Source organism: Vigna umbellata, chromosome 4 (assembly GCF_029865625.1).
Source record: "Vigna umbellata cultivar VRB3 chromosome 4, Vumbellata_1.0, whole genome shotgun sequence".
NCBI classification, from domain to species: domain Eukaryota; kingdom Viridiplantae; phylum Streptophyta; class Magnoliopsida; order Fabales; family Fabaceae; genus Vigna; species Vigna umbellata.
The window spans coordinates 25,279,667-25,331,139 of record NC_142168.1 but is presented as its reverse complement, the minus strand read 5'-3'; the positions used below and the strand labels follow the sequence as shown (position 1 = coordinate 25,331,139).

At 31.9% G+C, this 51,473-nt stretch overlaps 3 protein-coding genes and 1 pseudogene across 5 annotated transcripts; 1 reads left to right on the top strand and 3 right to left on the bottom strand.

The window, feature by feature from the left end:
• Positions 1–7,725: 7,725 nt before the first annotated feature.
• LOC124822138 (uncharacterized) lies at positions 7,726–12,600 on the bottom strand. The gene is made up of 5 exons (XM_088111521.1): positions 12,495–12,600; positions 12,173–12,388; positions 11,652–11,981; positions 8,184–11,537; positions 7,726–8,041 (listed from the first exon to the last, which is right to left on the bottom strand). Exons 1-5 carry the CDS (start codon positions 12,574–12,576, stop codon positions 7,956–7,958), a joined length of 4,068 nt encoding a protein of 1,355 aa, XP_087967647.1. The 5' UTR covers positions 12,577–12,600; the 3' UTR covers positions 7,726–7,955.
• Positions 12,601–15,495: 2,895 nt separating this feature from the next.
• On the top strand, positions 15,496–23,583 carry SHOC1 (shortage in chiasmata 1). The gene is made up of 6 exons (XM_088113666.1): positions 15,496–17,622; positions 17,952–18,159; positions 19,229–19,729; positions 20,247–21,866; positions 22,409–22,559; positions 22,679–23,583. Exons 1-5 carry the CDS (start codon positions 15,695–15,697, stop codon positions 22,493–22,495), a joined length of 4,344 nt encoding a protein of 1,447 aa, XP_087969792.1. The 5' UTR covers positions 15,496–15,694; the 3' UTR covers positions 22,496–22,559; positions 22,679–23,583.
• On the bottom strand, positions 23,564–28,518 carry LOC124822141 (uncharacterized). Of its 2 annotated transcripts, none has more exons than XM_088113668.1 (8): positions 28,173–28,518; positions 27,770–27,970; positions 27,564–27,686; positions 27,363–27,403; positions 27,176–27,269; positions 25,121–26,971; positions 23,987–24,084; positions 23,564–23,807 (listed from the first exon to the last, which is right to left on the bottom strand). In XM_088113668.1, the coding sequence occupies exons 1-8, from the start codon at positions 28,239–28,241 to the stop codon at positions 23,564–23,566; spliced, it is 2,721 nt and encodes a 906-aa protein (XP_087969794.1). In that variant the 5' UTR covers positions 28,242–28,518. The 2 variants fall into 2 exon arrangements, with proteins under 2 accessions (XP_087969794.1, XP_087969795.1); XM_088113669.1 differs by having other exon boundaries at positions 27,176–27,260.
• A 10,258-nt stretch (positions 28,519–38,776) lies between these two features.
• Positions 38,777–44,366, bottom strand: LOC148199682 (transmembrane ascorbate ferrireductase 1-like; annotated as a pseudogene). The gene is made up of 4 exons (XR_015785424.1): positions 44,051–44,366; positions 40,785–40,833; positions 40,397–40,596; positions 38,777–39,228 (listed from the first exon to the last, which is right to left on the bottom strand). The product of XR_015785424.1 is annotated as a transmembrane ascorbate ferrireductase 1-like (transcript).
• Positions 44,367–51,473: the final 7,107 nt, after the last annotated feature.

Genomic DNA, 51,473 nt, shown 5'->3' with positions numbered 1-51,473 from the left:
TCCGTTAAGTTTTCATTGACGCCGTCTACAGATGCTGAACTGTAATTTTTTTAGTTGACGTGGGAGTGTGTATTAAATTGAATGAGTGTTCTGTTGTATAATAAACCATTCCTTCTCCTTCTTCTCTTCACGCGTGAGAGAGGATCTCTCTCATTGCTCCATCAATCGCCTCTTGAGCAAGGCCGGCTGCCGTGAGCCACGAGCCAGGGCGCCACTGGTCGCCGCCAAGCTCACCGCCGGTGACAACAGTATCGTTTTGAAGCAGTGGGAGAAGAGGTTCGAAAGGAAAGACGGAGTGAGATTTTGGGGATTTTCCCTTTCCTTTTTTTGCTTGGTGTATTTGCTTAGTCTCCCAAAAAGGAATCAACACTTGAGAATCCTGAACTGACCCCATTTTTTCTTCTTCCTTGTTGATCAATTCAATCATACATTCTAATCAAAATTGAGCTGATGGGTACAACCAAACATTGATAGAAGCTGCAGAACAGAAATACTGCAAGTGCAAAAGCATATGTACATGGAGATTTCAGAAGCCAAAACTAGTCAAAATTCCTTGCCACTTTAAGGGATATACTGCAAGTTCAATTAATTTGAATTTATAGTTTGCTGTGTTAATTGCAATTATGTTGGGCATATACTGGTTTCTCTAAGTTGTAATTTAAAGAGTTCTGATCGTATATATTGTTCATAGAAAAAAATACTGATATACCAGTTACCACATTCATTTCATTTGGCATATATGCCTCATTTTTATTTGGCTTAAATTAATAAGCAGATCATGATTAAGCTAGCCATTCCTGTGGATAGATTTTTGTGAGTTGTGACATTATAGAAAGTGCTTTAGCTAGCCATTGCTCTTGCGCATGATATACAAGCTCGTATATAATTCTTTTGACTCGTTGGTAACTTTTCATATATTGATTGTTTGTAGGATAAAATAGGGAGCTTTCAAAAACTGATATTACAATTAAGTATTGACAGTAAGGTATGAACTGGGTTGATAAATTGATAATAAAAAATTACAATCATGGATTGACAAAAGTTTAACTGTCAAATTAAACTTGTGGTTTAGATACTGGACTTATGTTGTGTTTAACACTTGGAAAACTGTATCCAAGTTTTGTCCATACCAATTGTAGTTTGTTAGAGAACAAGGATTATAGATCTTCAACGCTTTTTTATTTTCTAATATTGGGTCATCTTCAATACTGTTTCTTCTATCGCTAGGTTGAGGCAAAGAAAGTTGTTCCTAGGGAGGAATTGCCACTTTTCTTGTACACCCAAAAGCCACATAGATAAGAATTTGAATATTAATGTTGAGTTATTGATATTAATGTTGAGTTATGGGAGCTTTTAATGTTGGAATTTTCATCCTCAGAGTTTGGGGAGGTCCTCCCAGATATTGGTAAAGAATTCACTGAAACCCTTCTGCTACTACAATGCTATCTTTCCTCCGCACACAAGCCTTTAACCTACAAGAGAAATACGGAGATCTAAAAACCCAATTGGAGTAGAAGTCATCGCTGTAGAGACCACCCTACTCGCGATCTCCACCATGTCTGAACACCATCTTTGCACATCACCGTAAACACGCATCTGCAGAGAGAACTAGATCGCGAACATCTTCTCAATCACGCCCTCCATCATTAATCTCACGCAACCATGACAACATGCACCTCCATTCAAAACTTGCACATAGATTCGAAACCCCAATTAAAAAGAGGAAACCCTATAATTTTAACATTAACCAATTAAATTTTCCCATTTCATAATCTTTTATTTTAAATAAAAATTCTATGTAATCAAACAGGACACATCAACATATTAAGTGGGCACCATGTCAACAACTGTAAACGGCGTCAGCGAAAACTTAACGGAGAGGGCTTAATTGGCTCATTTTTACAAGTTTATGGACTCGATTGAGACCGAAAAAAAAACGATGACCCACTTGAGATTGACACACAAATACGAGGGCCAAATGAGGGTTTAAACCTTCATATTTCTTCTATTATAAATAAAGGACTTAACACAAGGAGATTAATCTATACGTAGTTTTTCACTGTATTCAACATGGTATCAAAGCCAGGTTATTTTGAGGAAAAAAAACTTTTGTTGTCTCTACCACTACACTGGCGCCATCTATCTATCGCTGTGGGCAGCGTTATGCCTTCATCCAAGCTTTTACACGCTCTTAGTGCCTTTTATAGTTTTAGATATGCTCCTTTTCCGTTCTGCGTATGACACATCTTGTCTCCTCTTAGGCAGCGATTTAGAGGGTCGCTCTTTTTCCTCTTTCAAGTTTGATGTATGTGGTCGTACATCTCATCTTCTCTCAAGCCGCTATTCAGAGTATCAATGTTGCTCTTTTTCCTTTTCTAGGTGTCTTGATTGGAAAATCTTTCTTTCTGTTCATCTATGAATTCTTCCGATGTCTCTTTTGACCTCCATTTTGTTACCATTGCCTTTGAGTCGTCCATATATGTTTTTTGTCTTGTGACAAAAAGGATTTTTGTTAGTTTATTTATAGTTGTGGTGACTCTTCAACAATGACATCTTTATCCACTGGATGTCAACCATGCATTCCTCAACGATGATTTACAAGAAGAGATTTACATGGAATAACCTTCCAGATTTGTCTCTAAGTGAAAGTCTTCTGAGGTGGCATTTCGTCCTCCTAAATATTGTGTCACTTGAGGAGAATGTTAGATATATTAATATTCAACATAAGAAAGATTAATCTATACATAGTTTTTCACTGTATTCAACCATTAATTTAAATTAAAAATTAAAAATAAAAATATAGTACCTAATTAAAATAAAAAAAATCAAAATAATTAAAACTTAGTTTTTTTAAATCTTAAAATTCTACGTTTGGAAAACTAAATAATCATAAACATTTTGCATTCTATAAAATTACATAATAATTTAATACTCATTAATGAAAATACATAATGGTGATTTGAAAAAAAAAATTAGATAATATCATCTACAAACGGATGATTTTGGATAAAATATTTTCAAGAGAATGTTTACTTTGACCAACAATCTTACTTATAAGACATGTATTTAAAACAGGAATATGTTACTAATTGACTGATTAGATTTAGATAATATAAACTGGAGTAACTAAGTTCGTATTATAATCTAATTAGTTTACTTTGACCAACAATCTTACGTATAAGACATATATTAAAATAATTTATTTCAAATGCTTTTAGTGTATAAATATTTATTTTCATTATTCTTTATATTATAATGTATTTATTTATTATTTAATTTTTTTTGCCTATTTTTATGTAACTTTAATTTTATAAAGAAAAATAATTATTACTATTTAGTAAGTGAGGATTTAGTTTAATTATATATGTAAACAAAAATAAAAAAAAAAAACTAGCATGGCATACGTAAAAAACTATTTATAATTAGAAATCAACTAACCAAATCAGAAAATTTAAATCTAAAAATAAATGAAAATTGATTTAATTAATACTCATTAAATCAACTAATTTAAATAAAATCATTTATTCAAATAAAAAAGTACATAAATCTTTTAAAAAATAAAAAGAAAAATAGTTTTTTAAACACCAAATTAATTTTTGGGTTAAATATATTTTTTGTCCCTTAAGTATTACACAATTTTGGTTTTAGTCCCTACTTGAAACTTTTGATGGTTTTTAGTCCTCAGTTTTGAAACTCTTACTATTAGTCCTTAAAATTGGACGGTGTTAACTTTTAGTAGATGTGCCAAACGGCGATGCCACATTTTATGCTAGCTGCCCTCTTCACTCTCTGCTAGGTTGGTTTTCTTTTTATTCATGAGATTAAGTGATTGACACGTGTTGTTGATTGAAGTCAGATTAACAATTAGGATTTTTTAATGAGTAGTAAGTTCCATTTTACCTCCACTTCTAAAGTTAAAACTAAAATTTTCGTTTTCTTTGATTTTCGGTATTGCGCATGCTCCTTTTTCATCCAAAATTTGTCCTTACATGTTGTGAGTCTATCCCCATACTTAGATCATTGATCTGATATTTTTTGTATGTGTAAATAGGATTTCTTAGATGGAAGCTGTGAGAAAGCTTGGATGATCTTAAGAACATTCAATTTAGGCGAGGGAAACTAATGTCAATGTTTTTGCATATGGTTTTGTATTTAAATTGTTGGCTGTAATTTTAATGTGATAAAATTGGAGTTTGAATTATTGCTCGTTTTGGTCTGTGCTGTATAGAATTGCTAAATTGGTTATAAGCTAAATTAGTTATAAGATTCTCATAGTTTAAACTTACTTTGATATTTGTTTGTTGTTTGATGTGTAACTTTTTGCATATTTACCCAATTGAATTGATTACTTTTTCCACTATATATTTTTGATTCAATTATATTTAATTTATATGTAAGAAAATAATTTTCTAAATTTTGTGGAAGCTGAAATTTTATACTCTAGATTATTTATTTTGAATAGTATTATAAAATGTCTAATTTTATTAGTTTTATAATACTAAAATTAGATTTATATGTGATCATGTACTTTTATTGACACAAGAACATCTTTCTACATTAAAGTAGATTACATATCTTATTAATTACGTGCATAAATAATTTCAACTAATAATTAAAAATATAATTAGGAAATAAAATTAAAATTGAAAATATTGTATTTCCAACTAAAAAAATAATTAACTAATAAAATAATTGGTAATAATAGTTTTAATTTAATTTTAGAAATATATATAATAAAAATCGAATTAATATGTATTAATTATAATTTCATTAAAATAAAACTAGATTAAAAGATTAAAACTAACTTATATATTACCAAATATTAATTATGCTGACAATAATAATTTCAATTAATAATTAATTGTTTAATCATGAAATAAATAACAATAGTAATATACAGGTACAATTTCCAACCAAAAGAAAATAATTAAGTAATAAAATAAATTGTAATAATAATTTTAATTCAATTTTAGAAAATAAAATATAATAAAAATAGAATTAATAGGTACGCATTTAATAATAATTTCATTCAAATAAAACTAGATTAAAAATAATTTCCTGGATTAAATCTAATTTATATAGTACTAGGTATTAATTTTATTATTGATAATAAATCAATTAATAGTTAATAATATAAGCAGGAAGTAAAATAAAAATCGTAAACATAATTAATATTACCAAAATTAAATAATAAAACAAATTGTAATAATAATTTTAATTTATTTTTAGAAAAAATAATAAAATTGGAAATTATAGGTATTTATTTAATAATAATTTCATTCAAATAAAAATGAATTGAAACTAATTCGTTGTTATAGATTAAAACTAACTTATATATTACGAAATACAAATTATACTAATAATAAGAATTTCAATTAATAATTAATAGTTTAATCAGAAAATAAAATAAAAATAATATATATTATTTCTGTAGTATAGGAACCAGGATCAACTTCTTTAACTTCATTTGTGCTCCAAATCTCGATCGTCCGCTTTTTCTAACTATTTCTCTAAAACTAATAGGTGTATTGGTGGTTGACATACAAAAAACACTCAGGTTAAATATGTTTCTCAAAATGATTTAAAAGAATTAAGTTATAAAAAGTGTCTTTTCCCTCAACATAAACTTGTATTTATAAAGCTTATGGTAGCAATTAAAAAATCAGACCAATTAACTAACTATTAATTCTTGTTAATCATCCATTAATGACCGTTATTTTTCATTAACTAGCCTTTAATTATTTCAATGGTTGTCTATATTGATCACCTATAGTCAGCTATCTAGTATCTTGTTCGATTTTCTACCCGGACAAGATACCGTGTACTACAAATATAGTTAATGTTTCTAACCAAAATAAAATAAAAACCCCTTGACGATTTGGCTCAACATTATAATGATTGGACACTAGACCTTTGACCTATGTCGAGTCGTCTCGACCCTTTAACTTAAGTTGACTAGGGTCAAATATTTTACCCAAATCGACTAGACTCAACTCTTATGCTCAATTCAACCCTCTTACTTAGGTTGACTTGTCATGACTTTTGATCCAATCTTATTCTGTCTCAACATTTGGTGCAGGTGAGCTCGACTTAACCTTTACTTTGAATGAATCGATTTAATAATTACCAGTTCTCGTCGTAATGTGTGTTCATCGTAATGGTTCAAACTTTGAAGAATCGTGGTCAACAATTTTGGGGATACTCGAAGTATAAGGTATGATTTATTTCACGTTTGTATTATGTGGAAGTGTTTCTGAGAAGAGAATGTTGTTTATACAAAGTGGTGCTGAAGAGGGTGGTTACAACTACTTCAAATGGTGCAATGATGTTGCGGAAAAGGAAAGGGGCACATACTTGAAGTGTGAAGGAAACAGAAAGCTTGGTGCACAATAAGAATGCTCCTTCAATATCGTCTTCGAACAACTACGTTCACCACCCAACCTGCGACCAAAACACCCTTCAATAACAAGTTCAACAAACTCGAAGACGATCCTCACTCTCGTTAAGATTTCTTCAAATTTAGGAATTCTTTCAAATCCCAATTATTCTCCTAATTATCCCAAATTCCACACCCAGACAATAATGAAATTAAATAAAACTAACTACTAATATGTTATTCTAAAATAAAAACATTTTTAAATATATAAATAAAACAAAACCATTTTTTTAAGCACGAAAGGTCTTTAGAATACCAAAACCTTTCTGAGACGATATCCGATATCGGAAATAATTAAACCATTACAAGTTTATATAATATATCAAAATTTATGTATTTCAAAAATAAAAGATAAAAATAATATTTATTACTCATTTCGTTCCAATGAATAGTTTCAAATAATATCAATTAAGTCCTTTATTGATATTCATATCAAAATTCACTTTTTATCTCATTAAATATTTATGAAATTGTTATTAAATATTATTATACTTTTAATCTTATAAATATATGAATTAATAATATAATAGTTCTAAATATTTATTCCTTTTCTAAATGAAACTTAAATTTAGTTAATAAATATAATAATATTTATATCATACATAAAAAAATATTGTCTGATTTAAAATAAAATAAAGCATAAAATATAAATATTTATTTGACTTAAAAGTAATAAAATTTAAAATGAAAATAAATTTTATTATGTAATTAAAAAAGTAAAAATATATAATTTAAATAATTAATACGTGCAAATTAAATTTTATTATTTTATTATTATTATTATTAATATTAATATAATAAAGTAATTTAATATATTATTTAGTTTAATATGTTAAAGTAAAATACAAATAATAAATTTGATTAAAAAATTAATTTTAATCTGATTTAAACAATAAATTGAGAATGAATTAAATAATAAAACATATATAAAAATTAAATTAAATATAAATAGCACTTAACACTAACAATTACATGTAAAAATAAAAGATGAAACCTACATAAACTAACTAAAATACAAAAAGAAATATAATGTAAAAATAAAAACTATGAAAGATTTGATTTGATTAATAAAAACAAACGTACAAAATAGATAAATATTATCATTCATATACTGTTTATTCCATATTCCATGGATAAAACACATATTTCACAATTTATGTATTAGCCACATTTATCAAAACCTCAGTTTGAAATCTTATTATTAAAAGATATAAAAAAGAAGTCAAATTCTTTTAGCATTAGCCTGGTACTTGGAATGAGTAAATAAATTTGAAAACAAATTTTGAATATTTAAAGAACGCAATTTATTACAAAATATTTTTATTAACACAGTAACACACTAGCAGTGACATATAACATTACCGACTCAAAAGCATCATATACATAATAAAGAAACATGAAAATAAATTATCAGTGACTCACGTCAGACTTTCTTGAAAGAAAGAACCAGACACATTACACAGGTAGCAGACAAACAACAATAACATAAATCTAGACAAATTCACAATCAGAAGATTCTTCAATTAGATGACTCCTGTAGTCTTCTTTCAGTTCCACCTTGGTGAAGATGTTCCACTTTTGTCTCATAATTCGTAGTATAGGAATCTTTGTCCACATGCAACCACAGCAAAACGGAATATTTAACATAATACAGTAATGAGAAAGTAAAATCAGCAAAAATATCATCATAATATAGAAAACCATGTTGGAGAGATTCATCATGAAAACAAACACTAATGATCATTACCTTGTAAGGATTGGTTCTCCACTGGATTGGTAATCAATGACCCAACCATTCCCTTAAGCTTATCAACCACACCTGTCCCTGGACTCTTCAGATACAGCTCTTGGTACCTTCTCTCAGTTTCTTCATCTTCACTTCCTAACCTTCTTTTCACTTCCTCTGATTCTGTTACCTTCCATACTGGTATCTGTTGGTCTACTCTTCTCTTAGGGTCATCCTCTCTCTTATGCACTGCATCAGAAATCACTTTTTTCACACCCTCCTCAGTGACCTCCACTGGCTCCTTCTTATGTAAAGTCTCTGATATCACTTCAGAGAGAGCCCTGTCTTCAGGTGTAGGCCTCAGCTTGTCCGCCAAATAGTCCCTCATAGAAACACCCTTGTCTTGTTCTACAACTACACTAGCATTTTCACCTGAAACATTGGATTTCACACCACTCTTTCCATAAACTGGACCTAGGTTCTCTGTCAGAGACTGAGCAACACTCTTTCCATATTCAGTTGGTGCAGCAGCATGCTCTCTTCTCTTCTCTTCATGTGCTGTTGTGGTGTCACCGAAACCGAGCTTGGAAGCTACGGTGTTTTTGGCTGATATAGCTTTATCAGCTACTGCAGAGGTTGCTAAAGAAATTGTTGATGGCTGCTCATTGCTTGTATTTTCTTGGTAGTTCTTTGTTTGTGTTGTTTCTGAGTTGGCACCGTATCCAAGCTTTGAAGCTACTGTGTTCTTGGCTGAGGCAGCTTTATCAGCTATCGCAGAGGTGGCTGCAGAGACTGTTGATGGTTTTTCTTCTTGATGCTTACCATACCCGAGCTTGGAGGCAACGGTGTTTTTGGCTGAGACAGCTGTGTCAGCTATAGCCGAGGTTGCTGAAGAGATTGCGGATGGTTTTTGTTCTTCACGTTGAGTCGTTTCAGGACCATATCCGAGCTTTGAAGCTACGGTGTTTTTGGCAGTGACAGCTTTATCAGCTATTGCAGAGGTTGCCGCAGATATTGTCGACTGTTTTTCTTCTTCCCGATGAGTTGTTTCAGGACCATATCCAAGCTTTGAAGCAACGGCATTCTTGGCAGTGACAGCTTTATCAGCTATTGCAGTGGTTGCTGAAGAGATTGTTGATGGTCTTTCACTGCTTGTGTTTGTTTGAGTTGTTTCGGTGTCGGCACCATATCCAAGCTTGGAAGTTACTGTGTTTTTGGCAGCGACGGCTTTATCAGCTATTGCGGCTGTAGCTAATGAGACTGTTGATGGTTCTTCGTTGCTTATGTTCTCTTGCATCTGTGCTCGAGTTGCTTCGGTCTCATTTCGGTGGCCATATCCGAGCTTGGAAGCTACTGTGTTTTTGGCAGCGACGGCTTTATCAGCTATTGCGGCTGTAGCTAATGAGACTGTTGATGGTTCTTCGTTGCTTATGTTCTCTTGCATCTGTGCTCGAGTTGCTTCGGTCTCATTTCGGTGGCCATATCCAAGTTTTGAAGCTACAGCATTTTTAGCAGTGACGGCTGTATCAGCTATTGAAGCTGTTGCTGATGAGATTTTATCTGTGTAACTGCTCTCATTTGATGGTTTCTCCATTGATCCGTATTGGGATTCCTCCATATGTGTGGTGTTGTAGGCTTGTGGGGTTCTGGTTTGAGTTGAAAATTCTGGTAGAAATTGATCGTGGCTTCCAGATGAAGGATACTGGGTATTTTTCGTACCTGGACTAGATTCCTGTGGCAAGTGTCGGTCATGGATCGCAGTAGAAGGGTACTGGTCATGGTGTACAGATGAAGGGTATTGATCATGGGTTTTGGGGTAATGGGACTGAACATTAGGTTCGGTAGAGAATTCTGGTGTGAACTGAACATGTCTTCCCGTTGAAGGGTACTGATGTTTTGTTTCATCAAATTGCTGTGACAAGTGCTGGTCATGAGTTCTGGTAGAAGAGTGTTGCATATTAGGTTCAGTAGATGCCACTGGTGTAAACTGATCATGGCTTCTAGATGAAGGGTACGGGGTTTTTGTAGCATTGAGTTGTTGAGGCAAGTGTTGGTCATGAATTTTGGTCGAAGGGGGTTGAATATTAGGTCCGGTAGAAGACACTGGTGTAAACTGATCATGGCTTCCAGATGAAGGGGAATGAGTTTTTGTAGTACTGAATTGTTGAGGCAAGTGTTGGTCATGGATTTTGGTCGAAGGGTGCTGAATATTAGGTCCGGTAGAAGACACTGGTATGAACTGATCATGGCTTCCAGATGAAGGGTATTGAGTCTTTGTAGCACTGGATAGTTGTGGCAAGTGTTGGTCATGGAAATTGGTAGAAGGGTGCTGAATATTAGGTCCGGTAGAAGACACTGGGGTAAACTGATCATGGCTTTCAGATGAAGGGGAATGAGTTTTTGTAGCACCGAATTGTTGAGGCAAGTGTTGGTCATGGAAATTGGTCGAAGGATGCTGAATATTAGGTCCGGTAGTAGACACTGGAGTGAACTGATCATGGCTTCCAGATGAATGGTATTGAGTCTTTGTAGCACTGGATTGTTGTGGCAAATGTTGGTCATGGAAATTGGTCGAAGGGTGCTGAGTATTAGGTCCGGTAGTAGACACTGGTGTGAACTGATGATGTCTTCCAGATGAATGGTATTGAGTCTTTGTAGCACTGGATTGTTGTGGCAAGTGTTGGTCATGGAAATTGGTAGAAGGGTGCTGAATATTAGGTTCAGTAGATGACACTGGTGTAAACTGATCATGGCTTCCAGATGAAGGGTAGTGAGATTTTGTAGCACTGAATTGTTGAGGCAAGTGTTGATCATGGATTTTGGTCGAAGGGTGTTGAATGTTAGGTCCGGTAGAAGACACTGGTGTAAACTGATCATGGCTTCCAGATGAAGGGTGTTGAGTTTTTGTAGTACTGGATTGTTGTGGCAAGTGTTGTCCATGGAATTTGGTAGACGGGTGCTGAATATTATGTCCAGTAGATGACACCGGTGTAAACTGATCATGTCTTCCAGAAGAAGGGTATTGAGTTTTTGTAGCACTGGATTGTTGTGACAAGTATTGTTCATGGCTTTGGGCTTCAGGGTAGTGAGTTTTGGTTGGTTTGGACAACACTGGTGTAAACTGGCCATGACTATGGGGGTATTTGGTTTTAACTTCACCAGAAAGTTCTGGCAAGTGTTGGCCATGGCTCTGAATAGATGGGTAATTAGTTGCACTAGACAGCTCTGGTGCAATTTGGGAGTGGCTTCCAGCAGAAGGGTGGTGAGTTTCAGTAACAGTTGGAAAGAGGTTTGGTTGGTCTTGGTTTGGCTCATAAAGAATAGTCATCCTGGAGAAAGATTTCTCAACTGGGGTAATGTCAATTTTTGCTCCACCTTGACATTAAAAAAAATGGCATGACAATAGATTAGAATCAAATCAAGGCATGTGAAGATGCCTAATCTCATGGCACACAAATAAAGTTCATGTTAAATCTTGGTCCAACTTACCTGCCCCAGTTGGATCTTTGACTTTGGTTTGATGATTTGGTGGAGCATATGCTTGAGGTGCCCTTCGTGGAGCATGAGGATCTTCCTCCAAGTGAATTTGTTCCTCCAGATTGACCTTAGTATGCACTACTTTCTCTACCTCAACAAATGTCATAGTTGGCTCAGTGGCTCCGCTTTGATTAACTCCAGTAGTTGGAGAAACAACCACTACTCTTGGTTCCTGATGAGGTTCTCCTCCCATAACTGCTATACCTCCTAAATTAACTCCACTTCTCCCAATAGCATCGACTTTCCCTCGTGCTGCACCTCTACCAGGTGCACTGTCGTAAACTGCAGAACAATCATGTAAATCATTATCTAACCCAATAAATCATTTTCTTCTTCATTGTTCTCATTATAAGGCTTCAATCTTCTTCAAAAATACTAAATTGTCAGATCTTATCTTAAAACTTGTTGTTACTAAATAAAATTGTTCAAAAGGTATATAATGATTAATTCAAATGTGCTACAAAAGAGCTTACTCGGTGCTCTGTGGACTACATCGTCGTCATCTTCTTCATCCAAGTCATGATCATCAGGGATATGCTGATCTTCATAGTGATATTCGTGGCCACGTTCATGGTCATTATGACCATGCTTTGTGATGGAGTCCTTAATTTTCTTGGCCTTTTGTTTTACTTTCTTCATAACCGTCTTCTTCTCATGGTCATGCTGGTTGTGTTCATCCCCATGTGCCACTACATCCAAAATTTCAAGCATAAACCAAAGAAACTTCAATACGGAAAGTAATATCGCAGGTTAATCAAATCAAACTTTCAAATTCCAAATAAATGACGTTTGTACCTCCTTGCGGCCCAACGTTGTGAGGATTGCGGTGATGTTGATCGTTCTTGTGCCCCTGAGTTTGAACTGCTCTTGAATCCATGACTGAATATAACTTTTTCTGGTGTACTCGGTGAGGAATGTTTCATGACAAAGGTTTATAATAACAAAGCTTTTATAAAGAAGAACATGAAACTGTGTTTTGCCACCTTTGCATGGCTGTGTCGTCTCCAAACTGGAGACACGTGTGACATAACCGACACCCCTTTGTCACTTGACATGTGTAGACCAACTTTGACACGTGGCTCGTTCTCATACACCGCGAGAGGTTTTGAAGTAAGAACAAACCGTTTTTAGATAGTAGATAGATGTTACTACAAGTTGTGTCAATAGAATGATGTATTTTACATAGAACACATGACAGTAGAGGAAAGTTCAAGTAGTTTCATTTCTCTTTTCGTTAATTCACTGAGGTGACACGAATGGTATTCGCCTATACCTTGGACATGAAGCATCCGAAAGAGTGAATACAAAACTGAAAAATCCATAAATATTAAACTTGTGGTTATCGTTTTAATATAATTTTTATGGACTGTGAGAACCATTTTTATTTAAATATTCAACTCTGTAAATTTAACTTACATAATCAATATATAGAATTTAAAGTATTATGAAAATAAATTTATATCGATATACACGCCGATAAAAGCAAAATAGTTTTTAAAACAATAAATTACCCCTGTGTATATCAAGTGTGATAATTAATTGTTACACGATAAATCTAGATATAACAGAGGAGATAGAAGAAAAATATATATTTATATTTTGATTTAAAGTTTTATTTTAAGTGATATAAATTATCTATGAAGAAGAGACAAGTTTATTTTGAACTTTTTTAATGTAAATATTAGTAGTAATATATGTTGCATTAATAAATAAAAAATATTTTTTATTTAATACAATAGTAATTAAGCAACTTTCTTCTTTTTTAAAATAATTAATTCTCTTACTTTAAAAATTTAATATTTGAAAAAGTATTTTTAAATTTTAATTGAGATTAGTTTTATTGAAAAAAAAAAAGTTAATAAAATCCAAGTCGGTCCAACGATTTCATCTCTTAAATATAGTGAAGGCCCACGCAGTTAGGAAGGCGCGCCAAAAATTAAAATATCCATATATCTTAGTACACTTGTCACCTACATGTTCAGATATATTGATTATTAATATCTTTAAATTTCTGTAATAAATTACTTAATTTCTTTTCCATTAACAATTACATTAGTCTCATAGAAAATAATAATTAATCTATAAATAAACTGTTATTTCGAAGAAGAAATGTATACATGATTTAAAATAATCCTTTATCATTGTTATAGATTAGAAATAATAAAAAGCAAATAAAATAACAAAAAATATATATTTTATATTATTTATTTTCCATTTTCTTTTTAAGTTAAACAAAGTTACCTTCGGCTAATTGTTTTTCCTTTTTTCTTTCTTTATTTTGTTCTACTTTCTCTGTTTATTTTTTCTTCCCTACCCAACATACCATGAAGCTTAGTTAGTCACTTTTTGTTCTATTAATATATTTAGAAAAAAATTAAACAAAAGGTATTGAAAATTAAATTTTACATTTAATATAGTTAAAAGAAACCCTCCCTAGCTTACAAAAAACTATATCAACAAGAGAAATCGAGAAATAAACACAAAAATGTCTAGGCTTATCTCAACAGCATCGGATCCAGAATTCGGGTCATCGGAGGCAATCTATCATGATTCGGTTCTTGTACCGCTCCGAAGTCCAAATATCACGTGCTATAAATAACAAACTTGGCGCCAAAGTTCAATTCAATTTCCCAGTCCGTTAGCACCTGTTTCAGAAGATGCGAACTCGCTTTCTCAACAACGACTACTTCGCTCTTCCTCCATCACAAACCATTCCTTTCCTCTACCTTCCTGTCCCTCGTCTCCCTCCGACAGCGCCCTCCTCCGTCCATCACCACCTCCGCTTTGATCCTCCCCTCAATCTCTCCCTCCACCTTGAACCCTTCCCCGTACAAGCTGCGCTAACTGCCTTCCTCGCTGCTGTCCTCCCACACCGAATCCGCATCCACTCTCGAGATCTCACTGCTTTTGATCCCGCGGTAAGCTTCTAGAATCGAAATTGCTTTGTGAATTTTGATCTTGCGTTTGTTTCTGCTCGGAAAATTGTGATTCCATGTGCATTACTTACTTACATATGCATCTTACCATTTCTGAGCGTGCTCGTGCTTTTTTTTAATGTTTTGATTGCGTTGCAGCAAGAGGCGGAGGTTATCTTCGAAGATCGTGGCTCCGCAACTGAAACTAAATCTTCGAATGTATATTTAATTAATTAATAAGCCTTGTTTGCGGCAATTTTTGTTTATTTAGTTATATTTAGCAATATTATTGGCAGGAGAGTAAAACTATTGTGCTCGGTGATAAGAACGATGTTGTTTATGAGACGATCCAATTTGAGACACCTGAGCTTGACGTGTTCCTGGTGAGGTGTTTCTTTCTAATTTTATGGTTATATGTGTATTATAAGATAAATTTTTCTGTTTTGAGCAATTTAACTCAACTTTTACTTTCGCTTCTCTATTTCACATTCGTCTCTTCGTATTTTAAAGGAAACTATATGTGTCACTGAGTCGGAGAGGATGCAAATGCTGTCTCAAACTCCAGAAGTTGAAAATTGCCCGGTAAAATGGTGTAATTTGTCAACAATCATGTAATCATTTGGTTTTTATTGTACATTGCGTTGTTGCTATTGGTTTGTGTATGAATATGAACTACTTAGAGTTATGGCAATTGAGTCTGTCAGTTATATTGGAATTATAACATTACTCCCTTGTTGTAAGCTTTGATCATGTGATTTCAAAGTATAAGATATTTTAATGCTTGTTACTATGTATAGTTTATACACGCAGGTTTCATACTTATTTATTTAATTGTTGTAGCTAATTCATTCGATTAGTGGACGAGCTAAATAGATTCTGTTTCAATTTTATCCTTGGTATGTTGATAACTTTTTGTATCATTCGGCATGGAATGTTCAAGCATAAGAATGGATTTGATCTTACCTAGGTTTTACAGTAATAGGATTACAAGGAAATATTTCATGTCTTTTTTAAAATTCCACTGATGTATTTGTCTCCAAGCGTCATGTAAAACAAGTTCTTCTGTTTTCCTTGAAGGAAATGCTCAAGAAGCCTGAACCATCAAAGCAGTACCCTTACGAGGCTCTGGAATCAGTATCTTTTGTTGAAGATGTGATTTCGGAGTACCTGATGGGGGAAAAGGCATATTCTCTAGAAGATCATATTTCTGTTCAGCAACTGCCTCGCTCTGACCAAAACATATTTCTTATTTTGGAAGTGGACGAGGGAGGTTTGGTAATTCCCACTGGCATATCTTTGGTAGGAGTAGTTGACTCATATTTTGAAAATATCAGATCTCAACATTTTGATGAGCAATGTCAATCCATAGCAGAGGGCAAGGAACTTCTGGGTTCTATAAAGCATAGCATGATGGAATTTTTCTCAGATGAATGTGAATCAAGGAAGAGCCTTGAGTTATCAGATATGTTTCCCGAAAGCGATTTTATGAATATACTGGAAACTGAACATGTTAATGGGAGTACTGGCCTGCAGAGGACATCACATACTAATAGTGACTTGTTAGATAATCTTGTTACCTTCCAGGAGTTTGAGTTCCTTGATGAAGACCTAATGCAAGCCTTTGAAGCTTTCTACAAAACAAAAACTCCGGATGATCTAATAACAAAGGACTGTATGTTTAAGAAAGAGTTTAATTTCAAGAGTTTTGATGAATTGATTGTTAGCAATGAGATAGCGCTAACAGATAACACATTTAAATCACTGCCTGTACCTGTTATCTCTGATCAACAAAGGATGATAAATCTACATGACATTATTGGAGAACAAATTTCCAGCTTGAAGACCCGACCCCTCTCTGCATCTGATGGAATTTACCTAAACTGGGATCTACTTGAAGAAGATAGGTGCAATCGCAAGATTTCAAACTGGTATCAGGACATATTGGCCAAGATTGATCTGAACTACGAAGATTTTGTAGGTAAACCTTTTGATTATGGAAAATTGGTATTCGGTCTAGTTTTCTGTGATGATACCGTAAGTGAATGTGAAACTAAACAAGATGAAGAGTTGCAGAAGATGCTTTCTGAGTGCATGCCTCTCATTGACAATCCTCCTGTAGAATTTGCTTCGGGAAAAATATTAGAACATGTATCTTTTAAACAAGGAAGTGGAGAACAATTACCTGAAAAAACGGCTGAGAGGGCTTCACTTTTATTTAAATCTATGTCAGAAATCAGCAATCTTGATTATTTCTTGAACCCTCAGAAAATGACTGGTGAGGGGAATTATAATTATGCAGTAGAGTCCAATAATACTAATGTTAGTATTCCAAAAGTTTCATCCACTGAATTGAAGGTCGATACACAGACACTGGGGTCCCATACTGTTCTGCATAGAGTTAAGTTGTCCGATAATATTGTGGCTCTGGCTGGATATTTTAAAGAAAGCTATCTAGCCATTTTGCACAGAGATACAGAAATGACAAAAACACATAAATCAAATGTAGATTATTTTAAATTGCTCAGTCTTCAAAGGCAGAAGCTGTTTGAATACCATGCAAATGGAAACAATATGGCCTTTATTGTATTATGTGCTATCAAACAGGCTGCTTGGTACTTGTGCTTCTATGGTCTCCATCCAGCATTCTTGTATTTAGACAAGTTATGTCAAAACTTAGGCTATTTGAAATCAAGGTTAGGCATCCACAAATCTTTGATCGAAGATGAAAAGAGGAAGGTGGACAACAATGTTACTTTGGCACACCCATCATTAACAATTGTGAAGGAAATTTTCCAGTCATACATCAAACGGGATAGTTTGAAAACTTTGATTGTGGCTGAAGAAGTATTCTGGTCCTCATTGAAAACTCTTCTCATTTCCCTGGGGTTATCATTCAGTGAACAAAATGGTCCTACAAGAAATCATCCATACGCCAATACTGGGCCTGAGGGCACAGATACTAAAATGAAAGAACTCATGATTTCTGACTGCTTGTTGGTTTCACACAGGTAAGCTTATTGTTTCAGGCTATTTTATTTATGTTTCATGCATAGAATTATTCTTTATTTTTCTTATACGTTTACCATGTTTTCAAATTTCCTATTCTAAACGTATTATTTTCTTTTGGTATATGGATATGGAGCAGCAAAAATCCAAAATGGTGAGCAAACAAGGGGGCACTGCTTACATTTTTTGAAGGAAACTGCTTTCCTTTCAATTTCCCCAGTTTTGTTTATCAAATAGTATATCTGATCATCTCTGCAGACTATTTGCTGACATTTTCTTGGTCATACTTTTTCTGCTATGATTCTGAGTTAACTTTTTTATTTGATTGAAGGCATGTTTCTACGTTGTTTCTACTCAACAAATTTGACATTATCTTGGAATATGGAGGTTCATACGCATCATCTAGGATATCTGACATTTCCAAAAACTTGGTTGGATTGCCTCATCTTCACTTTTTGACGGTTGAATTTGATGGTCATGCCGCTCTCAAAGCACTCTGCGAAGGTGTTGAATTGCACCCAAACACTGAAATGTTATTGGTAAGCCTGATTATGATAATGTGCATATAATCTATATTGTAGATACTGTACATCGTTGCAAATAAATTCAGAAATTATTTCTCTAAGTTCCTGATTCCATATAATTTTGTTTGCACATGTTCTGTACCGTTACAGTGTAATGTAAAGTATCTCATGTATTGTGATGTAAATAAGTACAAGCATAAATGAGTAGGGTTATATGTTAATTATGTAAATTAAGGATAAAGTTTCCGAAATTATATTTTAAATCTTACGTGCCAATCAAAACTAGATAGGGAAGTGTTTTCTCTCTAAAAGAGCTATTTCATTTATGAGGAAAAAATGTCTGGTGGTGTTACAGAAAAGCAAGAACCAACATTCTCACTCAATAAGAATCACACAACATATTAATATGTTTTGATATTTTGATTTCTTTATTACTACATTAAGAAAATGCTCAAACGCAACTACATGTGTTTTCAGAATGTAGCTCTTTCATTGGCCTCACATAGACCAGGATTCTCCACAAAGTAGGGTTTGCAGTTCCTAACAAGATATCAGAGTAGCATGCTTCTGTGTTTATCCAACATACTTTAGAATACACTAAGAGCAAAGGGATAAAAAAGCAAAAGAAATGATCAACCTCAAATTCTAAGATTAGTAGTATTATCTAATTTAATCTTTAAATTACAAACATTTTAGTTCCTGAAATTACTAACCGTCAGCTATGTTGGTGCTTATTTCTGAAATGAGCATTGTTTAGGTCACATCAGAGACTAGATTCTCAAATGATTGTTGTCGGTAGTTTAGGTCACAATTTTTGTTTTAATGACAGATGACTGTAACTTCATATTTCTGATTATAGTGATCGAAGTTGTGACAACTGATGTTGAAATGCCCTGATATTTTAATTTGTTTCACGTATCCATATTTAGTACCCGACACCAATATTCTTTGGCTTACTTCACCAATATATACTGAATTACCTGAATCAATTATTGTTACTCTTAGTTGTTCTTATATCGTATACCAGTTATCACGTAATCATATAAAGAACTCGTTCATGCAACTCGCAACTATTGTCTGCTAGGAAAGTGAGACTCGTCCTATTTTCAATCATAAGGAAAGTATGATGAATCAGAACGTGGAAAGACTACTGAATTTTTGTCCTGTGGAGCAAAGCTATGACAAAATATCTTCAAATGTTGCACCTGAAGTAGATCATATTGTGCCACTAATTCCTGCTTTGAAAACCGAACAAGGTCTTAAGAACATGGAGGCTCTCCCTGGAACAGTTATCATTGTAAATACTCAAAATGTAGATAAGGAAATGATAATGTCTAGAAGAAGCTCTTACCAAGTGATTCTGGCAATGGAGAAAGAAGGAATTCAAGTCGTTGAACGTGATTTAAATTTGCCCGCTGATATAATATTAAGTTCTGCTGTTTGCTTGGCATGGTATGATAGTGAAAACCTTGGGAAGAAAGCAACTCCAACAACTGAAGCATCCTCAAGCTTGCCTTTATGTGTTGAGAATATTGCCACAGATGTCCTAACCTTGCTTAGTTTTTACTTCCATGGCTGCTTTCTGGTAATTTCAAATTTTTATATTGATTACACTTGATACTTATTTATTTATTTCAACTGCCACTGTAAAATATTGCAATGTCAAGTAGTGCTCTAGAAGTTTTGTTAGGAGTTATTTGAACAGCCTTTTGAGGGAAAGTATGTCAATCTCGGAACTCGGAACTGGCTTTGGCTTTTCCATTTTTGAAATTTCTGGGCCCTTCGGAAGATTGATGTCTCTAGGTGTAAAAACATTCTCAAATAAACCCCTGCGGGGCGGAAAGAGGAATTAAGGAATTTAATCATAGTCATCGTTATTTTGTTTTACATGCTTGTAAGATATAAGCTCTTGTACAAGGTAGCAGATAAAATTAGTTTTCAGAATATGATTACATTGAGATATGAAGCACTACTAGTAAAAGCGTCATCATGAACGTAAATACGATTAATTAAGATATGAGAGTTGTTGTGATGGTGAGTGTTAGTTGAGCTTGATCACTTATGCATTGAGCTTGTTTGAATATAGTATATTCTCTTTCCAGGTCTTTGAAGGAGAATTTAACTTCCTTTCAACTGTAATGGAATCCTCTGATGGACTTTATGCTGCAGCAACAAGCCTGGGAATTGATTTGCAGATATTCTTCTCTTACTCGCCTGAATTGACAAATGAAGTTATTGTAAGCTGCATTAAGACTGCTACGAATACGACAAGGGGTCTGTATCCTAAAATGCCTGACTCGGTAACTCTTGCCGAGTCTTTTCTTACGGAATTTCCTGGAATAAATCCTTTAACGGCACACTCTATACTATCTTCAGGGGTCATGCTTAATGAGTTTCTTGCGTGGTCACATGAGCAAAGGATGCATGTTTTAGAAAAGTATCACGTTCCAGAAGAAAGTATCTCTCTTTTCAGTGTTTTCTGCAGATATGGGGAACGGGAGGATTCAAAATCCATAATGACAGATTGCTCCTCTTCGGTATCTTCTGGTCTGGACTCAGATAGGTGTTGTTTATATCAAGTTCAAAATGAAAGAAAAAGAAAACATTCTATAAGTAGTCATCATATGGATGAACTGCGTTGTGATGAGTTGACGCAATTCGAGACACTAAATCCAGCAGTTGAGGCTGCCCCTGATTCCTCTACCTTGCCAAAACTTTTCAATTTTGTTATTCCAAAAAATGATGAGAGATCCAGTGAGTTTGCAAAGACAAGTTTATCCATGAGTGAGTTTTTTGATCAAAAGCAGAGCATCAACGCGGCTACGATGCGAATCCGTTCTGGAGTCTCCTATTCACCAGGGAACTGCAAAGCTCCCCCAAAATTAGAGCAACTGAGACAACCCGGTTTATCTTTGAAAAATAAAGACTTGCCTCAAAATGAAATACTGGATATTGATTTGATGGGAAAAAGTGTGAATTGGAATAGCCTTAGTAATTCTCAGAAGCTGCATGAAGATGTTAGAGGCGAGGTGGTCGACTTGACAGACAGCCCCTTATTTGATAAAAGCTTTGACATTCCTGATTCCGTGTACTTCACAAATTTGATAACAGAAACAGAGAAAGATCCTATGAGAAAGAATAAAATTGCAAGGACATTGTCATTTAATAATTGTAGTCACCCAGAAACCAACTCATCCAAAATATGGAGATCTTTAAAAGATACACAAGGAGATGTAGACGAATTCCACGAACCAGATTTTGGAGAAAATGTTTTTCCTCTTGATTTGAAGTCTCATGGAAATATCGGTTTAACTCAGGCATCAGTGAGAAATTTGGAAGAATCACCATTCAAGGAAGAACTGTCGCATTTGAGTGAAACTCCACTCTCATTTGCACGCCGATCCGCTAGTCTATTAAAGAATTCACCCTGGACAACTGAATTTATCAATAAAGTAAAGGAAAAGAGCAAATTGCGTCAAAAATCATTATCATCTGAGAGTTCTGGCCCTTATTTTGGGTATCCTGGGAACATGTCCAAAGCTTTTAAGAGAAGAAGTCCTTCTACAATTGATTTTTTTAAGTACCAACCTGGCAGAATATCTGGAAATGTTCCGGAACAGAAAAGACAGAAACAATCAGGACTTTCTTCAAACTCAACCAAGAAAGGAAGATATTCTACTTCCTCATCCTCATGGACTCCAAAAGATAAGCGATCAACAAAGGTACGCTTATATTCTACGTTCATGTTCATTAAAGTGAAAATACGGCAAAAAGAAGAGGGATAGAAATGGGATATAATTTATCATTCATTCTTGTTCATCTTATCTTGTTTTCAATGTGCCATTGATTGCATAAAATGCGTAAATTTATATTGGTGGGTAGTTCTGAGAAGAGATAGTCTCCGTTCATTTTTAGTTATTCACTGTAGGTGGATTTATACTTATTTTCTCTTCACTCTTAGTGTTACACATCAATATCTTAGGTCAAGGATTATATGTCACTGAACATACTACTACTTGATGTGTCTTTTTCTGAAGTAGAGAATCCGAGTCTGCGATAAAAGTGAGATTTTTACTCATGAAAAAATTGCATCAGAGTTACGTCTCATCCTGTTTTAAGAATAAGAAATTATTTTTTTTATAATAATTAATTGATACTTGGAATGGTAAACCCATTCCGCTTCGTGTGTCCCTCCTATATTTGATTCAATGGTATAACTTTGCTTCTACCCTATTATTATTCACGGACCTTCGGTCGTTGGCAGACACTGACTTTTGGGAGGAACGGAAGTGGAGGTCAAACAAGGCTGGTCTGGAGTGATAAAAAGATAAACTCATTCCAGACACAATAATCATCATCGGTGAAAAGAGTGAGGATTTAGATTATATATGACGGTGGCCTTAACCATATGAAAGGTATTTTACTTTAAACCATGATTGCGAAGTAATTCTCAAACAACATAGGTCTCAGTACTCAGGTTAATCTCCTCATACTGACAAACATCTGATTCTGATCCTTTCTTGATATGGCATAGGTCATCTATTCTATACTATTCTACAATGACTCAATGGACTATGGTAATGACTGACTTCTAATATCGATGAAAGTTGAAGCCAATGGTTTCCCGTGATGAAAATGGAGTTCGGGATAAGAATAGGGAGTTAGATACCGTACTGGATAATCTATGTTTGGAGCGAATGGAGATATCATATGATGATCGATGTACGATCTAAGAACCGGATTAGGGAATTTTAATTCTAACATTATGGTTTCATTTAGTTTCATATTGTCTTACTTCTATCTAAAAAAATAAAAATTGCATTTCATATTGTTAGTGCTTCCTTTTGTATTTTTGCCAGAATTAAAAAAAAAAAAGGAAAAAAAAACTCTGTAGTGTTTTTGTATGAACAAAACAACCCACTTGCCTTTTTAATCATTGAAAAAATATTAAAATCGGAGCTCCAGAAAATAGCGAACAACTTTTGAAAAGCACAAGTAGCTCATCTAGATAATAGGTATTCCAAGATTCAGTAGCGGTTTTGCTCTTGATCTTTAACATTTTCAATAAAATGTTTCATCTGAGAATCATAGCCTTGTTTATCGGCTATAATGTTTGCAATACATGTAACCCAAAATTGTTCAAATAAATGATGACACGATGATAATCCATTTTCTAGATAGCCTATCTGATGCCCCAACGCATAGCCACCTTTGTCAATTCAATGAATCAATCAACCAGAAATATCGAACTAAGCTGACAGGCCAGCAAATTTAAATTGGAGGAGGTTTAAATGGTGATTATACTGAAGTGAAACACACGGGTTAAGCTCGATTTGAATTTGACCAATACGACCGTGATGACCTGTCTATTTCATAACTCGTGTAATTCATGAATGAGTAATAACGCATGTAAAGAATTCTAGTTCTTACCATTCCTCATATTCCGTAGGGCCATAACAAGCTGTTGTCTTTCTCCCTCCACCTCTGCGAACTTAAGACTAATATCAGAATATCTTTCTTCCATTTCTTTCAGCTGAGTTTCCATATATTTGTTCCTTTCCTTTAGTACTGTCACTTCATCCAACAACTCATTTGTAGGACAATCACCAGCATCATCATAATTGAAGACAATAGCCTTATTTTCCAAGAAAGTTTTCACTTCGCTGTCAGTGTAAAAGAGGAATAGAAATAAATCCAGGGTTAGATGACTGTACTATAAATTTGATATCTGAGCCTGAAGCACCACTTTTCTGTTACATTGTTAATAAATGATAAGAAGGTTAGTGGGTGTAACTCAAGGGGACTACGGACTCATATGGCAGAACAAGCATTTGTCTTTTACCTTCCGTGTGAAGCTAGATGAACTTCGTTCTCGGCTGAATTGCATATGGTTCTTCCTTTTTCACACTTTCGAACAGGGGTCTTTGCATCATCCATTCCCTTTTTGTTACATATATAACAATATCCCAAGTTAATGTAGATCATCAAGTCATTAACTGCTAATATGCGCAAATCAAAACCAAAGTAAACTCTAATTACATGTTCTCTTTCTTTCCTCTTCTTTTTTGTCACATTAGATGAAACCACATGGATAGGAAAAGGGAAAGATGACTTAGTTTAGGACCAAAAGTCTGGCTAATTGGACATTTCTTTTAGCAGAGTTTTACGTTTTAAGATTTGTTTTTTGCTAAAATTTAAGGGATGGGATCGCAGCATAAAGATTGTAATTTGTTGTTCTTCAAAATAGTTCAAGTCTTATACAGAAAAAAAGATCGAGGAACAACACAACTCAATTTTTATTACCTACTTAACCAGGGGAAAAAATTGTCTTCACAATACAAAAAAGAGAAAAAGACTGTTAATGATCCCTACTCCTTCATTTCGCCAACGCCATTCCTTGCAAAATGTACCAGACAAATTGTATTGCAGTAAAATTTTCCAATTATCAATTGGCAGATAGCACATAATTTTTAGCCTGGTGTACTGGGCATCAAACAGCTAAAGTATTGCCCTATGACTTAACTACTTGTGTGGTGGTGTCCCATAATATGAGTCCATCACCCATATCTTCAACTTGTTGATCATGCTTTCTAATAATATTATCAAGAACTGAAAAATGTCATTATCATTCCCAAAGCATTAAGTATGACAAAACTGACTAATGTGTTTCTCGTACGATTTTTTTCAGCATCTGTCGTGTTCGGGTCAAATGTTTGCTGTGGTGTATTAAAACTTTATAACATGCCCTGAAAAAGATAATTCATTGGTTTGTTGCAAATTATAAATAGTGCATAATTTCAGATAATATTGCCAATCAATCTGCTTGGTCCAATGTCCTAACTAGATTACTCAATATTCTCTACTGTATAGAGTACTCGTAAGGGGGTGTTTGTGATAACTTGTAACGTGTCCTAATATGTGATAGTGGCACTAACTTTCTTAATTATAAATTTTAGCAAAGGAGCTGGAAAATTACCATCTGCATTTCCGATCTTGACTTGTTATCGTGTTCCTTAGTGGATGAACAAGACGCAGCACTCTCGTAGTTCCATGAAGCCAAATTCATACTTTTGGCCGTTGCTCCTTTGCTATTTTTGAGCCTCTTTTCTACAGCACTTAGTTCTTCTACCTTCTTCTTCAGCTCTCCTTCTAATTGAGATATTTTTTCCTTCATATTTTCTTTCTCTGTTTGTTCCACGTGCAAGTTATGTTTCAATTCATTGTGCTGGGTCTTAAAGATTTCTAATGCTGCCGTTAGGTTGTCAAACCTTATCTCCTCATCATTGTTCTCTTGCATTAACATCCTAGTCATGAGCTCTGTTGGATCAGCTTTAGATAATGCATGCTCTTCTAGCATCAGCTTTCTAATTTCAATTCTGAGCAATTGAATTTGCTTTGTTAATGCCTTATCCTTTTCATCCCTTTTCCTTTGTACATCTTCCAGTTGCTTGGACTTAATCTCTAGTTCTTGAGACATCATTTCCACTTTCTTTTCTTTTGAATCTATTTGGTTCAAGAGCTGTTGAAGTTTCAATTCATTCTGGTTTGTAACAAGCCTGAGCTCTTCATTGCATTTCTGGAGAATTTCTTCCATGAGTTTTTTCTGCTTCTGCAATTCATCAGCTTCAGCATAAGCTTCCAGTACCTTCTTTTCGTTTTCTTCTACTTTCAATGTCATTTCAGCTGAAAGACTTCGATATTCATCCTGAAAACGCTGACATTCGAGATCATTGTTGTGTCTAGTCCTTATCAATGTCTCCTCTGCTTGGATGGCCCGTTCTTCCTGTTCAAGTTTTGCACATTTCATGGCTTGGAAATCTTTTTGATAATCCTCTTCTTGTATTTTCATTTCTCTCTTCAAATCACCGACTTGATTTTCAAGCTCATTGATGTAAATCAAAGACCCTGAAAAATCATCCACCTGCTTCCCTATCTTTTCTTCTAATCCCTGTACTTGAGATTCAAGTTGTTTTATAGTTGCCAAAGAAGCTGAATATTTATTTTGTAACGCAATTTGTTGTGCTTCTTTATGGTTTAATCTCAAAGAGATATCCAGGTTTTCTTTCTTCAGACGCTCACACTCAAAGTTGAGCTCTTTTATTTGCTCATTTAGCTCATCACGTTGCTTATAACAAATGTCTATTTCACCATTCAGTTCTGCAATTTTCTGCTTCAAGTGACCTAATTCTGTGGCATCATCATGCTCTTTAGTATTGTCCAACAATTCCTTATTCTTACGTTCCAGCATTGCTTCAAGTTCCCTAACTGCTAAAAGTAGTTCGGAGTTTGAGTTTTGTGTCTTCTGGAGTTGCAATTTAAGATTAGAACTAAACTCTTTTTCATAAGAAAGCTCTTCTTTTATTGCTTCTAACTGCTGCCTCTCTTGTTCAATCTCAGTCTGTAAGGCTTTTGAATTTTTGGTCTCGTTAATGAGATTTTGCTGCGACATTAGTTGCTCATATTTAGTTTTGATCATATTTCTCTCGTCTCTGAGGCTGATTATTTGCCTTGACATGCTTTGTCCTCGGCTACATTCCTTCTCCATCAGCTTCTGAAGCGATTGTAACTCTAGTTCTGATTCTTCGGCTTTCCTCTTCAGAGAAGCAATTTCACTTCTGAGGTGTTCAATGACATTATCTGAAGGCTCTTGTAATCCTTCTTGAGGATGAGTTTCTTCCAGGCTGTTTCTCCAGGAGTCGCCTAAACTCCTATCTGATGCTGAACCCAGTGACCCCCTATGCATTTGAGCTCTTGTTGCAATGGCCTCAATAGTTCCTTTGCACGGCATTGAATTTTGCCTCAAGGGTGGTAATAGCTTGGGGAAATCCTGCCAGAGTTACCACAGGAGTGACGCCATTAGATACGGTAAAAGTCAGGGTTCCATCCCTTAAAAATATTAATAATTTCAGAAATTTTATAATATAGATTATTTATTTTCTTAATTTATCCTCGTGATCTGTTTAGAAATTTCCAACTTTGTACAATAAAAATTTCTAGCTGTATAAAGTCACAGTATCATGTAGAACCTTACTTCATAAACATTACGAGAAATTTCATCTGCACTGCAAATGCTCAGTAGGTGTCTTGAGCTTCCATTTCCATAATCTTCCCCATTTCTGAAAGTACTGCAACAGGTAAATAACAAGGAGAGGAATGAAACCCTGCAACAAAAGGAAATTTATAGAGATAAATTAACTGGCTGCATGGTTCATCTTCACCTTTGATCTCTTTGTACTCCTTCCACGTTCTGAATTGTCACCTGTCTCAACATTTGTTATTTGAGGAATTTTAAATAATATGGAATAAGAATGAAAAAAAAAAAGGGTTTGATGAATATGAGATTTTGAAAGATGAGTAATCATGGGCATGATATGAGGGACATAAGAAACCAGGTGGAGAGGGGAATAGAAGGTACCAACATGTAGGATTGCGCCTGAATTGGCAAACTTCAGAGGTAGGGACACAGTCAGTGGCTCAGTTTCTGCAGCAAAATCAGCAAAGTCAATGGAGGATTCTCCAAGAAAGCCAGATTTTGAAGATCCCTGCAAGAACCTATTATGATTAGGCTTTCCAGCCAACATCTTAGCCAGGTAAAGGATAGTATGCAATTAAATCCACTGCTTACGGTTGAAACAACAAAATGGTAGATTTTCTCTTGAAGTTTTCCTGATTTTACGTCCCTAACAAATTTTACTGATTCAAAAATCGGATTCTCCCATGAACAGGTTCCATCCTGGACAACAACTTTCTCTAGTTTCACCGTAGGCTTCCCAGCATTATCTGGCACCAAAGCTACCTTCAGTGCAGGCTTTTTCATCTTTGGCACCTGATAAAATTATACATTGGCATGAAATTCCCAACAATATGTAAGTGTTATCAAACTTACTTACCTGAATCTACAATGTGATGTTGTACTAATTTCAAACTTTCTGGCAATATGTTTCAATTGTAACTCTGTAACTACCAGCACAAACCTCATTTTGTCATTTAGTGTTTAATGGAAAAATATTTATTTGTCTTCATGTTACCTGAGTTGCCTGAAATTGTAGTTTGAATACAGCTTTAGTCTTGTTTTTCTTGCTCCATGACTTAAACATGTTTTCTGGCTAAGAAAATATTGCTGCTCTTGTCTTGTGGATGCAAACCGGTGCTTTTATAAGAGGCACTTCATGGCTCACTCGGGGGATTCTGTGTAAACTTGAAATTTTGCTCTGTTTCGATATCTTTAGTTAAGAACTAGAGTGAAGTAGTGGGATACACTGAAAGCAACCAGATGCTAGATGCTGTACTGAACTTGCATGGTTAGCAAGCTAAAAAAACAAAACATGAATCTGACAACAAAAGCTTTTCCTTAAGAGACATTCTTAACCAAAGTTTAACAAAGTGCAAGAGCAAATAAATAAAGGAGCACAGATGAGACGTATGGTTTTCTTTTTGAGTTTTTACTTTGAGAATAAGTAAGGAGAAAATTTAAATGACAAATTTAACCCCGACACCTTTATTCTTTTCTTTTTTTAATTTTTGGTATGCACCCACAGCCGACAGGCAAATTTTATAAAGGAAAAGAATGAGTGTTCTAAATTTAAAATATACTCTACAATGATAAAATTGAAGAAATTAAAATTATGTACTTTGTTCTTGAAACTTAAATTTGTCTTCAATTATGTGAAACTTTTACGTGTATCACACCAAGACCAAAAGTTGCTCGAATGGTGTCAAGATTCTACGTTCATCAAACCCCGAGACCAACTTTCATCAGTAGAATCTGAAAAATAAAAGAGAGTTGCTCCCTCTATCACCACCAACCGCTCTCTGCACCATCTTATACCTAATTTGTCCTTCTATAAAACAGATGTCAACATCCGTCTCACCTTCAACGGATGTTGACATCCGTTTATATATTTTATATTTTAGTTTATTAATTTTATTTAAAAAAAAAACTTCAACAGATGTGGCCACATCCGTTTAAGTTTAATAGATTTATAACAAAAATTTTAGTTATTATTTAAATAATAATACATATATTAAAATTAATAATAATTATTTTATTAAATAAAATAAAATTAATTTATAAATAATTAAGTAATAATTTTAAAATAATTAAATAATATTTATATATTAATTTAAAATAAAAAAATAAAAAAACTAAAAACAAAAAAAAAATTAACACATGTCGCCACATCCATGTGGCACATCCGTTTTAATATATTTATAAAAAATATTTTAATTATTGTTTAAATAATAATACATAAATTAAATTAATAATAATTATTTTATTAAATAAAATAAAATAAATTTATAAATAATTAAGTAATAATTTTAAAAAATTAAATAATATTTATATATTAATTTAAAATACAATAAATTAAAAACTAAAAATTAAAAAAAAAAGAAACTAAACGGATGTGGCACATCGGTTGAAGAATTTTTTCTTGAACGGATGTTGACATCCGTTGAAGAAAAGAGGTGGGGGTGTAGGATATTTTAAAATATAAATGATAGTTTTGGAATTTAAAAAAAATGGTACAGCAGGGAGCAAAGTGAGGTGGTGTAGGAGTAACACTCAAAATAAAATCATTAAAACTAATTATGGGAAGTATTTAATTTGGTAATTTATTTTCAAAACTTTTTCCACATTACCTTATTTTTTTAAAAATAATTGCCATATTTTGTTTGCCTTGTCAACAACTATCTCTAAGGGCTTTTTGAAAGCATATTTAGCAGAAGTTCCCCTCATCACAAAAATTTAATAATTTTTTTATCTTATATTTGTATTACTTATATTTGTTGTGATAACATAAATTATAATACTATTTCATTAAAGTATTTATTTCAGTTAAATTAAAACCTCTAATTTAACCACCAAATAAAGTATTATCTTATACGAAAATTGAAACATGTGACCTAGTATGTTAAATACTAAATCAATGAAACATTAATCATAATTGTGTTCTCTTATTAACAAAAGTGTCCAGTGATTCTTGTTAACATTATGAAGTGATGAAATTTACATTAAAATTCTAATAAAGGAATAGTATAATAACTTTTGAAGAGAGGTAATTATAATTAATACTGAATTTCCTTTGCTTAATATGTAAATTAAGGTTTGACTAATCAGATTTGTTAATCTATGGGAATGTTAAATCCATATATTTATCAAGGAGAAAGAATTAGTTCTCACTCTTTCTCATTTGAGCATTCAAAGTGTTTGAGTGTCAATTTACAATGAAAAAAGAGTCAAACATTAACTTTCATAATAGCTTAAACGTCACAGTGGCGCTTGAACTATCACATTCTTTATTGTATCATGCTACAAATTTCCATAAACTATCACATATTTTCAAGTTTTTTATCATTTGAGTGGCCACTTGTTTGGACGATGAGAACTATAAAGAAGAGAAAAATGTTCACATCTCTCATTCAAATTTTAAGTCGTGGTTTGAGTGATGAGTATTATCAATTGAGCAACCAATGTGACACTTGAGAGATAATGTTGTATTTCTATAATAATTGTTATTGTTTAAACTTTGTTTCATTGATAAGTGTAATACTCAAGTGAAATATGTAAGTGTAATGTTCAAGTGAAATATGCAGAAACACAAAATGCAACAAATTCACAAGCAATGGACAACTTAGCATACATCTTTTATAACTTCTTAACATGTTTTAAATACCAATTGAAACTAATTTTGTTCTGAAATTAACTTATATACTAATTCAGATTAGTCACGGTCAATCAATACTTAAAATAAGCCAAAAGTAACATAGACAGAGTGTATTACTTCATCAACAAATCCACTATTTCAAATTCATAGAATACCCAATCAATTTTAAAATACTTAACATTTTCAACACATGATTTAAAACAATTCCATACATGTAAGTTATTAGTTTCCATTAACTAAAGTAGTTTTTTATACAAGAAAAAACAATTCCAATATCCAATTACTTGTAAAATAAATCAACGATAGTTAAAACAATTTTCCAACAATAGATTTTGAACCATCGAAGTTTGACAAAAACAACAACGTTTAAAATAATCATAGTTAAAAGTTTAAAATGACAACGATTATTCTAAAAATGTTGTTAAAAATCATCCAAACAAATTGAAAAGAAGATAATGTATTGCGTATCACAACAAGATTAAGAATGGCAAACCTACCACAATAGGGCAAGAAAACATCTCCATTGAGTGTTAACAAAGACACATAACTTTTCCATGACATTTACTTTCTTGTGAAGCTGTAGAAAAAAATTAGAAACAAGTAAACAAATCCTTGAATAAATGTGAAGTACCAACCATAGGTGAGAATGTGTCTTGTGGCAAGGATTTTGCGACGTGGTGTGAAAAGCTTCGTAGAGAAGCCTCGTGACACAATGTAGAAAGCTTCACGAAGAAGCCTCGCCACGATTAACTCTTTGGCAAGTGTACCAAGTTGAGCAAGTAGTAACCAGTAAGACCAGATATCATTTCCTAAGAAACTCGTGCAATACCAAATACTCACACAATTAATAAATAGTTTAGACTAAAGAATATTTTCACAATTTAAGATTGTGTGCAAGAAAGTAAATTTGAGCATAAACAGTAAAAGGTGAACTTTGATATTGAAAACGCTTCGACAGTGAAAAGGATAAGAAACGATATGAAATGATATTATTGGGTTAGATTTCACCAACACACATATAAACACAACTCCTTTCCATTAGTATACCAATGTCAACCCACAAATTCACTAAAACTCAATCCCTTGGTAGAAAGAACTTAGGTTTCCTTATTAGGAGTCAATCCCTTGAACCCATAATAAACAAACCCACTTTATGAACTAGGGTTTAAGACCACTAATGGGTCAAACTTCATTCCTAGACACAAGCTTCATCAGGCCTCTTAATTCAGTTATAGCTTACAAAACATATTTTCAACACCTAATGAACCAAGTACCAAACTATGGATGATCAAACCAAAGCAAGCATTAAGCAAGAAACAAGAAAACTAGTTATGTACATATATATATATATATATATATATATATATGTGTGTGTGTGTGTGTGTGTGTGTGGGGGGGGGGGAAGGGGGGTGGGTGGGTGTGTGTGTGTGTGTGTGTGTGTAAACATTTGAAATACAAGAGAGTTTAGTGGTTACGTTTACCTCCAACAAAGTGGGTTTAATTTTTCATTGCTATGGAGAGTCCAAGCTTACAAAATGAAAGATGGAAAAAGATGAAGATATAAGGAGGAAGAATAATTGTTCTCACAAGCCTTAGAAGACCTATAACTTCTCTAAAACCTGTTGTGCGCATTCTTTCTTCTTGATAATGTATTTTTTATCTCTTATTGTGTTAAGTTTTGTCAATAAAATCAACTTCTCCATAGATTTTATCTTGTTTTTGCATTATTTTTTAGTTTAGTTGTTTTATGATTGTTTACCTATAATCTCCATTTTGAGTGTGTGAAATAAGTCAATGGGAAGCAATTCTAGTGGTGGAAAACAAGCTAAAACTCATGGAAGCATGATTGGATAAGAAAGAATGAATTTTTGACAAATAGCCCATGTCGAGGCCACTAGATTCCTACCCAACGCTACAAACATAAGAAAAGACTCACCTCTAGGGTTATACCGCCATGGACTGCCCCTAGATGACCAAGAAATCACCATTGGGTGTCAGGCTGAGTCGTTGGGCGAGTTGGCTGCTCGTTGAGTGAAACTGATAAACCAAACCTGTAGTATTCAAGTCTCTAGACAAAAATATGGCTCACCCAACGAGTTACAAGTTATTTAGGCCTCGCTGGGCAAGAATGAAGCCATTAGGTGAGTTTTTCGACTCTAATATGTAAAAGTGGCTACAAAGAAGGGAAGGAAGAAGAGTAGAGGATTGACGATGAAAGTGATAACGTGATTTGCATTTGGTGACGAGGAAGGGAGCAAAGTGGCTCTTGAAGTGGAGAACTAATGTAATGACACAAATGAAAAACTTCGGTGGAAACCCTACCAAAATAATAAGCCTCAATCTTTAAAGAATCGAAACATATAAATGTGCAAATATTTTAAAAAATATCACTAGTGTAATTTTTGTAAATATTTACATAGATATAAGCCTCAATTATTTAAAGAATCGAAAATTTTAGGTGTACAAATATTTACAAAAATGTCACTAATGACATTTTTAAAATTATTTGGAAAACTATAGGCATCGATTCTTTAAGAATCGAAACATATATTAATATAGGCTTCAATTATTTTAGAACCAAAGCTTATTATTGTGAAAAAATTTTAAAAATGTTAACGCATTTTTAAAGATTTTGTTTTTCTTAACCGAGGCATATTAAGCGATTTCGAAAACTTTTTTTTTGCAACAGTGACTATGTATTTCATATATTGATCTTCGGGTGCATATTTGATTATGGTTGATAGTCACTTTCATTTCATGCAATCTGAAGACCAATGCGAATGTTAATAAAATTTTGTGAAATTTAAGAAACGTTGTTTAAAATTGATATGTACCAATGAACTACAAAAATAATCTTCTAGAATGAGATAAGATCACACATTAATACAAAAGTGAGGTGACCATTCATTTCGAGAATGTTGAATTGTTCATATAATTTCATAATATATACATATATGGATCAAAATTTGATTAGTTCATCATGTATCAATGTTGAGTATCAAATACAAGTAGAAAAATTTATACAATTTACATAACATAATGAGAGTAGTAGTAACAATGAAGTTAAGTTTATATGAAACAATTTATACTACGGATTCAATAAATTTAAATATGTCAACAAGCACATCTAAGCATATTCATATTATAAGAAATGCGGAAACATAAATACCAACCTCCAGCCATTGTTGTATGCTTACTTAGCTTCTAGTTTCTGAACCCTTACTCTCAAAACACGATGATGATGTATATGAAGTAAAGAGTAGGATTACTGAACAAATTATCCAAATTTATGTAAAACTTTAAAACCATCACAGAGTCTTTTAACGTTGGAAGAGTTTGTTGCAGCAATCACAACACATTCATGCATGTTTGAAAACAATTTTAAAAAATGGATCACTTCCAAAAGATCCTAACTTAAACTAAAGAGAAAATAGATGAGAAAGGATATAGCCATAAAAAATAAGACTCCATAAAGGCTAAAAGTGGTAATTCTTCAAAATTATATTTTGAAGGTGCCAAATTTTTTTTATAACTGTATATAAATTTGAGGAGGTGAAACATATAAAAATGTTATTAAGATTTTAAAAAAAACTTTTATTTATGATAACTTTTTTTTTTGTGTAAAAAAATTGGGGTCATGGTCCGAATGGGCAAAGAACCTTTATCCTGTTTGTGTTAACGGATTGAATGAGAGAAGATTTTTTGAATTAAAATTAGGGAACACTTTGCGATATTTAATAATTGTAATCTAATGTGTTATTTTTTAGTACATATACTACGGTTTTTGAACTGTAACCTAACGTTCAGAATAATCAGACCTTCAGTTGTAATAACGTACACTTCATTTTCAAAGTGAAAGGTGTTAGTTGCAATTATATCGAATACCAACAATCAAATTAATAAACCCTTATACTTCTACCTAACCATCATGCATCATGCAAAATCTTATCATTTCCTTCTTTCTCTAATTTAAAAGTGTAATTTACTCTTATGTATGCATTTTATTCTTATTATTTATTTATATATATATGCTATCAATAATATTTGTCTTCTCTGTTATGAACAACACGATTGATTTTTGGTTGCATGGCTCTTGGTATTAATGACTAGCCCAATTATTCATCAAAATGATGGAATGATAGGATTCAAAGGTTCCCATATTCAAAATTAGAAAATTAAACTTTCATCTAAGATTAACCAATATTACTTATTTAATTATAAATTATTAATCTTTTCAAAATTTCACATGCAAGGTATATTATTACGTTAGTATGTCTTATAATCTTTCTTCATTACAAATCCAAAATATAATTTATTAAAAATATTTTGATATGATATGTTTGTAAAATAAACATATGTAACCACTATTATAGACATTAAAATGGCCCTTAATTGTAACAGTATCCTACTACAGTTAGCATCACTGTCAAACTTTGATTTAATTGAATTTGGATCTTATCTTCATCATTTCACCAGAATCAACCACTCCCATTTTCTTTCCGTAAGAGTTTTATTTTCCTCTTTAAACCTCTATTTTTATTTTCTTACTTATCAAAACAGATTGTCTCACTTCTCCATATTCCAACCTCATTGAAAATCACATGTTCTCATTGCCCCACCCATGTAGTTTTGCATCATGAATAATCATCACAATTGCTAACAAATTAATTACAACTCAATTACCTTTTCAAAAAAGCAATCAAATATGAACATGGCCAACCTATTTTTTAACACTCGTTTTTTCAACATATATTATGAGTTTTGGACTAAAAATAAAATCAATTTAAAGTATATATCTGAACGTAAATTTTATCTTACGAACTAATTTTATGGACTTAAATTAAGATTAAAGTTCATTTCTTAACATGATATCATAATTGATTTTATGAGTTTGAATTAAATATAAAGTGTACGATATCATCTTTTATTCATTTAATTTTATTGAAAACTATATTTTCTTAAAAGAAAAGTTTTTTTTGGAAAAACATTCATAAAAAAAAAACAAATCTTTCTAATACATTTTATTTTTCTAGTTTTTTCTAATTTCTCAACCAATGTTCTTAGAACACTTGTTATGATTAGCCTAATTTAAAGAATGCAGATATGTTAAAGTTGTGGTGGTAGTTCTACAATGTTCTATTAAGATTGGTTGAAAGAGAGAGCTTTAAAATGTGTTATCTTCTCTTAGGTATTCAAATTTTTTTGAACAATGTTGATAAGGTGATTGAAGATGACATCTAACACACGTAAAGCTCATATGGACCAATCAATCTCGATCGTTATGAATAATGATATAAAAAACAAGGTTTATGAATAAATCTTTTTCACAATATTAATTAAAGTTCTTCCACATGGCATTTTCTCCAACCTTTCATTTTCCTTTTTTTAATATTTTAATTTATTACCTCATTTTTGTTTTTGACAAATTTTTACATGTTATTTTTTGGCCTTTTCTATCTTAATATATGAGTATATTAAAAATAAATTATTTTTAATGACTTATAAAAATAATATTATATAATAATGCCCACTAAATACTATTTCTACAGTTCCATGAATTTGATTATCTTTGAATCATATATTTTCAAGCTTTAATGAAAATGAATATAAAAGGTTAATGATAACGTGTATGAATGATATATTATTGACTTTTAATAGTATACTCTAAATGAGTATATTAATGATATTAATTGAACAATTAAGGAATAAGAAATTATTAAAAAATACAACAACAAAAAAGTAGAAACATATCCACAAAATCTCATTGCTACTGTCAAAATGGGTCACAATCCGCGAGTCAACTCGGCCCACCACGGGTTTGAGCTGGGTTGGGTTAGAAAAAATTGTATTTTATTTATGCGGGTCAGATTTCAACCCGGCTCGTTTAAACCCGACTCATGCGGGTTGAACTCGTGGTGGGCCGAGTTGGCCCACCAATCCACTTACATCATTTTATTTTATTAAAAATTTAATTTTAATTTTATAAAAAAATATTTATTATTTTGTTTTTGCTTGAAAAAGTTATTTAAGTTTCTTATTTTCAAAATTAATTAAACACTCATGTTGGAAGTGAAATTTGTTTAGATTTGTAGTATAGAAAGTTTGTAATTTTTTTTATTTAAAAAAATTGTAATTAAGTGACCCAATGAACCAACCCATTTACCTACCAATCTGTGGTGGGTCGAGCCGAGTTCGAATTTTTCTAGATCGCTAATAAATGAGTCAGATTGAGTTGGCTCACTAAATGATCAACACGTGATGAGCCGGGCCGAATCGGGTCTAATAACCCGTTTTGACAGCTCTAGTTTTCCGAAAGAAAAGAGTTTGTATTTAATTTCTTGATTAGTTAAAGAACTTGTTCTGTTAATTAGTTTTCTGCCCATCAATGAACTATCTTTATTCTTTCTCCTTTTCTTTTTAAAGTCAAGAAACTCCTTTTGTTGGTCTTTGTCTTTAATTATATATGAGACCAAACTTTTTCCCTTCAATCCTCTTAATACTTTGCATATAAATTAGGACATCTTAGATTTATTTATTTCTTTTACGTGATACCTAATTTAATATATTTTTTTCCGTAACAACTATTCTTGAAAAATATTATTTTTTTATATTATTTATGTTCACCAAAATGATAAAAAATAATATTCTTTTATTATTAAAATAACAGGTCAGTTTGTCTATACTTATTTTCAAACAAATATTTTTTAATAAAATAAATAGTTTTTTTTTGTTTTTTCTAATTTGTTTATTTTAAAAGTAAGTAATGTTTAACTTATTTTAATAAGTATTTTTTTTCTGCTTCTTGAACAGGTGACTTTTTTAAAAAATTACTTATTTTAAGCTTAACTGGAATATATTTAACTATACAATTTTTAAAACTGTTTCAAAGGTACAAAGGTCTGGTTTATTATATAGAAACCGAAGACAAAATTGATAAAAAAATAATAATAATAATAATAAGTATAGCCTATGTAAAATATTAATATATGTCTAAATGATAAAATATCAACCTTACAATTTGCTAACATTACAGGTTAACTAAAGAATAACGTCTATAATTTATTTGGCGTGTGTTTTAATGTTAATTGATCAATTTCAGCAATAAAAAAAATTATCATTATCAATGTTGAAGTTATTATATTACAAATAATCGACATTTTTAAAAAATCAAAGTTTTATATCATCAAATATAATATTATATTGCAAAAGATGCAGTTTTAATCCAATAATATATATATATATATATATATATATATATATATATATATATATATATATATATATATATATATATATATATATATATATATATATATATGTATATGTATGTGTGTCATTGTTGGGCCTGGGTCAACCCGCTTCGCGTATGTGCTGTTACTTTAACTATCTTTTCTGGCTACTAGTAGATGCACACTCATTTTTTTTTCTCTTTTTCTAGTGTTCCTCAATATTTCTTTATGACTTATACTAATCTAATGAAAATTCCTTATTTAATGTAGATAAATTATATTTTTATTTTATATTTAATTATAATTTTTTAGATTTTGCGTGTGGAATCTTTACAAAAATTTATAGAGTCGTATTCTTTCAACACGTATAAATTTGATTTTACAAAAGAGTACAACTATATCGTATGATGTAGGAAAATTAGGTTAAATTTGGTAAAGTGAGAGTATGATGTTACAAAGAATATTCACTGCCATCTTGAATATAATTGAATATACAGTGAAGCACAAATAATTTTTTTTGTTAGAGATCTTACAAATAGGAATAAAATTAATTTAAAATATACACAATTAATTTTTTATGAGATTGAATTAGACAAACTTTTACGTATTAAAGTTATTTAAAAATATATAAAATTAAAATTAATATAAATATTTAATTTAAAGTAATTAAACTAAAATAATGTCGTATAAACATGACAACACTTATTTTAGTTATTTGAATAAAAGGCAATTCCCAGGTAGCAAGGTACTACTGTAATTATTCCTAAGCATTATGAAAATAAGAAGATAACACTGGAAATATACATTATTCATGATAATCACGTTTTTTTTTTGTGTGCTTTCATAGTTATATATTTTCCAGTGGCAAGCATGAGAAAAAGTTATTAAAAAGGTGATGTTGCTTAGTGATGTGGTGTTGTTGAGGAGGGTGAGACAGCAGAAAAGACAACAGAGGCAGCATAGAAGATTGTGATAATGGCAGTGAAGTTGACTAGAATGGCCTCAGAACCATGTTTTGACAATCCAGAAGTCTGCATAAAAGTAAGCTTCTCCAGAAACCCTAGAGAAGCAGTTGCTACAGCCAACACATACACAAACACTCCCATTTTCACATGTAAATGAAGTGTGCCGCTTTTCAGGGATGAATTCACTCCGTGGTAGTAGATAAACATCACAAACCCAACTATCCACTGTTTTCAACATTATCAATAATGTTAGATTGCTTTCAAAATTAGACAATACATTCACAATAATTTTTTTAAAATATTTTAACATCATTTACGTGTCATTATGTAATTAATTGATTCAAAATTACTCCATAATCAATAATAATAATCATAAACACCAATATGAAACCAATCACACACGTAAACATGTTAAAATATTGTAAAAAAATTGTCAAAAATATTATTATTCTTTCAAATTATGTTCATCAACCATGTACATTTTCTGTAATAAAATTTATTCTGTTATAAGTATAAAACATTATTAGTATAACTGTTTCTCAGATTTAAACACTTGAAATAAAATTGAATTAAAAGTATACGTTTCATATTCTTTAATGGTTAATGCCGAATAAGGGTTTCATTTTTCTGCACTCCCATGATTAGTATCTGCACCCCATCCTAAAAGATTAATGGCTACAATTTCCTGGCTACCTCCTACTACACTTCCGTCCCCTTGTTTATTCTGAAAATTTATTTCTAAGATAAGTAATCTAGAAATCACCTAGACGTAGATAAAATAGTTATTTTAAAAAGGTTAAATGTATTTTTGATTTTTTAATTTTCAGTAAAAATTAGAATTATTTCTTTTCAAAATTTTGAATTAATTTAATCTTTTCGTTTTTTAAAATAACAGAAATTTAGTTTTTTTAACCAAATTTTTTTAATTTTATTTGAAATTTCAAACACATTTATTAATTAAAGAAAAAATAAGTGAAATAATATAAACAACTTAAATTATGAATTATGTTTTTAAAAATTTGATAAAAAAAATTAAATTCACACGTTTCTAAAAAGTTGAAAAACTAAATTAAATTAAAATTTTAAAGAATTACTAATTCTAATTTTTACAGAAAATTAAAAAACAAAAAAATATATTTTACCTTTTTAAAAAAAAATAAAATTTATGTAGGTATGATTCAAAATTATAGGAATGCAGAAAGAAAAAGATCCCTAATAAGCCACCCAGAGAGCTCAACAACAGAGCATGGACACAAAAAATCTCTTGACTTTATTGTAATGTCTATGTAAGAAATCATAATGATATTCTCAAAAGTAGAGTAGAAGATCATGGTAATGCAGTGTGATAATTTGAGGATATTTAGGGTTTGAAAAGAAGATTGGAATGATTTACCTGAATTCCGTAGAGAACTATAACCCCAATTCCAAGCCATGAATGCAAACTGTAGAGATTGACAATTCCCATTTCATTATGAAACTTGAAGACAGCGTAAATTCCAATTATTCCAAGTATTAGTGCCGTCGCATGCAGAACAAGGTGTATCGATTTCTTGATTTTCTTCTTAAAAGGAAGGGCTTTGTAACTTATAATTGCTGCAAGCATTTAGTGAGACAGAAACTATTACCACAATTTTCTTTTCAACATGTCGTTTTATTAAAATTTCTCTTATTAACTAGAGAATAAAAAAAATCATATATAGTAATAAGCAAAATAAACAATAAATATATAGTAATAAGCAAAAATGTTAATAAAACATTGTGTGAAAGTACTTTTATTTTACCTTCACCTCCAGTAATTATTATTCCAATTAGCATGAGAACAGGATGAATCTGTATAAAAAGATGAACAAGATCAGGGGGCTTCAGTTAAGTGATAGCAATATCATAATTTCACTATTGATACTACACATACACATAAACAAAAATGAAGAGTTTAAATTATAAATATGTGAGTTTTTTTATGTTGTTTCTTAAAACACAATGTTCTCTAAATGAGTAATAGACTAGTGAAATTATGAAAGAAATGAGACATGTTAATCTAAGAATTGGTTCTTCTTTTAAAAAATCAATTTAATAACATTGTCATATGTTTTTATATATCGTCATGTCTTATATATACTATTTTTCTTCGTTTAAATTGTATTAGCTTACCCCTGTAATTGTTATATTTATGGTTTTGGTCCACCAACTATGATCATATTCTAAACTTTTTGTAATAAGATAAATGAAGCACTATAAATATACTCTATATTTATATGTCTGATTATGCTTTATTAATTAAGTAATATCTCACTTAGTAAGAAAAATTTAGTTAAAATGGATGTTACAACGACTATGTAGTTTTACTTATTGTAGAAGGAATCTCTTGTACTTATTTAAATAAATAACCCTAGGTAATGTTCTTCTATGAAATATTATGTGTGAAATAAATGAGATGTTATACTACACATTATTTATATATTTTTGTATTCAATTAATTGTGTTAGTTATGTTTATATTGAACCTATAACGTAATAAAAAAATTAAATTAGAAATGAAAAGTAACTAACCATCATTTTGTAATTGGTAATTGAAAATAAATTAGAATTAGCTAATTTATTACATTTCACTAATTCTTCAATAAATTAACTTTTAAGATTTACATATTGTGAAATTATTAAATATTATAGTTTTTCGTCAGACATAATTGTTAAACTTTAATGCACTCAACCAAATCATAATTAATTGGACAAAATATTTGTTGACATTTATAACACTTTTGCATACTCGCATATTGGAATAGTTTTTTGCATTTCATAAGTATATTAATTTAGAATAATTTTAATATGTTTTATAATTATTAGGTTATAAATGACTTTGGTCATGTTTAAGTAAATTATATATTTATTAGAAATTATCTACTACCATAATTTTATACATTGTGGTATAAGAATTGTGTAATTTAATAAACCATGTTAATTATTTTTGCACTATAGCAAAAAAGACCCTATTTTGGGTAGAGTTTTCGACAAAAGATATTAGATGTAAAAAATATATAAAGTGGTAAACGCCATCAATAATGAAAAAATAGAGAGAGAAAAGAATAAAAATAATATGAAGTAAAAGTAAATAGATGTTTATAAATAAGTCTTTTTTTTTAAGTTGACGGACTAACGAAAAATCATTTACCTAAAATATAAAAGAAATTGAAACATATAATTAAACCAATTATTAAAGAAAAGAATAATCAAATATGTAAACCCAGCATTCAACACGTGTTTTAATTAGTATAATTTAGAGAGAGCAAATTAATGGAAATAATAAAAAAGATTTAGAAGTGTAAAAAAATACAAATATTAGTAATAAGACTGAATTTTTATTTTATTCTCTTCAGTGTGTTAACCTTTTCTTTTCCACCAAAGTGCCCTAAAAACCGAAAACAGTGCTAATTCCAATTAAAATATAAGCTCATCGTCAGTAGTTATGATGTAAAGCGACTTATTTTTTTCTATATAATTACAAGAATTATTAACATGTTGAGTTTGTGGGTCGTTAATTCAATAATTCATGAATTAAACTACACGAATTAGGTATATATTATTTAATATGTAATTTTATATATTGCATAATATAAAATTATTTTTTAATTATTTTCAAAAGAATTCTTAATGTTATCCTTAATTATTTTTTCACAAGAGTTGGATTTATCCTGTGCGTATAATACATAGCATTTAGGAAGTACATAAATAGCATCGTATTTCTTATTATCCACGTGTAGTTCCTGAGTTGGCGCCAGCCGGAAGAACTAAAACCTAGCATTTAAATGTTGCATGTGGGGGTTAGAAATTTTGGATCCTATTGACTATTTCTGTATTATATAATTAATACCATAATAAATGTACTTATCTTTAAGCTATTTTGTTAAAATAATTTTATTTATTTTTCAGAAAAACATTATTTTAAATATAATCGATTTGATGATATATTAAAAGAAGAAAAAAATTAGTATTTCTTTAAAAGATGGAAATACCAGTTATTTTGAAACTTTTTATATAGCTAAAAATATACTTATTTTAGAAAGAGGTAATAATTTTCGAGGGGATAAGGATACTATTTTTTTTTTTGGCAAAAGGGATGCAATACTATTTAGCAAAATTAAAAAATTATTCCATAAAGTTTATTATGAAATAAATAAATAAATACTGTTTATTTTGAACTCTCAACATTTTCTAGACATCAAATATTATAATTATACCATAAATTTTTACTAAGATTATCTAGAATAATTACTTATAAATAAAATACCACATAATAATGATAATAATAATAATAAAATTTAATTTATTAAAAAATATTTAATTTCGTAATGACGAAAATTCAAATTCAAATATTTCTTTAAAATTAAAGCATATTTTGATATAAAAATATTTACTTTTATTTGTTCAGCAGTATTTCATGAATAGTTATTGAATTTTTCAAAGAGAATACGTTCACTCAATTCTCGTATTAAAGATAAGGTTATTCAATCTTCTCAAGACTTTAAAAAGTAGTTGACGCCGTACTTTGCAGAGAACCGTTCATAGTTATTACAGGGTTCAAACGGTATCATTTTTTTTCTATGTCTGGTAATTTTTGTTATAGTTAATTAAGTAAATACACAAAGAATTTTTCTATTTGAATTCAAAATTAAAAAGAAAAACTATTCATTTTAGTTTTCATTTATTAAGTATACATTTAACAAGAAATTAACATTTCAATTCTCATTTAATTGCAAGATGTATTTGTGTAACTTAAAAAATAAATAAAATTAACAGTTTCCCGGTTTGTCAATAGTGATTCTACTTCGGTCATTCTTTTGCCAAAACTTACTAAAATTTGATAAATAAAAAAATAGTATTTATTGTTTTAGCAACAAAACTGTAAAAATTTGACAGTAACTATGTAAGATGAAAGTTGAAAACACTGAGACAGTTGAAACAACAATGGATTGTGCAAAGAAGAGAAAATATCAGAATCAAAAAATGAAATTTGAAAGTGAATTTGAAAGAAGAGAGATAGAAGAACATACATTGAAGATGAGAGATTTGTTGGAAGAGTTCCAAGACAAGCCACCCCTGAAGTGTATGCTCCAAACCAGAACCATGACAATAGCAGGAATTGCCTAGTAAGTGAACCAGAAAAGTTAATGGAAGAACATCAACATGGTCTCCAGCAACCATAGTTTTTTCTTTCTCTCTCTCTTTCTCTGAACTCATGATAGATAGATGGAGTATGAAACTTTGGAAGCACTTGAAGATTTCTCCCTATTTATTGCATTGTATCTCAGCCCGTGTGCTTTTGCTGTCAGGGGACACTTTTCCAGGCTTCAATCAACAATTAATTTCCAACAAAGAAACAGTCTTCGTTTCACAACTATGGATTTTTATTTTTGTTTATTTTTCTTTAATAATTTGTTTTGAAATGTTAAAGCTGATAAAATATAGAATAAGGGAGGATTGTTACATATACAAGAATCATGTTAATTTCTAATAGTAATATAATAACTAAATGTTATTCTGAGTATATTTATAAAAGTGTTTGTTTATATTTGATTATTCACTGGATTTTTTAATTTAATTTTTTTAATAAAAATATAAGTTATATATATGTTTAATGTTGCTTTGTCTTGTTCCGATAGGAGTATTATATTTCTGTCTCTTTTCATGGAAATAAAAATATTGGAAAACATAGTAGACATAAAGTAGCATTTTTGAAAAACAAAAATTACAAAAAATAGTTTTTAAAGGTTTGTAACATTTTCGAAACTATGTTTAATACTTGTTAAATCTAACATTTCCCTTATTCACTCCACGTGCAATTTGTAACCTCCCAATTTAAATAATCTGATATACTATTTAGGAATTATCACAAGTTCAATACAATGGAACAAATCAAATAGGAAACATAAAGTAACTTTACCTACAAACTACTAACTCAAAACTACATACACATCTAGTTCTCTAAAACAACCAAAAGAAAACATACACTATAATATCAACATGTCTACATTATCTCCATCGAGTGTTTGCTCCATTAAGATATCAACTGTTTATGCTCACACCCATTATATGATCATCGTCACAGAAAATCAACACATACAACCAAACAACAAAGAATACAAAAGAAGGGTGAGCTAATAACAAAAAGAATAAACAATTATTGTACATAAAGATATTACACATTCCATTTCAAATAAATCAATCCAATCATCCTAATCATTTTATTAACCTACGTAAACCCATCCAGATATATTTATTGATGTCAGACTATGACAAGTTTTACACTTGTAGTGGTGAAACAGTTACCACCTATGGACAAAGAACACCAGATCATAGATTAGGATCTCCTGCTACTCCTCATCACATAATCCCCTTCTTTATCTGAGATGACACAAATATTATCAAAGTGTTAGGATAACTTCCAAGACTAAGTCCCTACATCAATACATCACTAACTTGAAACCACCACTAAGAATTTCACCTTAAAAATTCTTTCCAAACCATTCCTAAGTTCAATCCCAATTTCCATACCATCATTCACTCAAAATCACATCACCAAACATTAAAATCCACTATCCAAGCATAAAAGGGAGAGAAAACAAAACAACCTAAATAACTCGAACCCACTCATCTAGCGAGCACAAACCACTCACCCAACGAGAACCCAAACAGAGGGCTTCTCAAGCCTAGCGAGGGAGCTTGCCGAGCCCTTTAAACTCATTGTCCAAGGCCTCCAAAACTCGCCCAACGAAAGTAGAAACAGTGAGTTTCACAAGCCCAACAAGCTGGCTCACCTAGCCTATGAAACCCACTATCAAAACCCTCTAAACCTCGCCCAATGAGCCCCTAGTTCGTCCAATGACTCTGCATAATTCTGCAGAATACCAATTATGCAGAATTTGCACCATTCCAACCTATCATGACCTACTTTAAGCCATCCTACTAGGGCTGACAATTTTACCCGCGGGCACGAGCATTCGCAGGTAAAATCCGTGGCGGGTATTTACTACCCGCGGGTAACAGATAGCGGGTATTTTAATACCCGCTTCTAAACGGGTCGGGTACGTATAGTATACTACCCGCCTCGCGGGTACCCGTTACCCGCAAAAAATTAAAAAAGTTTAATAATTTATATATCTTTTAATTAAATTTAATTAAAAATAAAATAAAATAATATTTTATTAGGTTAAATTTAATTAAAATTAAAATAAAATAATATTTTATTAGGTTAAATTTAATTAAAATAAAAATTTAATTTATATTTAATTTAATTTATATTATATTATATATTGTTTTGTAATTTTATTTAAATTTTATTTTAAAAATGTATTAAATAATTATTTTATTATTTTTTGCAGGTTCCCGCGGGTTTTAAAATACCCGTGGGTATTTTTTAAACGGGTACCCGCGCGGGTAACGAGTTGGGTAGCGGGTATAGTTTTATCCGACGGGTCGGGTTGTGGGTAGACACTACCCGTGCCCAACCCGCCCTGTTGCCATCCCTCATCCTACCAATTTTTATCACTTCCATTGGATGTTCTAAATTCTCATTGACCTGACCAAGAGCTTGTACCTCAACAACATCAAAGTTCAACTCACAATATAATGAAATTTCAACTCGAAAACAACTAAAATTGTACTCTATAGACCATAATTAAATTCTACTAGTTTTGGCTCATAACTAAGCCACTTATGGGTATGCACAAGTCACAATTGACTTAAGGATAGACCCCAAACACTCAAACTTACCTACAACCTTCCAAATAAAAATCTCACTCTCTAAAGCCCCTAAATTGCGTCAAATTCATTTCAAAACACCCATATGGTCTACATTATACTCCTAAATAAAATCTTTGTAAATTCAGCAACCAAACAAGTTTCAATTTACTACCTAACAAATCCTAAATCACCATATCTTCATTTTGACTCTCATTTCTCAAATTCACCTATTAAAACCCCATTCTTAGACAAAAAATTGACTCACAACCTAGCTTAACTATTTTTTTCCCAATATCTCAATCACATCATTTTTAACTTCACAATTATAGCCAATTCACCAATCAAGATCCATTATAAACAGATTCATCACAGACCAATACTTTCATATTATTACCAATCATCAATCAACAAAGAAATATTCAAATCATAATTTCTATTTAAGCAACTAAACTTTCCACATTCTAACCAAATTCAACATATTCTAACTAAAATCATTAAATTAAAAGAGCATCAAGAAAGTCATTAGCTCCCCTTACCTTAAACAAAAATACTATTAAGCTCTAAACATGCACCCTCGTTGCTTCAAGAACAAGGAAGGAATTCTAGAATCACCTACAAATCACCAAATTGTGATTGGAGTGAGTCCTTAGAATCTCATAGTAACAAGGAACTATGAAAAGAGACGAAGAGACACATGCGATAAGAAATCACCATGCATGATCTCAACCTAAGAGCGAAAAGAAAAAGGAGCCGAAACTTACTTGATCAAGAATGAAATTTGATCGAAGGAAGATGGAGACTACACTGTAGTGATCTCCAAGCGCTTCATATAGTCAAATAGATGATAGGGGAATTAGAATTTATAAAGAGAAGGGAGAGAAAACTAGAGGAAAGAGTTGTAGAAATTTAAGTAATGAGACCAGTTTAAAAAATTATATTTATATTAATGAATTATTTAAAAATTAAGACATTATTTTAAAACAATTATCTACTCTAATACTTTATTTTCTAGATTCTCACACAATTATCATTTATAATTTTTTTTAAAACATAAGTTTATTTTTTATCATAATTTTAAGATTTATCTTACATTAATTTTTTTTATCTAATTATATATTTTACATGTAAAGGTCGAGTTGAAAAATTACAAATAAATACAAATATAAATATTTTATCTGTTAACTTAAAAAAATTATGAATAGAAAAATTTTAACAATTAAAAATATAAATTTTATTTGTCTTTTCTCTATGTTTTTTAAAGTAATTGGTTAATCTTTTTCAACATTCAAGTATGTTCTAATGACGTTGACAGATATGACAAAAGTAATCTATTGATTGACAATTTGTTTAGAATAGTTTTTTTTTAGTTTCATATTAGGTGGTTTAGGACGTCTGATTGTATGTATCATTTGACAAATGAAAATCTAGAATTATATAGTGATATCGTTTTTTTTTCTTTTTTTTTTTATATAAGTGGGATAAATTTGTTATCAAATTACAAAATTTGGAGAAGTTTGTAAAAAATTAAAGATTATAAACTAAGATGTGTGGATTCCATTCCACATACTTTTAAGTTGAATTATCTTAAAAGTTGAGAATTATAACGATTTTAGTTAATATTGAAGTTGAGTTTAATTTGTATAGAAGTTATATATTATAACTCATGACGACTTATGTATATCAATTTCATACTAAAGTTATGTTCTTATCATACAATTTTACTTTTTTTAAAAAAAATTTATACAGAAATCCTGTGATATGTATACAATTTTTCTTTAAAAATCGTAGAGTCCACACGACTAATTTTTTTTTTTATTTAACTTGTTTATTTTCATATTTTGTGAACTAATTTACTCCTTTTATATAAAAGAAAGTTATGATACTTTAGTTTGATGATTAGGATATTTTTATGGACATATTTGATTTTACTATTTAAAGTCTAGAATTTGTTAAAACTTAATTGGAGAAATTAGAATTTCATATAAGGGGAATCTTGATAGAACATTAGAGAAAAAGGTTTTAATTGGTAAAAAAATGGCGGATTTTGTGTAGGACTATGCAAAGGAGAATTTTGAGAATTTACTGGTTTATGATTGTGGTAGTTGTATAGGAAGCTTGAATTTTCAGTGGAAAATTCATGCCATGGATAAAGATATAAATTTGTGAATGTGCTTTAGTTGGTGGAAATTGGTAGCTGTTTGAGAATGAGTTTGAAATTTAGTAATAAAAAACCTTATGATTTTGAGATGTTTGGATTTAACACTGGTACAAATTGGGGAAATGACAGCGGTTATTTTCGCTGATAGGCACCGGTTCCTGAACCGAGGCATATTCAGACGAAGTAAAAAGTCATAGACTTTATGCCTCGGTTGTGAAACGAGGCATAAAATGGTACGCTTAGGCCTCGGTTATTAGAACCGAATTTGTTTCTCTACCTCTACTGCCTCTGTTGAAGACCGAACCGAGGCAGTAGGTCCTTTTTTTATTTTTATTTTTGCGGTCTTATGCCTCTGCTCAAGCTCCCAAACAAACAATTTCTTTTAGTAAAAAGAAAGCAAGTAAACTCGAAGTAGGAAGATGTTGTTCTCAGATAAGCACATAAACAAACCAATTCTTTTTTCAATTGATTCCAAAGCTTCGGTCAAAACAAGAGAAGATGTTGTTCTCAGATTCAATTCAACAATATAGTTGTTCAACAATATAGCTGTTCAATTTGGGGAAAATTACATGCATCACTCTTACAATATAGCTGTTCAACAAATCAAAACAAAATCAAAACAAGAGGGAAGATGTTGTTCTCAGATTCAATTCAACAAATCAAAACAAAATCTCACAAACCAAATCCAAAATTCTATTCAAACCCGAAGCAGCTCTCCGGCACGGTCACAGCTGCTTGAAACCCGAAGCAGCTACCCGAAGCGGTGGAGAGCGACGGAGCGAGAGAGCGAGACCGAGAGAGCGACGGAGCGAGAGAGCGAGACCGAGAGAGCGACGGAGCGAGAGAGCGAGACCGAGAGAGCGACGGAGCGAGAGAGCGACGGAGGCGAGAGCGAGGGGAGGCGAGAGCAAGGGGAGGCAAGCGCAAGGGGAAGCGAGAGCGAGGGAGGCGAGACCGAGGGAGGCGAGACCGAGGGAGGCAAGACTGAGGGGAGGCGAGACCGAGGGAGGCGAGAGCGAGGGGAGCGAGAGCGAGGGGAGCGAGAGCGAGGGACGCGAGCGCGAGGGAGCGAGCCAGCGAGAGAGCGACGGAGGCGAGCGCGAGGGAGGCGAGACCGAGGGGAGGCGAGACCAAGGGGAGGGAGGCGATACCGAGGGGAGGCGAGAGCGAGGAAGCTAGGTCTTTGCGCTGGTTCTGTTTCACGCTGAGAAGAAGATGAAAATGGTTCTGTTTCACGCTGAGAAGAAGATGAAAAGCAAAATATTAAAGAGCTTACTGCCTCGGTCTTCCAACACCCGAGGCGTAAACAAAGGTTACTACCTCGGTCTTCCAACACCCGAGGCGTAAACGAACGTTACTACCTCGGTCAGCAATGTAACCGAAGCGCAAAGAATCGACAAAAATAAAAAAAAGCTGCGTCATCACCTCGGTCAGTGTGGAAATACGAATTGCAGCTTTTTATGCTTCGGTTCTGAGTACAACCGAAGCAGTAGTTGTACATCAGAACAGACCAGTCCCATCTAGGCAGGCGGAGCAGGTATGGAGCAGAGTTTTATGCTTCGGTTTAGCTTAGAACCGAGGCAGTAGCGTGCTTTAGGCATTGATCTCAGAGCAGCCGAGACATATAGATCTATACACTTCGGTTTCTGTAAAACCGAAGCCTATACGACGCTTTCTAATCCCTTTATTTTACTAGTGTAAGGTCTTCTTTAAGCTTGTTGTATGATGTGTAATTGTAGTTTTGGGTGTAGAATATTGTAAGTTTGAACCAATTTGATTCTTAGAGTTGGAAAATGAACTTTACTTATTTCATTGTTAAAATATGTTAGTTTTAGTGGGATCAATTTGGTAAAAGTTTTGTATATTATTGTGGATCTTGGTTTTCTATATTTTTATTTTGGGAGACACTTTGATCACTCCATTGAAAATGCTGTTGAGAGGAGTTTGATACAACTTAATTTTCATTCAAGTGAAAATCTTCCATAGGAGAGATGTTGGATACAATCGCAATTTTCATTCAAGTGAAACTTTGTGACTAAAGTTTTGTCAATGCTAATATCCATAGAAAAAACTTAAGACTTTTGAAAAGAGATTTCTTAAACTTTGAGATATTATTTGAAATTGATGATTTGATAGTAGGGAATATATTGAATATGGAGATGTTATGAATATATTAGATTATCCTACTTCTATTGGTTACTAAATTCACATATAGAAATGTATAAGGTTGTGACAATCAAGGTTTCTATAACTTATAGTTTGTAATGTGTAATAAAAGTGAGTTCAGTAGCCTGTTACATGAGAAAATAGTGTTTCTTAACCTTCACTAAAACGTAAAAAGGACAATAATATGAAAGGTGTAAGATGTGTGGTGTTTAGATTCAACATATGTGTTTGTCTTCCGAAAATTGTCAAACGTCTATTGTAATGACTTTGATAAATGTAATATTTGTTAAATATAATAAATGATTCTTGTATATTCTTTTTCTATTTTTAAATTTACTCTTAATCATATGTTAATACACTGGTTTTACGTCATTAATTCATGTTATAATCTCATTAAATTTTTATTTCTT

Bases quoted from the DNA above. Each gene is read 5' to 3' on its own strand.
- LOC124822138 (XM_088111521.1), bottom strand. From the start codon at position 12,576: ATGGATTCAAGAGCAGTTCAAACTCAGGGGCACAAGAACGATCAACAT. The intron at 12,389-12,494 runs GTACAAACGTCA...TTTTGGATGTAG, and splicing joins CAACGTTGGGCCGCAAGGAG to TGGCACATGGGGATGAACAC. The intron at 8,042-8,183 runs GTAATGATCATT...ATGTGGACAAAG, and splicing joins GGAGAACCAATCCTTACAAG to ATTCCTATACTACGAATTAT.
- LOC124822141 (XM_088113668.1), bottom strand. From the start codon at position 28,241: ATGTTTAAGTCATGGAGCAAGAAAAACAAGACTAAAGCTGTATTCAAA. The intron at 27,971-28,172 runs GTAACATGAAGA...TAATTTTATCAG, and splicing joins TACAATTTCAGGCAACTCAG to GTGCCAAAGATGAAAAAGCC. The intron at 23,808-23,986 runs GTAAAAGACAAA...TTACACTGACAG, and splicing joins CATCTAGCTTCACACGGAAG to CGAAGTGAAAACTTTCTTGG.
- SHOC1 (XM_088113666.1), top strand. From the start codon at position 15,695: ATGCTCAAGAAGCCTGAACCATCAAAGCAGTACCCTTACGAGGCTCTG. The intron at 17,623-17,951 runs GTAAGCTTATTG...ATTTGATTGAAG, and splicing joins TGCTTGTTGGTTTCACACAG to GCATGTTTCTACGTTGTTTC. The intron at 21,867-22,408 runs GTACGCTTATAT...GGTCGTTGGCAG, and splicing joins AAGATAAGCGATCAACAAAG to ACACTGACTTTTGGGAGGAA.